Here is a 72,089-nt window from a genome sequence, read left to right on the forward strand (position 1 = left end):
ATAGTAATCTGCCTTCCTGTTCTTGCCACCAAAGTGGATAACCTCACATTTATTCGCATTAAACTGCATCTGCCATGCATCTGCCCACTCACCCAACCTATCCAAGTCTCAATTTCAAGCAGCATTCTCCTAACATTTTCTTCATACTTCACACGACCACCCAGCTGTGTGTCATCTGCAAATTTGCTAATGTTACTTTTAATCCCTTCATCTAAATCATTAATGTATATTGTAAATAGCTGCGGTCCCAGCACCGAGCCTTGCGGTACCCCACTGGTCACTGCCTGCCATTCTGAAAAGGACCAGTTAATACCTATTCTTTGTTTCCTGTCTGCCAACCAATTTTCTATCCATATCAGTACCCAACCCCCGATACCATGTGCTCTAATTTTGCCCGCTGACCTCCTATGTGGGACCTGATCAAAGACTTTCTGAAAGTCCAGGTACACGACATCCACTGGCTCTCCCTTGTCTACTGTTATTGTTACATCCTCAAAAAATCCAGAAAATTAGTCAAGCATGATTTTCCTTTCGTAAAGCCATGCTGACTCGGACCGATCCTGTTACAGCCCGTCTTTTGCCAACATTCTTTCTTTAAAAATGGCGTGTGTTATGTACACCTAGGGTTTATATTTTCTGTAGATAATCGCTTTAAAATGTCGGGAGAATGAGACTGACTTCTGGACACTGTTTAAGCTGTTACAAATAGAGAGAGGGAGAGAGATTGGGAGAGAGGGAGAGAGAGTGGGAGGGAGAGAGGGAGAGAGGGAGAGAGGGAGGGAGAGAGGGAGAGAGGGAGAGAGGGAGAGAGGGAGAGTGGGAGAGAGGGAGAGAGGGAGAGAGAGAGAGGGGGGGAGAGAGAGAGAGAGAGAGAGAGAGAGAGAGAGAGAGAGAGAGAGAGAGAGAGAGAGAGAGAGAGAGAGAGACTGCTCGAGCTTTGATGCACCCACAGGAAGGTGTGTTTTTGGAGGATCGATCGATTCGGGAAAGTCGATCAGTGGCTCTAGTCAGTGAAAAGGTGCGATCGGTGGGAATTATCTGTGTGTCCACCCTCCCCTGTTTGATAATTCCACCACTGAAGAACGGTTGTACGTGTTACGGTCACAGTCGGTTACTTCAACAGGATTCCGGAGGACAACAGGGATTTCAGAAGACAATGGGAAGATCAACGGCATCAACTCTCCTCTCACCTCTCTCAATCTCCAACGTTACTCAACTAGCTACCTCAAACTGAACTGAACTCTTTTCATCATCGTAAGACTATATCCATTCACCCCTAGGTTTGAAAGAGCCTAGTTTTGCTCCTAATTCCACACTTATTTCCTCAGGACCCTGGTGCAACCACAAAACCTATATCACACACAACAGACAAACCAATATATTGTGCTCGAAACTGGTTAATTAAATACAAAACGCGTGTAGTAAAGCACAGCACTGGGAAACAGTAAACATTTAGTAAACAGCTCTCTGTCCAAGTGACGAGACCTCATTGATGGCGAGATATTCATTATTCTCGCAACCCGAGGGAACAAGTTATTACCCGGGCATTCCTAGTGCTGATATGCATGCACCCTCATCCTGACCGCCGTGTGTCAGAGATCATGGGATGGGTGGTAGGGATTCTCAACAATGCTTTGGCCCCTTCGTCTGCAACGTTCCTGGAAAATGCCACAAACAGGGCCGAGTGAGACCCCGATCACCCTGTCGGCGGGTTTTACTCTCCATTGTATTATCTTGTGGTTCGATACCTTGCAGCTTCCGTACCATACAAAGATGGCGCCGGACATGACGCTCTCCATGGTGCTCCAGTATACGCTGCTGTGGCTTCCTGACTAGTGTGGAGGTGTTGTGGGTCCAGGTTAGATCGTTTGTTATGTGCACACCGAAGAACTTGGTCTTTATTGGTATCTACTTATAATATAGTAATTTAAGCAAGATGTGTGTAAATATAACTCCCAAACTATTGAGATCGGCGGGGGGTGGGGAACAGAATCAAGGCTTAGAGTCCTGAGATGGTAAAGTATGAAAGCTTATATCATTCACGGAATAAGGGATGGGAGAGAGATATTTTTAATGCAGGGTAAATGTAGGGAGAAGGCAATTACGCCGAATTCCACAGGTTCCACGTGGAAAAACGAGATAACAGTCGCCGTAGATTTTATCCGTCATCGTTCCAAATCCATAAGAATGATTACCGAAAGTGACCTGTCACAGGGATATCATCTTCAAGTGAATCGCCACACCACATACCCAGGCAAGGGTTAACACGTAAGTGGTCTCCACAGGATACCCCAAACAAATTCCACTCCTGTGGATTATTCGAGGTGACAGGCACATATTTGCTGTGCACTGGATCGATAAGACACCCACCCTTGTGGGCACTGGAAAGTTCCAAACAGTGACCCTTGGCCATTGGCTTCCTTGTCTCAGTCCTTTCGTTCACTTTCGTTGTCTCCTTCTGACTGTGTCTGTGTCCTCGCTTAAAACTAAACAAATTGTGAGTAATGTAAACAAGCTGCAAGTCAGACAGTCCCGCCTCCTTGAGCTCTCTCACTCTGTAAAAATCAAAAATGAGCTGAGAAAGTAAGCGGCTGACGTCATTGTTAGTCCCCACCTCACTCTGGCACTCTCTTAAAGTGACAGTCCACAGCAAAAAAACCGAGGGATTCATAACACTTTCCCAAAAAAACTTTGATCTAAAAGTGCAAAGTTTTAACTGCAAACTACAGAATGTAAAATAATGCAGGTACGGTTATCATGTGACACATTGCAGAATCATATACAAATACCAGATTCTGCTTCACTATTAAAACTTTAAGCTCAGCATCTGGAGAAACAATCAGCAATGATATTGTCCGTGCTTTTTATATGCGTTATCACAATATCATATCCTTGCAAAATCAGACTCCAGTTTAACAATCATCTGGTTTTGACATTTACCTTACTCAGAAACACTAACAGATTATGATCAGTATAAACTACAAGTGGTATCTGCGCAGGGCAAAGACAGACATCGAAATGCTGCAAAGCCAAGATGAGTGACAACAACTCTTTCTCTATGGTGGAATAATTTCTTTGATGCTCATCGTATTTTCTCGAAAAGTAAGCTACAAGATGTTCAACATCATCATCATCTTTCTGTAATAACACTGCCCCGGCAGCTTCCTCACTGGCATCCACAGCTATAGAAAACGGCTTTGTAAAGTCAGGTGCCCTGAGCACAGATTGATGACATAAAAATGGCTTTCAATCGATCAAATGCCTACTGACAAGGCTCGGTCCGAACAAACTTTTCACCCTTCTTCAGGAGATTAGTCAGAGGAAAGGCGATATCAGCAAAGTTCTTGCAGAACGTACGATAATATCCAACCATTCCCAAAAACCTTCGAAGAGCCTTCTTACCAGTCAGAATAGGAACTTGAGAAATTGTCTGGACTTTTACCCGAACAGGAGCCCACTTGCCTTGACCTACAACAACACCAAGATAGGTCACAGTGTCATGGACATATTCACTCTTAGCTAAGTTAACTGTAAGGCTGGCCTGGGAAAGCCTGTCAAACAGCTTCTCTACTGCAGAGATATGCTCTTCCCAAGTGTCACTCCCTGTGACGAAGCCATCAATATAGGTATCTGTGTGTTCTAACCCTCGAATTACAGAATCAAACATTCCCTGGAATGTTCCTGGAGCATTTTTCCTTCCAAAAGGCAAAACATTGTATTCATTCAACCCAGATGGTGTCACAAACACAGAAATGTCTCTACCTCTGTCCGTCAATGGACACACCAATACCCTGTCAACAGATCAATCTTTGTAAGAAATTTAGCTTTTCCAACCTTATAGATGCGATCATCCACCATAGGGATAGGATAGGCATCTGTTTTTGTTACTGCATTTACCGTCCTATAAACAGTGCAAAATCTAACACAACATCAGGTTTGGGCACAATAACGCAGTGTGAGCTCCAATCTGATGCTGAAGGATTAATAATACCATTTTCCAGCATATAGTCAATTCCTTGCTCAGCCAATTTACACTTTTCTATGTTCAAGCGATATGGGTGTTGTTTAATCGGTTTGGCTTGACCAATATCTACATCATGTACTGCGACCGTGCTTTGCTTGGGAACATCGGGAAATAAATCTTTAAACTTCAGAATTAATTCCTTCAGCTGTTGTTGTTGTTTTGGCTGCAGATGAGCCAACTTGTTATCAATATTTTCTGGAACAACCGAGTTCATTAGTCTTACTGGGGCCATGTTTGGCTTGTGAAAAGTCTCAGACGAGTCAATGGTTTCATTCTCAGGGTTGCCAAATTCATATATTTTGACAACAACACTCACAGTTTGTGCCTGCTTGTCAAAAAAGGTTTTTTCATATTTATGTGCACCACCTGTGTTAGTTTACGTCAGTCGGGTGTTTTAATAACATAATTCACATCATTAATTTGGGAGACTATTTCATACGGTCTATTGAATTTCACCTGAAGTGGATTCGTCAAAATAAGGCAAGCACCTTATCTCCCACCCGGTATTTTCTTTCGTGAGCCCTGTTATCAAACCAACACTTCATTTTGTTTTGAGAAATCTTTTTGTCTCGCTAGACTACAGGTTTGGTGTAGTTTATTTTTGAACCTCAAAACATAGTCTAACGAGTTAACATCAATCCACTGTTCCTTTTAACAAGGTCTAAGGTCACTCTGCGACCAAATACGAGTTAAAATGGAGTAAAGCCCATTGATTCCTGTACTGACTCTCTTTCTGCGGACGAACGCAAATGTATTCCTTCATCCCAGTCTGTTCCATTTTCAACAGAATATGTCTTAATCATTGTTTTGAGGGTAGAATGAAATCTTTCTAAAGCCCCTTGTGATTCTGTATGTTACACAGATGATGCAATTTGTTTTGCTCCCAGTTCAGAAATTACCTGCTGGAATAACCCAGATGTAAAATTACATCCTTGATCAGACTGGATTTCTTTAGGCAAATTAAATAAAGTGAAAATCTTGGTAAGAGCCTTCACCACAGTTTAAGCTTTAATATTTCGGAGAGGTATTGCCTCTGGGAATCAGGATGCAGTACACATAATAGTTAGCAGATACTGATGGCTAGCTTTAGTCCTTGGCAATGGGCCAACACAATCCACTATAACTTTGGAAAAGGGTTCAGCGAATGCAGGTACAGGCCACTGGGGTGAGCTCATTAGGTTTACCCACAACTTGATGAGTGCCTTTTCGAAACTCTTATTCAGGGTAAACATAACTTTATGAGTTAAAGCAAACTGATCTGACCATGTGGTTAAGGTGTTGAACTAGCGATCTGGAAGTCATGATTTTGAGCCTCAGCCGAGGCAGCTTGTGTGTCCTTGAGCAAAGCACTGAACCACACACAGCTCCTGCGCAATTATAGCCCAGTGGCAATGATTGGGGGGGGGGGGGGGGGGCACCATAAATAAATAAATAATAAGCTGCTTCAGCAACTGTCAAAGCAGAATAGGCTTGCTAAGCCTTCCCCTTAATTACACTTTGTAAGAGAATTTTCTTTCTGCTTTTTTGCCTCTCCAGCCTGAAACTGCCTCTGCCTTTCCCAAGCCTCCATCTTTAATTTTTCTCACTTGTACTGGAGCTCAAGCTCATGAGGTTTACTTTCAGGAAACACCTCCAACTCCTCCACTTTAAACACACCCTCAGATACATAATGTTCAGCTATCACCCTCTGCATCTGTGCCCTCCTCATTGTCAATTTCACCTTAGCAAGTATTAACGTTTTAGCAATACTCAATAACTCAATCCTTCTGGTGTCCTCTAATGCCTGAGAGGTTCACACTTCCAGATATCTATCAACATCCATTGCTGCTGATTTTCCACACACAAATAAATCAAAAGGGATGAAATCGATAATAAATCAATCCTTAAATCTGTTCATATGCCAGATGCAGGCCCCATTTTGTTACAAACTGTAACGCTTTAGAAATGAACCAGCAGCAACAGACTACTCCCAATGGCCACACATTTTATTTCCACGTCCCATTCCCATTCTGATATGTCTAACCATGGCCTCCTCTACTGTCAAAATTAATCCAAACTCAGGTTGGAGGAACAACACATTATATACCGGCTGGGTAGCCTCCGACCTGATGGGATGACATTTACTTCTCTAACTTCCGTTAATGACCCTCTTCCCCTTCTTACCCCAACACTGACATATTTAATTGTTTGCCTGTATTCCATGTCTCTCTGGTGCTTCCCCCCCCCCTTTCTTTCTCCTGAGGCCTCCTGTCATATGATCCTTTCCCTTCACCAGCTCTGTATCACTTTCGCCAATCACCTTTCCTGCTCTTAGCTTCATCCCACCACCTCTGGTCTTCTCCTATCATTTCGCATTTCACCCTCCCCCCACTACTTTCAAATCTCTTAATATCTTTCCTTTCGGCTAGTCCTGACGAAGGGTCTCAGCCTGAAACGTCGACATTTCTTCTCCTTATAGATACTGCCTGGCCTGCTGTGTTCCACCAGCACATTGTGTGTGTTGTTTGAATTTCCAGCATCTGCAGATTTCCTCGTGAGTGTTATGTGTATAAATGTGTATAAATATAACACGCAAACTATTGAGCTCCGGGGAAACAAGGCTTTGAGTCTTGAGATGGCAGAGTATGAAAGTTCAGTTCAACCACAGAATAGGTGATGCGAGAGATAATTGTAATCCAGGGTAAATGTTGAGAGAAGGCAATTATGTCGTATTCCACAGGTTCCGTGGTGGTAAAACGAGACAACAGTTGCTGTAGATTTTATCTGTCATCCTTCCAAATCCACATACTAATTATCACCTGAAGTGACTTGCCATAAAGGGTATCATCTTAAAATGAACTGCCACACCACAACCAGGCAATGGTTAACACATAAGTGGTCTCCGCAGGATACCCCACATCAGATCCACTGCTATGGATCAAATGAGGTGACAACCACACTTACGATGTATGGTGAATCGATAATTAGCCCACCCTTGTGGGCAAAGTAAAGTTCCAAACAGTCACCCTTGGCCACTAGTTCCCTGGTTTCGATTCCTCCATTTTTCCTCCTTCGTCTCCATCTGACTCTGAGTGTCTGTGTCCTCGGTTAAAACTAAACAAGCAGCACGCAATGTAAACAAGCATAACAATGGCCACTCGCCACCGTGAGCTGACAAGTGTGCCAGTAGGTGGAATGACTGAGTGAATCCTTTCCCACATTCTGAGCAGGTGAATGGCCTCTCTCTAGTGTGAACTTGCTGATGTCTCTGTAGGGTGAATGACCGAGCGAATCCCTTCCCACAGATTGAGCAGGTGAATGGCTTCTCCCCAGTGTGAACTCACTGGTGTTTCTGTAGGTGGGATGACTGAGTGAATCCCTTCCCACATTCTGAGCAGGTGAACGGCTTCTCCCCAGTGTGAACTCGCTGGTGACTCTGTAGTTGGGATGACCGAGTGAATCTCTTCCCACAGTCCGAGCAGCTGAACGGCTTCTCCCCAGTGTGAACTCGCTGATGTCTCTGTAGAGTGAATGACCGAGTGAATCCCTTCCCACAGATTGAGCAGGTGAATGGCTTCTCCCCAGTGTGAACTCGCTGGTGTTTCTGTAGGTGGGATGACTGAGTGAATCCCTTCCCACAGTCCGAGCAGCTGTACGGCTTCTCCCCAGTGTGAACTCGCTGGTGTAGCAGTAGGGTAGATGACCGAGTAAATCTCTTCCCACAGTCCGAGCAGGTGAACGGCTTCTCCCCAGTGTGAACAAGCTGGTGCCTCTGTAGGTGGGATGACCGAGTGAATCTCTTCCCACAGTCCGAGCAGGCGAACGGCTTCTCCCCAGTGTGAACTCGCTGGTGTTTCTGTAAGTTGGATGACTCAGTGAATCCCTTCCCACATTCTGAGCAGATGAATGGCTTCTCCCCAGTGTGAATTTGCTGATGACTCTGTAGGTGGGATGACTGAGTGAATCCCTTCCCACAGACTGCACAGGTGAACGGCTTCTCGCCAGTGTGAACTCGCTGATGTACCAGTAGGGTAGATGACAGAGTGAATCCTTTCCCACAGACTGAGCAGGTGAATGGCTTCTCCCCACTGTGAACTCGCTGATGTAGCAGTAGGGTAGATGACAGAGTGAATCCCTTACCACATTCTGAGCAGGTGAACGGCCTCTCCCCAGTGTGAACTCGCTGATGTACCAGTAGGGTAGATGACAGAGTGAATCCTTTCCCACATTCTGAGCAGGTGAACGGCCTCTCCCCAGTGTGAACTCGCTGATGTCTCTGTAGCTGGGATGACTGAGTGAATCTCTTCCCACAGACTGAGCAGGTGAATGGCTTCTCCCCAGTGTGAACTCGCTGGTGTCTCTGTAGGGTGGATGACCGAGTGAATCTCTTCCCACAGTCCGAGCAGGTGAACGGCTTCTCCCCAGTGTGAACTTGCTGATGACTCTGTAGTTGGGATGACTGAGTGAATCCCTCCCCACAGACTGAGCAGGTGAACGGCTTCTCCCCAGTGTGAACTCGCTGATGTACCAGTAGGGTAGATGACTGAGTGAATCCCTTCCCACAGACTGAACAGGTGAATGGTTTCTCCCCAGTGTGAACTCGCTGGTGAGCCATTAGGTCAGATGACTGAGTGAATCCTTTCCCAGAAATTCAGCAGATGACCAGCCTCTGCCCAGTGTGGTGTGAACTGACTGCTGTGTCCACAGGTGGAAAGACTGTCTGAACCCCTTCTCACACACAGAACAGGTGAATGGCCTTGCCCAGTGTGAACATGCTGATGTACCTTCAATTGTGATAATCGAGTGAATCCCTCCCCACTGTTTGAGCAGGAAGGGTGGTCAATTGGATCCCTGGCTCCACTTCTTAAATATCCAAAGAGAGACAACAAATCTGGCGTGCCATGTTTGAGCTTCCTGGAGATGAATTCGTTCTCAGTTTTAACCTGTAAAAAGATTTACAAAATCCATCAATGGGTGTAGGACATTTCAGATGAGATTACTTGAGCTGCCAAGGTTTGATCTGGTATCACACTGTTACAGTGAGGTTAAACCCAAGTTGGACAGAGAAATCATCTCCTGACTGGGCAGACTGCTGGTATCTGGAATGACCATCAATTCCCTGACGCTCTTCCTGTTTCTATAAGAATGGGGCATTCCTGCCGTCTCCAATCTGTGACCTGGCTCAGTCTGACTCTCTCCATTGGTATTATTCCCTGTTCCTGCTGAGCTTCATGGGTGCCTGGCCCCACAGTAACTGAAACACTCTCACGCAAGTAGTCTTCCTTGACGTGCAGCTGGGATCTTCTTTTATGTATTATTAACTTAAAGTGCCACAGTTTTAACGCCATATAAAAAATTCCTGCTGAAATGACTGGTTGGTTCGCACGACTGTCAAAAGGGGTTAGAGTGAATTTTTGTATTATTCCAGGTTCTTGTCACGATCATAGAAAATTTCAACACAGAAACAGGTCCTTTGGGCCATCCAGTTTGTGCTGAACTATTTAAACTGCTCACTCCCACACCGCTACCATCCAGGTACCTACACGAACCGCTTAAATGTTGAAATCGAGCTCTCATGCACCACTTGTGCTGGCTGCTCATTCCACACCCGGATGACCATCGGTATGAAGTAGATTCCCCTCATGTTTCCCCTAACATTTCACCTTTCACCTTTAACCCATGGCCTCTGGTTGTCGTTCCACCCAATCTTCATGGAAAAAGCCAGCTTGCATTAACACGATCTGTGCCTCTCTATCACAATCAAATCTCCCCTCAATCTTCTACATTCCAAAGAATAAAGTCATGATTTGTTCAATCTTTCCTTCTAACCCAAGTCCTCCAGACCTGGCAAAATCCTTGTGAATTTTCTCTGAACTCTCTGAACCACTTTTACATCTTACCTATAGGTTGGTGACCAAAACTGCACAGAATTCTCAAAATTAGGCCTCACCAATGTCTTCTAGAAGTCAACATAACAGCCATCTATTGTTATCAGTACTTTGGTTCATGAAGGGCAATGGGCTGAAATCATTCCTTCCATCCCTATCTACCTGTGATACCACTTTCAGTGAATTAAGGACTTGTATTCCCAGGTCCCTTTCTTCTACAACACTCCTCCGTGCCCGACCAGTCACCGTGAAAGACCTCCCTTGGTAGGTCAAACCAAAGTGTAACAACTCACACTGGTCTGCATTAAATTCCATTTTCCATTTCTCAAACCATTTTCCCAGCGGGTCCAGGTAGCACTGAAAGCGATGATAGTCTTCCTCACTGTCCACTACACCACCAGTCTTGGTGTCACCCACAAATTTGCTGATCCAGTTAACCACACCATCATCCAGATTACTGATATAGATGACAAACAACAACAGATCCAGCACTGATCCCTGTGGCACACCACCAGTCACAGTCTTCCAGTCAGAGAGGCAACCATCTGCTACCACACTCTGTCTTCTCCCAAAGACAGTGTCTCATCCAATTTACTATCTCATCTTGAATGCTGAGTGACTGAACCTTCTTGACCAACCTCCCATATGAGACTTTGTCAAGTACCTTGCTAAAGTCCATGTAGACAACATCCACTGCCTTGTCTTCATCCACTTCCCTGATAACTTCCTGGAGAGACTCTATAAGATTGGCGAGAGCCATGCTGTCTATCCTTTATCAGTCCACACCTATCCAAATACTTACAGTATATACTTGGTTCCTGCACACAGATTCCAATAACTTTCCCAGTACTAATGTCAAGCTCACCAACGTATAATTTCCTAGTTTATTTTTACAGCCTTTCTAGAACAATGAAACAACATTGTCTGTCCTCCAATCCTCCAGTACCTCACCTGTCACTAAGGATGATTTAAATATCGGTGCTAAGGCCCCAATAATTTCTGCACTTGTCTTCTGTAGGGTCCAGGTGAACAACTTGTCAGGCCCTGGGGATTGATCCACACTAATTTGCCTCAAACCCCTCCACCTCTGTAATCTGTACAGCGTCCATGAAGTTGATGCGGCTTTGCCTCAATTCTGTAGACTCTGTGTTCATCTCTTGAGCAAATACGGATGCTAGTTTATGCTATCCTTTCATATGGATTACCATTCTGATCTTCCAGAGAATTATTTTTTTCCCTTGCAATCTTTTTGCTCGTAACATATCTGCAGAATCCCTGAGGATTCTCCTTCACCTTGGCTGCTGGGGCAACCTCATGCCTTTATTTCTTTCATGAGTGTTCACTTGAATTTCCTGTATTTCATAACTACCCCATTTGTTCCTATCTGCCTGTACCTGGTATGCACCTCCTTTTTATTGATCTGGGAGAGGAAAGCCAAAGGGGTGATAGATCTGCATGGTTGGAGGTGGGGGTAAGGACGATTAAACTAAAGTTGCAGGGGGAATGGGAGCCTGAATAACAGAACAGATAGTGAAGAGGTTGTGGAGACAGATGTTGTTCAGGCCTCAGGCAAAGTCAGGAATGAAAAAGTTGAGCATGGTGCAGTGAATATGCTGAGCCCTGTATATTTCAATACAAGGAGCAGCGTAAGAAAGGTGGATGTGTTCAGGGATGAATCAACACCTGGAATCAACACTAGGATCTGGCAACTGTGGATTGGGACAGGCTGCCTTTTGGCAAAGGTGTGTTTTGTAAATGGGAGGCCTTCAAAGCGAAATTTTGAAAGTACAAAGTGGGTATGTCAGAATAAAAGGTAAAGATAGAAACTGTAGGGAAACTTGGATTGCAAGAGATATTCAGACCCTGGTAAAGCACAAAATGGAATTGCATAACAGGGATAGGCAGTCAGTTTCTTATGGAGTATAAGAAATGCAAGAGAACACGTAAGAAATCAATCAGGATGGATAAAAGATGGCATGAGGTTGCTGTCACAGAAAAGGTGAAGGATAATCCTCAGGGATTCTAGTGATAGATTAAGAGCAAAAGGATTGCAAGACACAAAGTTGGTCCTCTGGAAGACCGGAATGGCAATCCACGAGTGGAACCAAAGCAGATGGGGGAGACATTAAATATTTTTCAAACTCTATTTACTCAGGAGATGGACAAAGGGTCTATGGGAGTGTGGAAACGTGGCATTAACCACTTCAACCCAGGGGGAAAAAAACACTCCTCTGGCCACTCACACGCTCAATACCCCTCATCATTTTATACACCAAAAAATGTCTCTAAATATACAAGGAAATTATACATTGCACAATCTACTTTCCATGATTCAGTACATTTACACAGACAGGTGTGTAAAAAGGGCCCAACGAATATCAGGGACAAACAGGCCCAATTCACCACAACCACAAACTGTTCCTGCTGCTACCATCCAGGAAACGGTACCACAGCAAAAGGAGCAACAGGCCCCGGGACATCATCTTCCAACAGGTTTGATGTTGTGTTTGATGTCATTACGTACCCAGAGAGAATGGGACAAAACATGTTCTCACCGATAGAAAAGTCCAGCGCAAGAGGAGGTAGAGGACGCAACACACACAAAATACTGGAGGAGCTCAGCAGGCCAGGCAGCATCTATGGAAAAGAGTCCTAATGCCGATTTTCTCAACTGCTGATGTAAAAGATTTTGTTGCCTTTCTCCCAGTTCCTAATCCTTGCATTTAGATAGCTGGAGCTCAGCTCTGCCTGAGAGATCCATCGGTTCCCATTCCCTCAGCGGCCGGAAGCTCCCCGGGGCCCGTATACGGATCGAGGGGCTGAGAGAGAGGGAAGAGAGCAGGACTGTCCCGGGATTGCTGGTCACGGTGTCGGAAATTCAGAGGAATTATCCCGAAGTCGGTGTTTAAGATAAAAACTCGGAGAATCACTCTTACCTTCGACCGACATTTTCAAAGGCTTCTGTGTACTGTGCGCATGCGTGAAAGTCAGGGAGGCCTCAGCCTGACGCCTGCGCATTTCATCGGCACTCAAGCGCCGGCGAAATTCTTAACTCATGGCCCTATGGGTAATCACGGTGCCATTAAACATTTCTGCAAGCACCGGTTCAATGTCCATATCTCTTTTTGTTTTATCTTGGGTATAGGAAAAATCTGCAGCTGTTTTAACGCAGAAAGCGGCTCCCATAAGTAATATACTCAATATCAACGTGTCTCTAATGCCAAAGTAAAATGCAGATATAAAAACACAGGAGATTCTGCAGTTGCTGGACACACACAAAACGCTGGAGGAACTCTGCGATTCAGAGAGCAAATAAGCAGCGGAGTACACAGGCTAGGCATGCGGAAGGGGCTCTGCCTAAACGTTTTCTATTTATTCCTCTCCAAAATTTCTGCTTGATCTGTTGATTTCCACCTGTATTTTGCAGAAATTAACCACCTTTTTTTTCGATCAACCAGTTTCCAAATGCTTCCAATCTTTCACTTTTAACAACATCCTGCTGGTCTTATTCGTCCTCCTCCTCTGGACCCCATCTCTCTCTGGAGCCCCTGATTCAGGCTGGCAACTCTTTTGTTTCTGACTCTGCACCATCGAAGATTCACTCGCTTACCTCCTGTCAGATTTTAGAGGTGCATTGTGTTACAAAACCGCAGGTTCGTTTACTGTGAGTGTCGCTTTAAGTGCCTGAGAGAGGAGGGCTGTGACGTCAGACTCAAGCTGCGGCAGCCTGAGGGAGAGGGAGACAAGCTGTTGGAACTTCAGCGTGTGACTGCTATAGGCTGCAACTCTTCCATGCCCAAAAGGTACGGTTGATCTGATCATCGGCACGCAGTGCACAACGGATGTGTGACTGTCCCTTCGTATAATCCATATGTGTGGATTTGCTGGAGTACCCGTGGTATCACTTTTGTCGGCCCTTACCTGGAATCGGGGTGTTCTGTGGTAACCACTTGAAGACGATATTCCTGTGACTGTCACCTGGTGATATTTCTAAGTGGATTTCGGAACTAATCGACGGATAAGATCTTTGGCGACTGTGATTTCGTTTACCCAGCGTGGAATGTGTGTGGAATTCTTCGTAATTGCCTTCTCTCTACATTTTCGTGTGGATTTACAACTCTCTTCTCCCACTCACTTATTCCGTGGATTACTGAACTGTTCTACTTTAACATCTGAAGACTTTAAGCATTGTTTCCCGAGCTTCGTCCGGAGACCTGAACAACGTCACAACCACAGTGAGCTCATCGTCTTGTTCAGCCCGGAGAAAATCAAGCAGGAAATTCATGCAGGTGTATAAGATGACGAGAGGCATTGGTCGTGTGGATAGACAGAGGCTTTTTCCCAGGGCAGAAACGGGTAACACGAGGGGGAATAGGTTTAAGCTGCTTGGAAGTAGGTACAGAGGACATGTCAGAGCTAAGGTTTTAAAGCAAAGAGTGGTGTTTGTGTGGAATGCATTGCCAGCGATGGTGGTAGAAGCGGATACAATAGTCTTTTAAGAGACTCTTAGATAGGTACATGGAGTTTAGGAAAATAGGTGGCTATGCAGTAGGGTAATTCTAAGCAATTTCTAGAGTAGGTTACATGGTTGGCAACCTGTCATCTCAGGGAGAGTGAGAGCGGAACGGCCCGGGTAGATTTTGATATACTGATATGGAACAGAAATGTGGGCAGGGACCAGATGGGCCGAGTGGCCTCCCTAGTTTGCATCGTGAGTGTGGTAGTTTCAATAACTACCTGAGACACGGGGCTTGATACAGAACTGATTTATCTTTCACAGATCCACGATATTAAACGCCAGTTTAGTTTAAGGCTAACATCAGCAGAACAGACTCCTCCAATGCTCAGTTACCAGGGTTCAGTCCTGGGTGCGATGAGCAGCCGCAAGAACTGCAGAATCTGACAGTCAAAGTCCCTCATGGACCTGCAGCTGCTTTCAGTCACCGTGATGGTTAAACATTTAACACAGGACTCCGCCTCCCGCTCACTGACATGTAAGACACAGTCGATTTCTGTCCGCCATTAGTCTCTCCCTTTTCCGACTTAAACTTTGAAATTTCAACTTTATTCAGTGGGATCTGTCGAGCAACAGTTATGATTATGGCCCCGAGAGGAACAGAGGATTCAGGCGCTGTGTTATCTCCATTGGTGCGAAGCGATGTCAATTACTCGTTACACCCAATAGTACAGGCGAAACAGCCGAGAGATCGTCTCCCCCGCTTCCTCGGCGGGATAAACCTCAAAGTAAATGTCCCGCTTTTTGATTTCTTTCCGCTTCCCTCCGAGGGAAGTTGGGGGCGCTTCTGAAGCGTCCCCTGCGGCCTGAGTCTGATGTATCGCCGAGAGGTAGGAGGAGAACACTTGGCGAATCGGCTTGTTGCTGACTCCCCGGGGACGGAGGGAATCAACCCAGCAGGGGTGCATTTTATTGGAAAGATGGAATGGTGGCGAACAGAGGGATTCACCACATTGGGGGTCAAACCGGCAGTCTATTGACCTATAGGTGGGGACAATGGTCCGAGCAAAGAGGGGGGCGAATGGACCAGTCCAAGGACATTGAATGACAGGACGGTTTGGAGGGGCCGAGTGGCCTTCGTCTGTTCCGGTAGTCGGGCTGTTTAAAGACCCTTCCTGGGCCTGTAAGATGTCCCAGTGGGTGTTGTAGGGACCAATACTTGGAACCCAGTTGTTCACAAACAGTGTCCACTATTTGGCTAAGAGACCAAATACAACATTTCCAAATGAGTTATTGACACAAAATGCATGTTCATAGAAACCGGACAGCACAATTCAGGCACTTCAGCCCACAATTCTGTGCCGAACATGCCCTTAACTTAGAAATTACCTAGGGTTACCCATAGCCCTCTAGTTTTCTAAGCTCCAAGTACCTGTCCAGGAGTCTCTTAAAACACCCTATCGGTTCCGCCTCCAACGCCTCCCCCGGCTGCCCATTCCACACACTCATCACTCTCTGTGTAAAAACAACTTTCCCTCTCATGTTAGCCATTTCAGCGCTGGGAAAAAGCCTCTGACTATCCACACGATCAATTCCTCTCATCACCTTATACACCTCTATCAGGTCACCTCTCGTCCTCCATCGTTCCAAAGAAAAAAGGCCGAATTCACTCAACCTATTCTCATAAGGCACGTTCCCCAATCCAGGCAACATCCTTGTAAATCTCCTCTGCACCCTTTCAATGGTTTCCACATCTTTCCTGTATTGAGGCAACCAAAAATGAGCACAGTACTCCAAGTGGACTCTAACCAGGGTCCTATATAGCTGCAACATTACCTCTCGGCTCTTAAACTCAATCGTACGGTTGATGAAAGCCAATGCACCTTATGCCTTTTTAACCACACAGTCAACCTGCATAACATCATTGAGTGTCCTATGGACTCGGACCCCAAGATCCCTCTGATCCTCCACACTGCCAAGAGTCTTACCATTAATACTATATTCTGCCATCATATTTGACCTAACAAAATGAATCACCTCACACTTATCAGTGTTGAACTCCGTTTGCCACTTCTCAGTCCAGTTTTGCATCTTATCAATGACCTGCTGTAACCCCTGACAGCCCTTCACACTATCAACAACACCCCCAACCTTTGTGTCATCAGCAAACTTACTATCCCATCCCTCCACTTCCTCATCCAGGTCATTCATAAAAATCATGAAGAGTAGAGGTCCCAGAACAGATCCCGGAGGCACACCAGACAGACAGACAGATATACTTTATTGTTACCGAGGGAAATTGGGTTTTGTTACAGTCACACCAACCAAGAATAGTGTAGAAATGTAGCAATATAAAACCATAATTAAACAATAATAAGTAAATTATTCCAAGTGGAAATAAGCCCAGGGCCAGCCTATTGGCTCAGGGTGTCCGACACTCCGAGGGAGGAGTTGTAAAGTTTGATGGCCACAAGTAGGAATGACTTCCTTTGACGCTCAGTGTTTCATCTCGGTGGAATGAGTCTCTGGCCAAATGTACTTCTGTGCCAAACCAGTACCTCATGGAGTGGATGGGAGTCATCCACTAGTCCACTAGTAATAGACCACTAGTCACAGACCTCCATGCAGAATATGACACGACTACAACTACACTTTGTCCTCTGCGGCAAGCCAGTTCTGGATCCATTGCTTCCTTACTTTCTCAATCGGCCTTCCTTGTTAAAGCTCATCTGAAAATCCAAGCAAACAACATCCACTGCCTCTGCTTTATCTATCTTGCCTGTTATTTCCTCAAAATATTCCAAGTGATTTGTTACACACGATTCCCTGCAAAGGAATTCTGCTGACTTTGTCCAACTTCATCATGCCTCCCCAATTACAGTACCCAAAACACTCACCCTTAATACACCCGAACATATTCCTGACCACTGAGATCAGACTAACTGTCTTATAATTTCACTGGACAACAATTCTTTTTTTTCAAAAGTGTTGCTTCCTCAGAATTTTTTTTGTTTATGATAAACTGCTTGAAGATTAACACAAATGTAATTTAAGACTACTTGTATCACGCAGGAATTTAGAAAAATGACAAATTAACTTTTATTGAACATATTGTCTTTAATTGCATCATGGTGCTGATGCTTTGCAATAGTGCAACCAAGATATAAATATTTTGTTAATGATTTTCAATCGTACTCAGTGTCTGAGGCTTCTCGCTTAAGTGTCCAACACTAATTTGCTGCATTGCTGGATTCAGTTGCCCTGGTATGTTTTCTCCATGACCACAATGTCCTGCTGAAACCTTTCACCATGCTCGTCACTAACAGCACCAAGATTTGCAGGGAAGAAGTCCAAATGTGAATGCAGAAAATGAATCTTTAGTGACATGTTGCATTTTATGGTTGTATATGCATGGTTTCAACCAGCTGCATGAAGTTTGGTGCTCTGCTGATGCCGAGAAAAATTTCAGCAGCTTCCTTGAATGCCTTCCTTGCCATTTTTTTCTGGTCCCACCAGAACTTCTTCAAATTGCCTATCAGTGATGATCTGTTTGATTTGTGGACCAACAAAAATGCTTACTCTGGGAAGCATCCGTCTCAAATATCAAAATCCTTCACAGAAATGTTTGTGCCTGGTGATAGCAAATTCCATCCTTACAGTCCTGAACCCAATAATTATTACTAAAACCTGTCCTGCCATGCAGCAGCAGCGCCGTGTAAGCATGCCCAAGCATGCCTGAACAAGATAGGAAACTTTCCAGCTTACATTGCAGGCAACATTTTAATTGACCTGAATTATGAATTGAAATAATACGAGTGATTTCAAAAATGGTGCATCACAGGGAAATTTCATGGTGATTTTCATGATCAGTAGTCCAAAATTCATAAGATACGCCTAAAGGTTTTCAGGAAGCAAAACCTTTGTTGTCCAGTGTTGTCCTTTCTTCTGCCTCCCTCTCTTCTTAAAAAGTGGTGTGACATTTGCAACGTTCTAGTCCGCCAGAACCATTCCAACATCTAGAGATTTGTGATAGATAATTACTCATCACTTGAAGAGAAAACTAAGGGGGAACTTCTTCATTCAGAGGTGGGGAGAGTGTGCACCGAGCTGCCAGGGCAAGTGGCAGGGACGATTGTAAACTTCAGGAGAAGTTTGCTTACGTCCATGGATGAGAAGGATATGGAGGGCTATGGTCCAGGTGGAAGTTGTTGGAACTCAACAGATTAATGTTTTGGCATGGACTAGATTGGCCGAAAGGGGTTTGCCTGTGTTGTAATGTTCTATGACTCTAATGCCTTCACTGTCACTTCATCTACCTCTTTCTGAACCCTGAGGTGCACACCTTCTGGTCCAGCAGTCTTATCTACCTTCAGGCTTTTGTGTCCGATCACAAGAGAGGGAATGCTTACGAAATGGCTTTTTAGAGCAGCTGATGGTTGAGCCTACTCAAGGAACTGCTATCTTAGTTTTGGTGTTGTGTATTAACCCAGATCTTATTAGGGAGGATAATGTAAAGGAACCATTGGAAGGCAGTGATCATAATTTGATTGAATTCCCACTGCAACTTGTGAGGGAGAAGCATAGGTCACATGCGGAGTATGGCAATGGAATAAAGGGAATTACAGAGGCATGAGAGAGGTGATTCCCCAGGTGGCTGACATCTCTGAGAATAGTCCATAACGTACAGGATAGATATGTCCGGCAGAAGTAGTTCTCAAACAGTGGGGCTGGACTACCGCGGCTGAGAAAGGAATTTAAGGACTGTATAAAAGCCAAGGAAAGTGTGTATAAGTTAGCAAAAGTGAGTAGGAAGTTAGATAATTGGGTTTCTTGTAAAATTCACCAACGGGCAACTAAAAACAAAACAAATTATAGTCCAGTTAGCCTAACCTCAGTGCCTGGGGAAGCATTTGAGTTTAATATAACAGATGAGGTTTTGGAGACTAAAAATAAATCAAAGCCAGCATAGGTTCTGTACAGGGAAATCTGTTAGAGTTCTTTGAGGAAGTCATAAGCAGGATGGACAAACGAGAGGCAGTGGATATCATTTACTTGGACTTTCAGAAGGCTTCTGATAAGGTGTCACACATGAGACTGCTCGACAGGATAAAAGTCAGAAGTAATACTGGCATGGATAGAGGAATGGCTGACAGCCAAGAGGCAGCGAGTGGGAATAAAAGGGGCTTATTCTGGTTGTCTGGCAGTGACTGGTGGTCTACAGGGGTCAGTATTTGGTCCACTACTTTTCACATTGTTTGTCAATGAGTTGGATAATGGAACTGATGGCTTTGTGGCAAGGCTTGTGGATGATACGAAGGTAGGTGGAGTGCTGAGGAAACAATCCAATTGCAGCAGGACACAGACAAATTTCAAAAACGGGATAAAAAAAAGGCAAATGGAATACAATATTGGGAAATGTACGATAAAGCACTTTGGCAAAAGTAACAATAGTGAACTATTATCTGATTGGGGAGAAGGTTCAAAGAACAGAAGTACAACAGAAAATGTGAATCCTTGGGCAAGATTCCCAGAAGGTTAATTTACAGGTTGAGCCTATGATAAAGAAGCCAAATGATTGTGGGCATTTATTTAAAGTGAAGTAGAATCTAAAAGCAAGGAAACAATGCTGATATTTTATAAGACGTTACTTAGGCCGCACTGAGAGTATTTGGGATGCATATCTCAGAAAAGGTGTGTTGTCATTGCAGAGAGTCCAGAGGGTGTTCAAGAAGATGATTCCGGTAATAAAGGGGTAAGATATGAGAAGCGTTTCCTTCTTTGGGCTCGTACTCCTGCACTGACCAATGTTTAATAAATGTGGGGGGGGGGGGGGGGGATGGAAAATCTCACTGAATCCTACCGAATGTGGAAAGGTCCAGTTAGTGTGGATGAGGAGAGGACTTTCCGCATGGTGGGGGTAGCCATGACAGAGGGCACAGCCTCCAAACTGAGGAGCGACCTTTCAGAATAGTTAAGGAGGATTTTATTTAGCCAGAGAGCAGTGAATCTATGGCATTCTCTGAAACAGACGGCGGTGGGGGACAAGTCTGTGCGTACATTTTAGGCAGAAGCTAATAGTTTACGGATCAGTCAGGGCATTACAGGATATGCCGAGGAGGCAGGTGCATGGGGTTGGGTGAGAACTGGGATCAGCCATTATAGAACGGTGGAGCAGACTCGATGGGGCTGAATGGCCTAATTCTGCTCCTATGTCTTATGGTCTTATACTGCGAGTGTCTTACACAGTGAAGAATGACACAAAATAATTATTACATTCGGCCGCGATTTCTTTGCTCTATTACTAACTCACCAGCATCATCTTCCAGCGGTACAATATCAACTCTTGCCTCTCCTTTACTCTTTATGTATGTGAACAACTTCTGAAACTTGATATTACTGGCTCACTCAGCTTACTTTTTCATCTTGTCTCTCCTGTGTGTGTGTGTTTTTTTTTAGTTGTCTCCTGTTGGTTATGTCAAAGCTTTCCAATCCTCTAATTTCCCACTATTTTCTTGCTATATTATATGACCCGGCTTTTGCTCTTATCAAAAACAGGAGAAAATCTGTGGATGCTGGAAATCCAAGCAACACGTACATAAAATGCTGGAGGAACCTAGAAGGACATTAATAATATTACAGGAACAAATCCCTCGATAGATAAAACCATTCCCAACACACACATGTTCCTCGATCACTGGAGCACCTCACCACAGGCATTGTTTGTGTCATCAGTCAGACAAACAAATGATTTTGTCAATCTGCTTCCAAATGTTGCTACTCTGTCATTCGTTGCCACTCCCCACTGCTGATTCCCTTCTCCTCATCATACGTTCTTACCCCAAACTCTGCCCTGTGCAGAACCCCCTCGGGTTGCTGACCCTGCTTCATTGAACATCCAACAAATGGTTTTCCATTCTGCTTTCAGTCTTTAGAGGACAGTGGTGCTTTCAACAACCCTTTAGAAGCAGGGAAAATGACCCATAATGTTGAAATGAGTCATGATTGAGGAGGTTAACTACCAATGTCATTCCTCCTCGTCCAGAGATCTGAGGGGCAAAGAACATCTCAGACAGAACTGCAGTCAGCTCGACTTCTTCAGTCTGCAGAAAATTCAAGGGAAACCTCTTCACCCAGAGCGGTGACTGTTTGGAACCCATCACCACAGGGAGAGCGAGAGATGAACAACAGGGGAGGAATTAAAAGGACTGTCCTGGAACAGAATCACTGGTAGTGTCCAGCTGGCCTGAGTTGATCTCTATTGTACACTTGGTGTGTTATAAATTCACTAAGTTCCAAAGACAGAGTTTAAAATAGAACTGATTTATTTGTCACAGATTCAGAGAATTAAACTCCAGTCCCATTAAAGGTGAATATGCAGCAGGAGGAACTCCTCCCATGCCCAGTGACCAGGGTGCAGAACTGGGTGTGGTGAGCAGCAGCAATAATTGCAGAGTTCAGCACCAACAGTCACTCTTGACATTGCATTCAGCAACGGTGATGGACAAATATCCAGCATTCAGCTTATTGAAACTTTCTCCCCAGTGTGAACCCAGTAGTGTGTCAGAAGGTTTGATTACTGAGTGAATCCTTCCCCACATTCACAGCAGGTGAATGGCCACTCCACAGTGTGAAGTCAATGACGCACATTTGGTGGAGATAACTGAGAGAATCTCTTCCCAAAGTCTGAGCAGGTGAATGGCCTCTACCCAGTGTGAAATCGCTGGTGTCTCTGTAGATGAGATAACTGAGTGAATCCCTTCCCACATTCACCGCAGGTGAACGGCCTCTCCCCTGTGTGAACTGACCGATGTGCCAGTAGTTTGGATAACTGAGTGAATCCCTTCCCACATTCACCGCAGGTGAACGGCCTCTCCCCTGTGTGAACTGACCGATGTGCCAGGATTTGGGATGACTGAGTGAATCCTTTCCCACATTCTGAGCAGATGAATGGCCACTCCCCAGTGTCAACTGACTGGTGTCTCTGTAGGGTGGATAACTGAGTGAATCCCTTCCCACAGTTTGAGCAAATGAATGGCCTCTCCCCAGTGTGAAATCGCTGGTGTGCCAGCATATCAGATGACTGAGTGAATCCCTTCCCACAGTCTGAGCAGGTGAACAGCCTCTCCCCACTGTGAACTCGCTGGTGTTTTTGGAGATCAGATGAACAAGAGAATCCCTTCCCACAGTCTGCGCAGGTGAACGGCCTCTCTCCAGTGTGAACTCGCTGGTGTGCCAGTAGGTGAGATGATCGAGTGAATCCCTTCCCACATTCGGAGCAGTTAAACGGCCTCTCCCCAGTGTGAACTGACTGGTGTGCCAGTAGTTCAGATGACTGAGTGAATCCTTTCCCACATTCTGAGCAGGTGAACGGTCGCTCCCCAGTATGAACTGTCTGGTGTCTCATTAGGTGAGATGACCGAGTGAATCCCTTCCCACAGTCTGAGCACGTGAACGGCCGCTCCCTGGTGTGAACTCGCTGGTGAGCCATTAGACTACATGACCGAGTGAATCCTTCCCCACAACGTCAGCAGATGACCAGCCTCTGCCCAGTGTGAACCTTCTGAAGTACCTTCAGTTGAGATGACTGAGTCAATCCATTCCCACTGTCTGAGCAGGTGAACAGCCTTTCCCCTTTTTTAAAATGACGGGTTTGCTAGTTGGTCAGATGACCGAGTGAATCCCTCCCCACGGTCTGAACAGGAAAAATGGTTGATTGAATCCCTTGTTCCTTAAATATTTAGACAGAGACAGCACAACTGGTGTGTTGTGTTTGAATTCCCATAGACAAATTCCTTGTCGTTTTCAACCTGTAAAAAGAGTTAAAAATCCATCAGTGGTTGAAGGACAACATTTCAGATGAGATCACTTGAGTTGTCAAGGTGTGATCTGATATCACACTGTTACATTGAGGTTCAATCCAAGTTGGATGGAGAAATCATCTCCTGACTGGGCAGAGTGCTGGTATCTGGAATGAGCATTGAACACTCTGAAGCTCCTCCTGTCTCTATAAGAATGGGGCATTTCTGCCATCTCCAATCTGTGACTTGTCTCTGTCAGACTCTCTCCATTGGTACTATTCCCTGTTCCCACTGAGCTGCATGGGTGCCTGGCCCCACAGTAACTGAAACACCCTCACACAAATAGCCTTTCTTGACGTGCAGCCGGGGGTTTCTTTATGTAATGTTAATTTAATCTCCCACAGTTTCAATGCCATGTAAGTATCTCTTGAACTGGATGGTGGCGTAGTGGCATCAGGATTTCAGGACGAAAGGTCCTGAGTTCGAATCCATCCGGCTCCCCTGCACGCTTTCCATCCGTGCTGGGTTACGAGCTGGTGATCTCTTTGGAAACTCACCCGGCAGAATTGAGCTTACATGCACCACTTGTGCTGGCTGCTCATCCCACACCCAGATGACCGTCTGTGTGAAGAATTTTACTCTTGAATGTTTCACCTTTCACCCTTAACCAATGTAGTCCCAATCCATCTCAGTGGTAAAAGCCAGCTTCCATTTACCCTATCTATAAACCTCAGAACTCTCATATGCCTCCATCAAATCTCCCCTCAATCTTCTACATTCCAAGGAATAAAGTCCTGACCTGTTCAATCTTTCCTTATAACCCAAGTCCTCCAGCCCTGGCAACATCTTTGTGAATTTTCTCTGAACTCCTCCAAAGTCTTTACATCTTTCTTGTAAGTTGGTGACTAAAACTGCACTCAATATTCCAAATTAGGCCTCACCATTGTCTTGTACAAAGTCAACATAACATCCACCTCCTGTACTCAGAACTTTGGTTTATGAAGGCCAATGTGCCAAAATCCTTCTTTCCGTCCCTATTGAACTGTGACACCACTTTCAGTGAAATATAGACGTGTATTCCTCGATCCCTTTCCTCTGCAACACTCCTCAGTGCCCGACCAGTCACTGTGTAAAACCTAGTTCCTACCAAAATGCAACACCCCACACTTGTCTCTATTAAACTCCATTTTGCATTTCTGAACCCATTTTTCCAGCTGATCCAGATCGCACTGCAAGCCATGACAGTCCTCCTTGCGGTTCATTACACCCCAATCTTGGTGTTATCCCCAAATCTGATGATCCAGCTGACCATGTTATCATCCACATTACTGATATACATGACAGTCCTCCTCGTGGTTCATTACACCCCAATCTTGGTGTCGTCCCCAAATCTGATGATCCAGCTGACCATGTTATCATCCACATTACTGATATACATGACAGTCCTCCTCGTGGTTCATTACACCCCAATCTTGGTCTCATCCCCAAATCTGATGATCCAGCTGACCATGTTATCATCCACATTACTGATATACATGACAGTCCTCCTCGCGGTTCATTACACCCCAATCTTAGTGTCGTCCCCAAATCTGATGATCCAGCTGACCATGTTATCATCCACATTACTGATATACATGACAGTCCTCCTCGCGGTTCATTACACCCCAGTCTTGGTGTCATCCCCAAATCTGATGATCCAGCTGACCATGTTATCATCCACATTACTGATATACATGACAAACAACAACAGATCCAGCACTGATCCCTGAGACAACCACGAGCCACAGGCCTCCGGTCAGAGAGGCAACCACCTGCCACCACACTCTGGCTTCTCCCAAAGACAGTGTCTCATCCAATTTACTGTCTCCTCTTGAATGCTGAGTGACTGAACCTTCTTGACAAACCTCCCATATGAGACTTTGTCAAGTGCCTTGCTGACGTCCATATAGACAACATCCACTGCCTTGCCTTCATCCACTTTCCTTATAATTTCCCCGAGAGACTCTATAAGATTGCTTAGACATGACCTACCATGCAGAAAGCCATGCTGTCTATCTTTAATCAGTCCACATCTATCCAAATACTTACATCTCCAGTTCCTGCACATAACGTGCAATAACTTTGCCCCGACTGATGTCAAGCTCACCAACGTACAAATTCTTAATTATTTTTAGAGCCTTTGTTGAGCATTGGAACAACATTGGCTGTCCTCCAATCATCACCTGTCCTCCAGTCCCACATCTGTCACTAAGGATGATTTAAATATCTGTGCTTGGACCCCAATAATTTCTGCACTTGTCTTCCGCAGGGTCCAAGTGAACAACTTGTCAGGCCCTGGGGATTGATCTACACTAATTTGCCTCAAACCCCTCCACCTCTGTAATCTGTACAGGGTCCATGAAGTTGATGCTGCCTTGCCTCACTTCTATAGACTCTGTGTCCATCTCCTGAGTGAATACGGATGCGGGAAAAAATCCCCCACATCTGTTTTGTCTCCTCATATGGATTACCATTCGGATCTTCCAGAGGATTATTTTTTTCCCTTGCAATCTTTTTGCTCTTAACATATCTGCAGAATCCCTGAGGATTCTCCTTCACCTTGTCTGCTGGGGCAACCTCATGCCTTTATTTCTTTCATGAGTGTTCACTTGAATTTCCTGTATTTCATAAGGACCCGTTTGTTCCTATCTGCCTGTACCTGGTATGCTTCCCCATGTTTCTGTGACAGAGAAGCTGGCCAAACTTGTTTGGAAGGGAAAGATAGGAGTGACAACGGAGCAGCAATGGCTGGAGTTTCTGGGAGCAATTCGGAAGCTGAGTGATCAATATATCCCAAAGTGGAAACATTGGAAAGGCAGGAGGACACAGCAGTGGCAAAAATGAGAAGCCAATGCCAACATAAAAGTCAAAGAGAGGGCAAACAAAAGAGCAAAAAACTATTCGGAAGCTTTTAGAACCTAACAGAAGATGAGTAAAAATCAGTCAGAGGAGCTCAGTGCATGGAATCCTGATATTGTAGTCATTAATGGATCTCGGTAGCACTCAACAGTCTGAGGCATTTAGAGGAACAAAATATCCGGGGCTTCAATTTCTCTTGAAAATCAAGGTTCCCTTGACCAGTTACCTTTCAACTTTTACTTTGGCAGGCACATACAAACTCTACTCTGTCAAAATTTCACTTCTGAACAAGTCCCACTTACAAGTACTTCGTTGCCAGGAAACAGACTGTCCCAAACCACACTTGTCAGATCCCTTCTGACACCATCAAAATTGACCTTTCTCCAATTTAGAATCTCAACCTGTGATCCAGACCTCTCTCTTTCCATAATTACTTTGAAACTCATGGTATTGTTTACTAAATTTTGTCAGCAGCCCTGGATCATTTCCTAACAGCTTATTGCACACTTCTACGTCGGGAATTCTACGTACTGATTAAGGGAACATTTGACAAACTCTACCCCATCTAGCCCTTTTACAGTATGGAAGTCCCAGTCAATATATGGAAAGTTAAAATCACTTACTGAATTATCCTTTGTTTCTTGGCATGGTCTGTGATCTCTCTACAAATTTGTTCCTCTAAATCCCTCAGACTGTTGGGTGTAAACAAGTCCCAATAATGGCTACAATATCACCATTCCCTGTCCTGAGCTCATCTGGCTTTCCTCCGATGCTTCTTGCATTGTGATATACAGAGCGCAGCACATTCATCGCACCATGCTCAGCCATTTGATTGCTGACTCTGTCTGAGGTCTGAACAACATCTGACTGGTGTCAAGATAACAAACTCTCCCTCGTTGTCACACAAAAGCAAAGGAGCTGATGGTGGACGACAGGAGGAATGGAGACAGTCTAATTCCTACTGACATCATTGGATCTGGGGTTGAGAAGGTGAACAGGTTTAAATTCCTCGGCATAAACGTCACCAGGCATCTCAGATTGTCTGTACCTACCGGCTGTGTTGTGAAAAGAGCACAGCAGCACCTCTTCCACCTCAGATGGCTGAAGAAGTTCAGGATGGGGCGAAATCCTAGGAACTTTCTACAGGGAAACAATTGAGAGCATCCTGACTGGCTGCATCACTGCCTGGTATGGGAACTGTACTTCCCTTAATCTCAGGAACCTGCAGAGAGTGGTGTGGACAGCCCAGCGCATCCATAGTTGTGAACTTTTCACCATTTAGTACATTTACACAGACACGTGTGTAAAAACGGCCCAAAGGATATTGGGAACCAAATTCACCACAACCACAAACTGTTCGTGCTGCTACCATCCAGGAAACGGTATCACAGCAAAAGGAGAAACAGGCCCCGGGACATCATCTTCCACCAGGCCATCAGACTGATTAATTCATGCTGATACAATAGCATTTCTATGTTATATTGACTGTCCTATGTACAAACTATCTACTATAAATTACTATAAATTCCACATTGCACATTTAGAAGGAGATGTAATGTAAAGTTTTCTCCCCCTCATGTTTATGAAGAATTTGTGTAATGAAGTTAATTCAATTCGATTCACCCTCTCCACTATCTGTTCTGTCATTCTGGCTCTCATTCCCCCTACAACTTATTTTAACCATATCACCCCTCCCCCCACACCACGCTACATCTGGCAAGCCTAAGATATTAGTCGCCTTTTGTAGTGTCCCACTAACTAACGAATCCCCTATCACCCCTTTGATTTTCCCCTGCCAGGTAATTCCCCCCACAACACATTCTAAAGTGGTCTACCTGTTGTTGTGGGGGATGGCCACAAGATTACTCAATGATGGCCATTTAACCTCATTCCCCTTCCTGTCTCTCACAGTTTCCTGTGCCCTGCACCTTGGGTGAAACTCACCTCACTTCATGTCATATCTATCACCCCCTCCAACTCCTGGTTGATGTGGAATTAATCTACTTCAAGTTCCAACACCTTAAAGTGCAGGGTTACAAGCTGCAGCTGGATGCACATCTTGTAGGTGAGGGTATCAGGGAGACTGGATGTCTCCCCTCCTTCCCTCTAATATGTCCTCTAAATTGTAATAACCAGTGAGCACATAAATCTTGTACTGTGCATTTTGTAGCCAGTGACAACATGTGCACAGTGAGTTTTATACAGAGAGGTATTCATCTTAACAGCTAGCAAATCACTGTCGATAGGAACATTGATCTACTCCGGGTTCAATCCAGTTCATCTGCACTCTCACACAACCTATGTAGCAGGCCTGGAACTGGTAATGAAGGATTTTCTCACCAAAGCTTTTGCATACTGTCCTAATGTGGTTTGCTTGCTAAATTATGTTTAAAAAGTCAGATTTCCAAATGTCACTCCACTTCTTCCCACTTGCAAATTCTCCAGCAACTTTAGCATCACCACAATGCACACAGGTTTCATCAGTTTCTGTATTCTACATTAATATTCCCCCTGAAGTCTCCCCCAAGTGACTTACCGTGATGACAATGCCAATGAATATGAAGTGAAGGGCAGTAGTCTGTCTCATTGGAGTCCAGCACATTTGTGATGTGAAATTTACTTGTTGTCCAGGACAAAGGTGTTTGATATCATTATGTACCCAGAGAGAATGGGACAAAACATGTCCTCACCGGTAGAAAAGTCCAGAACAAGAACACACACAAAAAGCTGGAGGAACTCGGCAGGCCAGGCAGCATCTATGGAAAAGTGTACTAAAGCTGAGTTCATCCAGCAATTTGTGTTGCTTGGATTTCCAGCATCTGCAGATGTTCTCTTGTTTGTAATCGGAGATAGAACAAAGGTGATTTTCTCAACTGGTGATGTAAAAGATTTTGTTCCCTTTCTCCGAGTTCCTAATCCTTGCATTTAGATAGCTGGAGCTCAGCTCTGTCTGAGAGATCCATCGGCTCCCATTCCCTCATCAGCCGGAAGCTCCCCGGGGCGTGTGTACGGATCGTGGGGCTGAGAGAGAGGGAAGAGAACAGGACTGTCCCGGGATTGCGGGTAATGGTGTCCGGATTTGACAGGAATCGTCCCTCAGTCGCTGTTTAAGATTAAAACGTAGAGAATCGCTCTTACCCGCACCCGGTATTTGCAAGGCCTTCTGTGCACTGTGCGCATGCGTGACACTTGGGGACGTCATCAGCCCTGACGCTTGCGCATTTGTTCGGTGCTTCAGAGAAAGCGAAATTTTAAATGCACTGCCTTATGGGTAATCACGCTACCATTAAAGATTTCTGCAGGCGCTGTTTCAATGTAGATACCTCATTTTTTTCGTGGGTGTATAGAAAAATCTGCAGCTGTTTTAACGCAGAAAGCGGCTCCCATAAGCAGTATACTCAATATCAACGTGTATCCAATGCGAAAATAAAATGCAGATATAAAACACAAGAGATTCTGCAGTTGCTGGAAATACAGAGACGCACACACACAAAATGCTGGAGGATCTCTGTAGTTCAAGCAGCAACTAAGCAGCAGAGTACACAGCCTAAGCGTGCTGAAGAGGCTCGGTCTAAACGTTGTCTATTTATTCCTCTCCACATTTGCTGCCGGATCTGTTGATTTCCACCGTGTTTTGCAGAAATTAACCACCTTTTTTCGATCAACCAGTTTCCAAATATTTCTAATCTTTCTTTTGTTGCCACATCCTGCTGGTATGATTCCTCCTCCTCGTAAACTCTAGACCCATCTCTCTTTGCAGCCCCAAGCCTGACTCAGGCTGGCAACTCTTTGGTTTCTGACTCTGCACCATCGAAGATTCACTCGCTAGTCTGCTGTCAGACTTTAGAGGTGCATTGTGTTACGAGACCGCAGGTTCGTTTACTGCGAGTGTCGCTTTAAGTGCCTGAGTGAGGCGGGACTGTGACGTCAGACACAAAGTGGTGGGAGGGAGAGAGAGTGGGGAGGGAGAGGGGAAGCGTTAGGGGAGGGATGGGGAGGGGGAGAGGGGAGGGGGAGAGGAGAGGGGAGAGGGGAGGGGGAGAGGAGAGGGGAGAGGAGCGAGAACGTCAAAACCACAGTCTTATTCAGACTGGAGAAAATCATGCGGGTGTACAAGATGATGAGAGGCATTGGTCGTGTGGATAGCCAGAGGCTTTTTCCCAGGGCAGAAACGGCTAACACGAGGGGGAATACGTTCAAACTGCTTGGAAGTAGATACAGAGGAGATATCAGAGCTAAGTTTTTTTAAGCAAACAGTGGTGTGTGTGTGTGTGTGTGGAATGCACTGCCAGCAATGGTGGTAGCGGCGGATAGAATAGGGTCTTTTAAGAGACTCTGAGATAGGTACATGGAGCTTAGGAAAATAGATTTCTATGATTCAGTGAAATTAAAGGGAAACCTCCTATCCCACGGAGTGGTGACTAGTTGCAACCTGTCACCTCAGGGAGAGTGAGAGGGGAAAGGCAGGGAGAGATTTTGATGTACGGATATGGAACAGAAACATGGGCAGGAACCAGATGGGCCGAATGGCCTTTCTAGTGTACATTGTGAGTGCAGTAGAGACAGTAAGTACCTGAAACACGGGATTTGATACAAAACTGATTTATCTTTCAAAAATCCAAAATATTAAACATCAGTCTAGTTTAAGGCTAACATCAACAGTACAGACTCCTCCAAGGCTCAGAGACCAGGGTTCAGTCCTGGCTGCAATGAGCAGCCGCAAGAACTGCAGATTCTGACAGCAACAGTCCCTCATGAACCTGCAGCTGCCTTCAGTCACTGTGATGGTTAGACTTTTAACACAGAGATTATTTGAACTTCCTCCCTGATGTAGGAGGGTTCAGACCGCAGATGTAGGGGAGAAGGAAAACAAAAAGATAATAAAGTTGCTTGCACCATTAGGGATAAGCAGAGAGGAAGAGGTGGAGAGTTTCTTAAATGCGTTTATTTTAGTGCTAAGAGCATTGTAAGAAAGGTGGATGAGGTTAGAGCATGGATTGATACCTGGAAATATGATTTTGTAGCTATTAGTGCAACATGGTTGCAGAAGGGGCGTGATTGGCAACTAAATATTCCTAGATTTTGTTGCTTAAGATAAGGTGTGATAGTATCAGAGGGGCAAGAGAGTGAGGCATTTCGTTGCTTCAGGTGTGATAGAATTGGAGGGGCAAGAGAGGAAGGCGTTGCATTGCTTACCCGAGAAATCATTGGGGTGGTGTTTTGACAGGATAGATTAGAGGCCTCGTCCAGGGAGACTATTTGGGTGGAATTAAGGAATGGGAAAGGTGTAGTAACACTTATAGGGGTGTATTATAGACCACCTAATGGGGAGCAAGAATTGGAGGAGCAAATTTGTACGGAGATAGCAGATATTTGTAGTAAACACAAGGTTGTGATTGTGGCAGATTTTAATTTTCCACACATAGACTGGGAAGCACATTCTGTAAAATGGCTGCATGGATTTGAGTTTGTAAAATGTGTGCAGGATAGTTTTTTGCAGCAATACGTAGAGATACCAACTAGAGAAGTGGCAGTGTTGGATCTCCTGCTGGGAATGAGATAGCTCAGGTGACGGAGGTATGTGTTGGGGAGCACATAGGGTCCAGTGATCACAATACCATTTGTTTCAAAATAATTATGGAGAAGGATAGGACTGGAACCAGCGTTGAGATTTTTGATTGGAGAAAGGCTAACTCTGAGGAGATGCAAAAAGATTTAGGAGTGGATTGGGACAATTTGTTTATGGGAAGGATATAATAGAAAAATGGAGGTCATTTAAAGGTGAAATTTTGAGGGTACAGAATCTTCATGTTCCTATTAGGTTGAAAGGAAAGGTTAAAAGTTCGAGAGGGCCATGGTTTTCAAGGGATATTGGAAACTTGGTCAGGGAAATGAGAGAGATCTATAATAAATATAGGCAGCATGGAGCAATTGTGGTGCTCGAGGAATATAAAGCACGTAAAAAGAATCTAATATAAGGAATGTAAAAATAAAAGCTAAAAGAGGATATGAGGCTGCTTTGGCAAGTAAGGTGAAAATGAATCCAAAGGGTTTCTACAGTTATATTAATAGCAAAAGGATAATGAGGGATAAAATTTGTCCCTTAAAGAATCAGAGTGGACAGCTCTGTGTGGAGCCAAAAGGAGTGGGGGAGGTTTTGAAAATTTTATTTTCATAGGTATTCATTTAGGAGAATTATATTTAATTGTGTAAGGTCAGGGAAACAAGTCGGGTAGTTATGGAAACTAAGAGGATTAACGAAGAGGAAGTACTAAAGCTTTTAAAGAATATAAAAGTGGACAAGTCTCCTTTCCTGACAGGATATTCCCTGGAACCTTGAGGGAATTAGTGTAGAAATAGCAGGGACTCTGGCAAAAATATTTCTAATGTCATTTGAAAGGGGGATGGTGCCGGAGGATTGGCGCATTGCTCATGTTGTTCCATTGTTTCAAAAGGGTTCTCAGAGTAAACCTAGCAATGATGGGCCTGTAAGTTTGACATCAGTGGTGGGTAAATTAATGGAAAATATTCTTAGATATGGTATATATAATGATCTGATTAGACAGGGTCTGCTTAGGAACAGTCAACATGGATTTGTGTGTGGAAGGTCATGTTTGATATAACATATTGAACTTTTTGAAGCAGGTTTACAAAGCTTGCAGACAGATTTAAGCCAGATAGAAGAGTGGACAGAAAGATGTCAGATGGAGGTTAATGCTGATCAGTGTGAGGTGCAACATTTTGGTAGGTCTAATCAAAATAGGACATACATGGTAAATAGTAGGGCATTGAAGAATGCAGTAGAACAGAGTGATCTATGGGGCATAGATAATAGAATGACGGTGAATAGTCCCCTGAAGGTGGAATCTCATGTGGATGGGGTTGTGAAGAAAGCTTTTGGTATGCTAACCTTTATAAATCAGAGCATTGAGTATAGGAGTTGGGATGTAATGTTAAAATTATACAAGGCATTGTTCAGGCCGAATTTAGAGTACTGTGTACAGTTCTGTTCACCAAATTATAGGAAAGATGTCAATATAATAGAGAGAGTACAGAGAAGATTTACTAGAACGTTACCTGGGTTTCAGCACCTAAGTTACAGAGAAAGGTTGAACAAGTTAGGTCTTTATTCTTTGGAGCGTAGAAGTTTGAGTGGGGACTTGATAGAGGTATTTAAAATTATGACGGAGATAGATGATGTTGATGCGGATAGACTTTTTCCATTGACAGTGAGGGAGATTCAAACAAGAGGACATGATTTGAGAGTTAGGGGGCAAAAGTTTAGGGGTAACACAAGTGGGAACCTCTTTACTCAGAGAGTGGTAGCTGTGTGGAGGAGCTTCCAGTAGAAGTGGTAGAAGCAGGTTCGATTTTTTTTTAAATGGATAGGTATATGGACAGGAATGGAATGGATGGTTATGGGCTGAGAGCAGGTCAGTGGGATTAGGTGAGAGTAAGCTTTCATCACGTACTAGAAGGACCGAGATGGCCTGTTTCCATGCTGTAATTGTTATATGGTTATATAGTAACCATCCAGAAATTATATTACAGGATAAACAAGCAGGACTAACTCCCTCAATAGATATAACCATTCCCAACACCCACATCTCCCTCGACCAATGGAGCACCTCACAACAGGTATTGTTTCTGTCATCAGTCAGACAACCCAAATATTTTCTGTCAATCAGCTTCAAAATGTTCCTACTCTGTTATTCGGTTCCACTCCCTGCTGCTGATTCCTTTCTCATGATACGTTCTTACCCCAACCCTCTTCCAGAGCCCAACTCTGCCCTGTGCAGACCTGCCTCTGGTTTCTGACCATGATTTTTTGAACATCCAACTGATGGTTTCCGATTCTATTTCCAGTCTTTAAAGGATACTGGTAACAACCCTTTGTAAGCAGGACCCATAAAATGGAAATGAGTCGCGATTAAGGAGGTTAACTACCAATGTCATTCTTCCTCATCCAGAGATTTGAGGGGTAAAGAGCATCTCAGGCAGGACTGCAGTCAGCTCGACTTCTTCAGTCTGCAGGAAATTCAAGGGAAACCTCTTCACCCACAGAGTGGTGACTGTTTGGAACTCATCACCACAGGGAGAGTGAGAGGGGACCAACAGGGGATGATTTAAAAGGATTGTCGTGGAATTGAATCTCGGCAAGGTCCAGGCAGCCTGAGTTGACTCTCTACTGTGCACTACGTGTGTTATCAATTCACTAAGTACCAGAGACAGAGTTTAAAATAGAACTGATTTATTTGTCTCAGGTCCAGAGTATTAAACACTTATCCCATTAAAGGTGAATGTGCAGCAGAAGAAACTCCTCTCATGCCCAGTGACCAGGGTGCAGAACTGGGTGTGGCGAGCAGCAGCAATAATTGCAGAGTTCAGCACCGACAGTCACTCTCGAAACTGCATTCAGCAACGGTGATTGACACATATCCAGTGAACGGTCTCTCCAGTGTGAACTCAATGATGCACATTTGGTTGATTTGGCTGAGAGAATCTCTTCCCAAAGTCCGAGCAAGTGACCAGAGTCTCCCTGGTGTGAACTGAGTAGTGTGCTCGCAGGTGGGATGACTGAGTGAATCCTTTTCCACAGATTGAGCAGGTGAACGGCCTCTCCCCAGTGTGAACTCGCTGATGTACCTTAAGTGTAGATGACGAAGTGAATCCTTTCCCACATTCTGAGCAGGTGAATGGCCTCTCCCCTGTGTGAACTCGCTGATGTGCTTGTAGGTGGGATGACTGAGTGAATCTTTTCCCACAGTCCAAGCAGGTGAATGGCCTCTCACCAGTGTGTACTAATTGGTGTTTCAGTAGGTGAGATGACGACCTGAAGCCCTTCCCACAGTCTGAGCAGTTGAACGGCCTCTCCCCGCTGTGACCTCGCTCATGTAGCTTAAGATTAGATGACGAAGTGAATCCTTTCCCACATTCTGAGCAGATGAACGGCCTCTCCCCAGTGTGAACTCACTGATGTAACTTAAGTTGGAATGTTGAAGTGAATTCTTTCCCACAGTCTAAGCATGTGAACGGCCTCTCCCCAGTGTGAACTCGCTGATGCACCTTAAGGTTAGATAATGAACTGAATCCTTTCCCACAGACTGAGCAGATGAATGGCTTCTCGCCAGTGTGAGCTCGCTGGTGACTCCGTAGGTTGGATGACTGAGTAAATCCCTTCCCACATTCTGAGCAGGTGAACGGCCTCTCCCCAGTGTGAACTCGCTGATGCACTTTGAGGTTAGATGATGAACTGAATCCTTTCCCACAGTCCGAGCAGGCGAATGGCCTCTCCCCAGTGTGAACTGACTGGTGTGCTTGTAGGTAGGATGACAGAGTGAATCCCTTCCCACAGTCCGAGCAGGTGAACGGCCTCTCCCCAGTGTGAACTCGCTGATGTATCTTAAGTTGAGATGATGAAGTGAATCCTTTCCCACAGTCCGAGCAGGCGAATGGCCTCTCCCCAGTGTGAACTGACTGTTGTGCTTGTAGGTAGGATGACAGAGTGAATCCCTTCCCACAGTCCGAGCAGGTGAATGGCCTCTCCCCAGTGTGAACTGACTGGTGTGCTTGCAGATGAGCTGACAACGTGAATCCCTTCCCACAGTCTGAGCAGGTGAACGGCCGCTCCCCGGTGTGAACTCGCTGTAGAGCCATTAGGTCAGATGACTGTCTGAATCCTTCCCCACAAATTCAATGTGCACTGACTGGTGTATCCAACTGACAGGAAGACCGTCTCAATCCATTCTCACCCACAGAACAGGTGAATGGCCTTCCCCATGGTGATCCAGCTGATGTACCTTCAGTTGAAATGACCGACTGAACCCATTCCCACTGTCTGAGCAGATAAATGGATTCCCCCCGTGTAAATTGACAGCATGCCAGTCGGTCAGATGATCGATGAATCACTCCCCACAGTCTGAGTAGGAATGATGATCGATGAATCACTCCCCACAGTCTGAGTAGAAATGATGATTGAGTGAATCCCTTGTTTCACTTCTTAAAGATCTGGACATAGACAGCAAAACAGCGTGTTGTGTCAGACAAACCCGTAGATAATTTCCTTGTCGTTTTTAATCTGAAGAAAGATTTATAGTACATCATAAAGTGAAGGACAACATTTCAGATTAGATCACTTGAGTTGTGAAGGTGTGATCTGACATCACACTGTTACAGTGAGGTTCAACCCAAGTTGGAGAGAGAAATCATCTTCCAAATGGGCACAGTGCTGGTATCTGGAATAAGAATGGGGCATTTCTGCCATCTCCAATCTGTGACCTGGCTCAGTTTGACTCTCTCCATTGGTATTATTCCCTGTTCCTGCTGAGCTGCATGGGTGCCTGGCCCCACAGTAACTGACCACTCTCATGCAGATACCCTTTGTTGATGTGTCGCTGGGATTTTCTTTTATCTACTGTCAATATAAAGTGCCACACTTTTGAAGCCATGTAAACATTTCCTGCCCAGATGAATGGTTGGTCCACACAGTTGTTAAAAGGGATTAAATGAATAATCATATTATTTCAGGTTCTTGTCAGACATTGAAAAGTACAACACAGAATCCGGCCCTTTGGGCCACCTAGTTTGTGCTGAACTATTTAAACTTCCCACTCTCATATTCCTACCATCCAGGTACCTATACGGACCTCTTAAATGTTGAAATTGAGCTTGCTTGCACCACTTGTACTGGCTGCTCATTCCATACCTGAATGACCATCAATGTGATGACGTTTCCCCTCGTTTTCCCCTCACCTTTCACCCTTAACCCATGGCCTCTGGTTGTAGTCCCACCCCATCTCAGTGGTAAAACCCAGCTTGCATTTACCCCATCTATAACATTCATAATTTTGGTGTACTTCCATCGTCTCCCCTGAATCTTCTACATTCCAAGGAATTCCAATTGTGGGGAATTTTAACATGCAAGTGGATTGGGAAAATCAGGTCGGCACTGGATATCAAGAGAGAGAATTTGTAGAATGTCTCCGAGATGGCTTTTTAGAACAGGTTGTTGTTGAGCCCAACAGGGGATTGGATTAGGTATTGTGTGATGAACCAGAGGTGATGAGAGAGATGGAAGTGAAGGAACCCTTAGGAAGCAGTGATCACAACATGATTGGCTGTCCCTTGTCAATTTTCATAATCACAGCTTGTTGTTGAGCCCACTAGGGGATCAGCTGTACTGGATTGGGTATTGTGCAATGAACCGGAAGTAATTAGTGAGATAGAAGTGAAGGAACCCTCAGGAAATTTTCGAATGGAAAAAGGACGCAACCATTACTGACAAGAGAAATCAAAGCCAAAGTAAAAGCGAAGCAGAGGGCATACAAGGAAGCAAAATTAGTGGGAAGACTGATATTATTTTCAAGTAAATGCTTTTTCAAGTATATAAAGAGTAAAAGACAGTAGATATAGGACCGATAGAAAACGATGCTGGAGAAATTGTAATAGGAAATAAGGAGATGGCGGAGGAACTGAACGAGTATTTTGCATCAGTCTTCACTGAGGAACCATTTGACAAGGAGCCACACATGAGGCTGCGAAACAAGATAAGAGCCCATGGACTTATGGGAAAGTTACATACGTGGATAGAGCGTTGGTTGATTAGTGGGAAACAGCGAGTGGGAGTAACCATTCTGGTTGGCTGCCGTTTACCAGTGGTGTTCCACAGGGTTCTATGTTGGGGCCACTTCTTTTTACATTGTATATCATCGATTTGGATTATAGAATAGATGGCTTTGTGGCTAAGTTTGCTGACAATACAAAGATAGGTGGAGGGGCTGATAGTGCTGAGGAAAGAGAGTCTGCAGAGAGACTTGGATAGATTGGGGGAATGGGCAAAGAAGTAGCAAATTAATTACAATGTTGGAAAGTGTATCGTCATGCACTTTAGTAGAAGAAATAAACAGGCAGACTATTATTTAAATAGGGAGAGAATTCAAATTCTGAGACGCAATGGGACTTGGGAGTCCTCGTGTAGTATAGCCTTAAGGTTAACCTCCAGGTTGAGTTGGTGGTGAAGAAGGCAAATGCAATGTTGGCATTCATTTCTAGAGGAATAGAGTATAGAATCAGGGATGTGATGTTGAGGCTCCATCAGGCACTGGTAAGACCTCACTTGGAATACTGCATGCAGTTTTGGACTCCTTATTTAGGAAAGGATGTGCTGTTTTTGGAAAGGGTTCAGAGAAGATTCACTGGAATGATTCCAAGAACGAGAGGGTTAACGTATAAGGAATGTTTGACCACTCTTGGACTGTACTCCTTGGAATTTAGAAGAATGAGGGAAGACCTGATAGAAACATTTGAATGTTGAAAGGAATGGACAGAGTGGATGCTGCAAAGTTGTTTCCCATGGTGGGGGAGTCCAGTACGAGAGGACATGACTTAAAGATTGAAGGGTGCCCATTCAGAACAGAGATGCAAGAAATTCTTTTAGCCGGAGGGTGGTGAATATGTGGAATTTATTGCCACGGGCCGCAGTAGAGGCCAAGTCATTGGGTGTACGTAAGGCAGAGATTGATAGGCATCTGAGTAGCCAGGAAGATTATGGTGAGAAGGTGGGGGAATGGGACTAATTGACTGGATCTGCTCAAGATAAAATGGCAGAGCAGACTCGATGGGCCGAGTGACTGACTTCTGCTCCTTTGTCTTATTGTCTTATGGAATAAAGTTCTGACCTGTTCAATCTCTCTTTACAACCCAAGTCCTCCAGACCTGGCAACATCCTTGAGAATTTTCTCTGAACTCTTTCAAAGTCTTTACATCTTTCCTGTAGGTTGGTGACCAAAACTGCACTCAGTACTCCAAATTAGGCCTCACCAATGTCTTGTACGATGTCAACATAACATTCATCTCCTGTACTCGCTACTTTGGTTCATGAAGGCCAATGTACCAAAAACTTTCTTTCCGTCCCCATTGAACTGTGACACCACTTTCAGTGAATTATAGAACTGTATTCCCAGATCCCTTTCCACTACAGCACTCCTCAGTGCCCGAACAGTCACTGTGTAAGATCCACCCTGGTAGGTCCTACCAAACTGCAACATCCCGCACATTTCTGCTTTAACTTCTACCTTCCATTTCTCAAAACATTTTACAGCGGGTCCAGATCACACTGCAAGCCATGATAGTCTTCCTCGCTGTCTAATACACCACAAATCTTGCTGTCACCAACAAATTTGCTGATCCAGTTAAGCACACCAACATCCAGATTACTGATATAGATGACAAACAACAGATCCAGCACTGATCCCTGTGGCACACGACTAATCACAGGCTTCCAGTTATAGAGGCAACCATCTGCTACCACACTCTGGCTTCTCCCAAAGACAGTGTCTCATCCGATTTACTGTCTCATCTTGAATGCTGAGTGACTGAACCTTCTTGACCAACCTCCCATATGAGACTTTGTCAAGTGCCTTGCTGACGTCCATGTAGACAACATCCACTGCCTTGCCTTCATCCACTTTCCTGATAACTTCCTCGAGAGACTCTATAAGATTGGTTAGACATGATCTACCATGCAGAAAGCCATGCTGTCTATCTTTAATCAGTCCACATCTATCCAAATACTTACATCTCCAGTTCCTGCACATAACGTGCAATAACTTTGCCCCGACTGATGTCAAGCTCACCAACGTACAGTTTCTTATTTATTTTTAGAGCCTTTCTTGGACAGTAGAACAACATTGTCTGTCCTCCAATCCTCCAGTACCTCACCTGTCACTAAGGATTATTTAAATAACTGTGTTTGTGCCCTAACAATTTCTGCACTTGTCTTCCGCAGGGTCCCAGGGAAGAACTTGTCAGGCCCTGGGGAATTATCCACACTAATTTGCCTTATGACAGTAAACAACTCCACCTCTGTAATCTGCACAGGGTCCATGAAGTTGATGCTCCTTTGCCTCACTTCTATAGACTCTGTGTCCATCTCCTGTGTAAATACAGATGCAGAAAAAAAATCTCCCCATCTATTTTGTCTCCTCTTATGGATTACCATTCTGATCTTGCAGAAGATTAATTTTTTTCCCCTGGTAATCCTTTTGCTCCTAACATATCTGCAGAATCCCTGAGGATTCTCCTTCACCTTGTCTGCTGGGGCAACCTCATGCCTTCTTTTATTTCTTTCAAGTGTTCTCTTGAATTTCCTGTATTTTATAAGTACCCCATTTGTTCCTATCTGCCTGTACCTGGTATGCACCTCATTTTCATTGATCTGGGAGAGGAAAGCATAAGGGGTGATAGAGCTGCATGCTGGGAGGTGGGGGTAAGGTGGGGGGGGGGGGGGTTAAACCAAAGTTGCAGGGGGAATGGGAGGCTGAATAACAGACCAGATAGTGGAGGGGTTGTGGAGACAGATGTTGTTCAGTCCTCAGACAAAGTCAGGAATGAAAAAGTTGAGCATGGTGCAATGAATATGCTGAGCCCTGTATATTTCAATACAAGGAGCAGCGTAGGAAAGGTGGATGTGTTCAGGACATGGATCAACACTTGGAATTAGGATACTAGGATCTGGCAACTGTGTATTGGGACAGGCTGCTTTATGGCAAAGGTGTGTTTGGTAAATGGGAGGCCCTCAAAATGAAATTTTGGAAGTACAAAGCGGTTATGTGCTTCTCAGAATAAAAGATAAAGATAGAAACTCGGAATCAGAATCAGGTTGATTATCACCGGCATGTGTCGTGAAACTTGTTAACTTTGCAGCAGCAGTTCAATGCAGTACATAGTCTAGCATAGATAATAATAATAATAAAAAAATAAATACATTAAAACATTAGAAATAAACAATTAAATAAATTATGTGTAATGGATAGATCATTAAAAATGTGCAAAAACAGTAGAAGTGAGATAGTGTCCAAAGCTTCAAAGTCCATTTAGGAATCGGATGGCAGAGAGGAAGAAGTTGTTGTTGAATCACTGAGTGTGTGCCTTTATTCAGGCCTGAAGGTAACAATGAGAAAAGGGCATGCCCTGGGTGCTGGAGGACAGTAACAATGGACGCTGCCTTTCTGAGACACCGCTTCCTAAAGATGTCCTGGATACTTTGTAGGCTAGTACACAAGATGGAGCTGACTAGATTTGCAACCTTCTGCAGCTTCTTACGGTCCTGTGCAGAAGCCCCTCCACACCAGCCAGTGATGCAGCTTGTCAGAATGCTCTCCACGCTGCAACTATAGAAGTGTTTGAGCGTATTTGTTGACATGCCAAACCGCGTCAAAGTCCTAAGAAAGTATAGCCACTGTCTTGCCTTCTTTCTGACTACATCCATGTGCTGGGACCAGATTAGATCCTCAGAGATCATGACTCCCAGGAATTTAAAGTTGCTCACTGTCTCTACTTCTGATCCCTCTATGAGGATTAGTGCATGCTCCCTCATCTTACTCTTCCTGAAGTCCACAATCTGCTCTTTCATCTTACTGACGTTGAGTGCCAGGTTGTGTCTGTGGCATCCTTCCACTAGCTGGCATATCTCACTCCTGTATGCCCCCTCATCACCATCTGAGAATCGACCAACAATGGGTGTATCGTCAGCAAATTTGTAGATGGTGATTGAGTTATGCCTAGCCACACAGACATGTGTATACAGAGAGTAGAGCAGTGGGCTAAGCACACACCTCTGAGGTGCAGCAGTGTTGATCGTCAGCGAAGAGGATATGTTAAACTGTAGGGACCTTGGATTTCAAGAGATTTTGGGACCCTGGTGAAGCACAAAATGGAGTTACATAACAGGGATAGGCAGGTTCTAATGGAGTATAAGAAATGCAAGAGAACACATAAGAAATAAATCTCGCAGTCCGCTAAACCCCCAGTCCTGTTGTCATCCACAAATTTGCTGATCCAGTTAACCACACTGTCATCCAGGTTACTGATATAGATGACAAACAACAACAGATCCAGCACTGATCCCTGTGGCAACCACTAGCCAGTGGCCTCCGGTCAGAGAGGCAACCATCTGCTACCACACTCTGGCTTCTCCCAAAGACAGTGTCTCATCCGATTTACTGTCTCATCTTGAATGCTGAGTGACTGAACCTTCTTGACCAACCTCCCATATGAGACTTTGTCAAGTGCCTTGCTGAAGTCCATGTAGACAACATCCACTGCCTTGCCCTCATCCACTTTCCTTATAACTTTCTCAAGAGACTCTATAAGATTGGCTAGAGCCACGCTGCCTATCCTTTTTTGGTCCACACCTATCCAAATACTTACAGTATATACCTGGTTCCTGCACCCACATTCCAATAACTTTCCCAGTTCTGATGTCAAGCTCACCAACGTATAATTTCCTAGTTTATTTTTGCAGCCTTTCTTGAACATCAGAACAACATTGTCTGTCCTCCAATCCTCCAGTACCTCACCTGTCACTAAGGATGATTTAAATATCTGTGCTAAGGCCCCGATAATTTCTGCACTTGTCTTCCGCAGGGTCCAAGTGAACAACTTGTCAGGCCCTGGGGATTGATCCACACTAATTTGCCTCAAGACAGCAAACCCCTCCACCTCTGTAATCTGTACAGGGTCCATGAAGTTGATGCGGCTTTGCCTCACTTCTACAGACTCTGTGTCCATCTCCTGAGTAAATACGGATGCAGAAAAAATCTCCCCAAGTCTATGCTATCCTTCATATGGATTACCATTTTGATCTTCCAGAGGATTAATTATTTCCCTTGCAATCTTTTTGCTCTTAACATATATGCGGAATCCCTGAGGATTCTCCTTCACCATGTCTGCTGGGGCAACTTCATGCCTTCTTTTATTTCTTTCAAGTGTTCACTTGAATTTCCTGTATTTCATAAGTACCCCATTTGTTCCTATCTGCCTGTACCTGGTATGCACCTCCTTTTCATTGATCTGTGAGAGGAAAGCCAAAGGGCTGATAGAGCTGCATGGTGGGAGGTGGGGGTAAGGAGGGCTAAACTAAAGTTGCAGGGGGACTGGGGGGCTGAATAACAGAACAGAGAGTGGAGGGGTTGTGGAGACAGATGTTGTCCAGTCCTCAGACAAAGTCAGGAATGAAAAAGATCAGCATGGTGCAGTGAATATGCTGAGCCCTGTATATTTCAATACAAGGAGCAGCGTAGGAAAGGCGGATGTGTTCAGGGCATGGATCAACACCTGGAATCAACACTAGGATCTGGCAACTGTGGATTGGGACAGGCTGCTTTATGGCAAAGGTGTGCTTGGTAAATGGGAGTCTTTCAAAGCGAAATTTTGAAAGTACAAAGCGGGTATCTCCTTGTCAGAATAAAAGGTAAAGACAAACTGTTGGGAACCTTGTTTTTCAAGAGATATTGAGACCCTGGTGAAGCACAAAATGGAATTGTATAACAGGAATTGGCAGGCAGGTTCTTATGGAGTATAAGAAATGCAAGAGAACGCATAAGAAATAAATCAGGATGGCTAAATGAAAGCATGTTTTGCCCTCACAAAACAGATGAAGGATAATCCTAAGTGATTCTAGTGACAGAGTAACAGCAAAAGGATTGCAAGGGAGAAAGTTGGTCCTCTGTAAGACCAGCGTGGCAATCCATGTGTGGAAACAAAGCAGATAGGGAGATCCTCGTTTTTTTTTTAAATCTCTATTTAGTCAGGAGACAGGACACAGAGTCTATGGAAGTTTGGAAAAGCGACGTTAACATCGTGGATCCTGTACTGACTAAAGTGGAGGAGGTGTTTCCTATCCTGAGGCAGATTAGGGTGGATTAGACCCTGTGGGAGTCAAGTGCAGAAATTGTTGGGTCCCTGGCAGAGATAATTAAGTCATCTTTAGTGATGGGGGTGGGACCAGATGATCGGAAGTTAACCAAAGTTGTTTTGCTCCTTAACATATAACAGTGATATCTACAGCACGTTACAGGCACTCTGGCCCACAGTCCTGTGCCGACCATGTAACCTACTCTGGAAACTGCCTGGAACTTCCCAGCACACAGCCCTCTACTTTTCTATGCTCCATGTACCCATCTAAGAGGCTGTTAAAAGACCCTATTGTATCTGCTTCGGACTCTGCTGCTGGCAGTGCATTACACACATCCAACACTCTCTGCGTAATAAACATACCCCCCGACATCCCCTCGGTTTACATTTCCAAGCACCTTAAAAGTCTGTATGCCCCCTCATATTAGCCATTTCTGACCTAGGAACAAACTTCTGGCTATCCACACGATCAATGCCCCTCATCATCTTATACACCTGAAAAAAGCTCTAAAAATAAACAAGGAAACAATATTGATTTGAGGATTTGTTAGAAGTATAGAAGATGGTTTCTTTTTCTCACACAGAGAGTGGTGAGTGCATGCACGAGTCCATGGTGGTGGTGGAGGAGGAAACAAAGGGGTCACTTAAGAGACTCCTGGATGGATACATGGAGTTTAGAAAGTTAGAGGGCTAGGGGTATGCCGAGTTAGATCTAAGGTAAGGATATGTTTGGGCCAAAAGGCCTGTATTGTGCTGTAGTTTTCTATGTTTCTATGTAGACAAAACATAACGGTATAGAATGGGTAAATGCAAGCAGCCTTTTCCAACTGATTTTAAGTGTGAAAATTTATGGGGAACAAATTATTGGCCATGAGAGTGTGGAATGAGATGCCAGCACAAGTGGTGTATGGTAGCTCCATTTTACCATTTAAGAGAAGTTTGGATGGGTATCTGGATGGGAGGTGCTAAGGTCCCGGTGCAGGTCATTGCATTCCACAGCTCGAATGTTTTTCCAGCATTGAGAAGATAGGCCAAATGGCATGTTTCTGTACTGAACTACTCCATGTTTCAATGACAGAGAGGCTGGCCAGACTTGATTGGAAGGGAAACTAAATGGAGCAGTGACAATGGAGCAGCAATGGCTGGAGTTTCTGGAGCAATTTGGGATCTGAGTGATGGATACATCCCCAAGTAGTGCAAGCATTGGAAATGCAGGAGGACACAACTGTGGCGAAATGACCAGCCAAACCCAACATAAAGGCCAAAGAGAGGGCAAACAAAAGAACAAAAACTATTGGCAAGCTTTTAGAAGCCAACAGATGACAACTAAAAAAAGGTCAGATATGCTCAGGGCATGGAATGATGATATTGTAATCATTAATGAGTCTTGGTTGCACCCAACAGTCTGAGGCTTTTAGAGGAACAAAATGGGGCCTTGATTCCTCTTGAAAATCAAGGTTCCCTGCATCATTTACATCTCAACTTTTATTTTGATAGGCACATACATACTCTATACCTTTAAAATTTCACTTCTGAAGGTGTCCCACTTACTATTTACTCCTTTGCCAAAAAACATTCTGTCCCAAACCACACTTGTCAAATCCTTTCTGATACCATCAAAATTGACCTTTCCCCAATTTAGAATCTCAATCTGTGTTCCAGACCTCTCTTTTTCCATATTTATTTGGAATATAATAGCATTATGACCTCTGAATACAAAGTGTTCCCATACACTAATTTCAATCACTAGCCCTGGATTGTTTCCTAACAGCTTATTTCACACTTCTACATCAGGAATTCTACGTCCTGATTAAGGACGCATTTGACAAATTCTACCCCTTTTAGTTCTTTTACAGTATGGGAGTCCCACTCAATATATGGAAAGTTAAAATCGCTTACAATCTCAGCCTTTGTTTCTTGGAATAGTCTGTGATCTCTCTACAAATTTGTTCCTCTAAATCCCTCAGATTGTTGGGTGTTACCAACTCACAGTAATGACTACAATATCAAAATTCCATGCCGTGGGCTATTCTGGCTTTCCAACGATGCTTCTTGCATTGTGATATACACAGCTCATCACATTCATCTCACCATGCTCAACCTTTTGATTGCTGACTTTATCTGAGGTTGGAGCAACATCTGGCAGGTGTCTAAAAAACAACCTCTCCCTCATTGTCACAAAAACAAAGGAGCTGGTTGTGGCTGACAGAAAGAATGGATACAGGATAAACCCTTCTAACATCAATGGATCTGCTGTTCAGAGGGTGAACAGCTTTCAGTTCCTCAGCATACACATTACCGAGGATCCCACTAGGTCTGTACATACCATCCGTGTGGTGAAAACGGCACAACAGCGCCTTTTTCACCTCAGACTGTTGAAGAAGTTTGGAATGGTTCCCCAAATCCCAAGAACTTTCTACTGGGGCAACTTGAGAACATCCTGAGAGTCTGCATCACTGCCTGGTATGGGAACTGTACTTCCCCAGTTGCAGGACTCTGCAGAGAGTGGTGCAGACAGCCCAGCTCATCTGTATATGTGATCTTCCCACGATCCAGGATATTTACATTATTGTGTAAAACAGACCCATAGGATCATTGGGGAGCTCATTCACCCCAACCAGAGACTGTTACAGCCACTACCATCCGGGAAACGGTACTGCAGCATAAAAGCCAGGACCACAAGGATCCGGGGCAGCCCCTTCACCAGGCCATCAGACTGATTCATTCATGCTGATACAATTGTATTTCTGTTACCTTGTATGCCTTGTTGTACATATTAATTATTATTAATTACTATAAATTGCACACTTAGATGGAGACATAACGTAAAGATTTCTACTCTTTAAGTATATGAAGGATGTATGTAATAAAGTCAATTCAACTCAATCTCTCCACTATCTGATTTGTCATTCTGGCACCAATCCTCCTTGCAACTTTAGTTTAACCACCCACCCCACAGGGGAGCATTACTACTAGGATAGTAGTCACCTTCTACTTCTGTTCCACTAACTAACAAATCCCCTATCTCCCTTTTGACTTTGCTCCATCAGGTAATCCCCACACAACACCTTCCAAACTGGTCCACCTATTCTTGTGGGGGATGGCCACAAGATTACTCAACAATGACTATTTAACCTCATTCCCCTTCCTGACACTCACCCAGTTTCCTGAGTGCTGCAACTTGGGTGTAATTCACATCTCTTCATGTGATATCCATCACCTCATCCAACTGCCGGATGATCTGGAATTCATCCATTTCAAGTTCCAGCTCCTTAAAGTGCAGGGTTACAAGCTGTAGCTGTAGCACATCTGGAAGGTGAGGGCATCAGGGACACTGAAGTCTCCCCTCATTCCCATTAATGTCCCCTCCAATTTGAAATATGCGTGCAAAAACCTTGTGCTGTGCAATGTTTACCCAGTGACAACAATATGGTCTGCACTGAATTTTATATTTTGAGATATTCATTTCAAAAGCTAGTGAATCACTGTCAATAAGAACTTTGATCTCCTCTGGGATTGATCGAGTTCATCTGCACTCTCACACAGCCTAAGTAGCAAGCCTGTAGCAGGTAATGAAGGATGTTCTCATCACAGCTTTTGCATACTATCCATATCTGATTTGCTTACTAAATAATGCTTTAAAAAGTCAGATTTCCAAATATTTCTCGATTTCTTCCCACTTGCAAATTCTCCAGCAACTTTTGCATCATCACAATACACACAGGTGACTCCACTTTCTGTATTGTACATAAATATTCCCCCTGATCCCTCCCCCAGGGGACTGACAGTGGTGAACTCATTGACGGCAATGCCAATGAACATGAAGGGAAGGGCTGTACTCTGTCTCATCGGAGACTGGCACATTTGTGATGCGAAAGCTACCTGTTGCCCAGGGCAAAGATGTTTGATATCATTATGTATCTGGAGAGAATGGGTCAAGGCATTTTCTCACCGGTAGAAAATTCCAAAACAAGAAGTGGTAGAACAAGGAACACACACAAAATGCTGCAGGTCAGACAACATCTAAGGAAAATTGTATCAATGTGGAGTTCCTCCAGCATTTTGTGTGTGTTTCTTGGATTTCCAACGTAGATAAAGAACGCCTCAACCTCCAGCCCCCAATGCTGTGCCGAACATTACTTACGTTAAAAATGACCTGATATTCCCCACAGCCCTCTATTTTTCTACGTGTCATGTACCTATCCAGGAGCCTCTTAAAAGACCCTATTGTATCGGCCTCCATCACAGTCACCAGCAGCGCATTCCACACACTCGCCACTCTGCGTAAAAAAAACTCACCCCTCGTTGTGATATCACGTGTGAGAAAGGGATGGGACAGAGTTCCGAGCATGCGCAGAAATGAAGACTGATCGAGAAGCATGGCAGTTTAAAACGTGGTTTTGTTGTTGTTAAATAAAAGGTCAATTCTTCCAGAATATGGTTTGTTATGAGTAACCCACGGTACGTATAAAGCACACAGCCCCTGACATCTCCTTCCAACCGGCTTCCAAGCACCTTAAAACTGTGCCCTCTCCACAGGTTTTCTCTTGTTTGTGATTGGAGGTAGAAAAAAAAGGTGATTTTCTCAGCTGGTGATGTAAAAGATTTTGTTCCCTTTCTCCGAGTTCCTAATCCTTGCGTTTAGATAGCTGGAGCTCAGCTCTGTCTGAGAGATCCATCGGTTCCCATTCACTCAGCGGCCGGGAGCTCCCCGGGGCCCGTGTACGAATCGTGGGGCTGAGAGAGAGGGAAGAGAGCAGGACTGTGCCGGGATTGCGGGCCACGGTGTCCGAAGTTCACAGAAAATTTCCTAAAACTGTGTTGAAAACTTCACGTGGCGAACACTCTTACCTGATGCTGATCCTTCCGTTTGCGCACTGCGCGCATGCGTGATGTTCGGGTATAATTAACAACACTAACGCCTGCGCATTAGATCGGTGCTTTGGCATGGATTTACCGGTAACCACGGTGCCGTTGAAAGTCTCTGCAAGCACCGGTTGCATGTCCAGAGCTCAGTTTTCTTTTGTGTGACGGCTGCCAGAAACAACCAAAGTCGATACTAACAGGTATTCCGTGTATCTAATGCCAATGTACAATCCTCTTACAAATGCAGGTATGAAACAGAAGAGATTCTGCAGTTGCTGGAAATAGAGAGACGCAGACTCACAATGCTGGAGGAACTGTGCAGTTCAGGCAGCAACTAAGCAGAGGAGTACACAGTCTAGGCATGCTGAACGGGCTCTGTCTAAACGTTGTCTATTTATTCCTCCCCATGTTTGCGGCCTGATCTGTTGATTTCCTCCAGAACATTGCAGAAATTAAACACCTTTTTTCAATCAAACAGTTTCAAAATGTTTCTGATCTTTCATTTGTAGCCACATCCTGCTGGTGTGATTCCTCTTCCTCCTACTCATCGTAAACTCCAGGCCTCAATTTTTTTCTGGAGTCCTAAAGATGATGGAACGCTGAACGTTGGCAGATGGAGTTTAATGCTGAGAAGTGTGAGGTTCTTCATTTTGGCAGGAATAATCCAAATAGAACATACAGTGTAAATGGTAGGGCATTGAGGAATGCAGAAGAACAGAGAGATCTAGGAATAACAGTGCATAGTTCCCTGCAGGTGGAGTCTCATGTAGATAGGGTGGTGAAGAAGGCTTTTGGAACGCTGGCCTTTGTAAATCAGAGCATTGAGTACAGAAGTTGGGATGTAATGTTAAAATTGTACAAGGCATTGGTAAGGCCAAATTTGGAATATTGTGTACAGTTCTGGTCACCGAATTATAGGAAAGATATCAGTAAATTAGAGAGAGTGCAGAGACGATTTACTAGGATGTTACCTGAGTTTCAGCACTTACAGAGAAAGGTTGAACAAGTTAGGTCTCTATTCATTGGAGCGTAGAAGGTTGAGGGGGGATTTGATCGAAGTATTTAAAATTTTGAGAGGGATAGATAGAGTTGACGTGAATAGGCTGTTTCCATTGAGAGTAGTGGAGATTCAAATGAGAGGACATGATTTGAGAGTTAGGGGGCAGAAGTTTAAGGGAAACACGAGGGGGTATTTCTTTACTCAGAGAGTGATAGCTGTGTGGAATGAGCTTCCTGTAGAAGTAGTAGAGGCCAGTTCAGTTGTGTTATTTAAGGTAAAATTGGATAGGCATATGGACAGGAAAGGAGGGGAGGGTTATGGGCTGAGTGCGGGTAGGTGGGACTAGGTGAGATTAAGAGTTCGGCACGGACTAGGAGGGCCGAGATGTCCTGTTTCCGTGCTGTGATTGTTATATGGTTATATGGTTATAAAGCCCTGATTCAGGCTGGCCACTCTTTGGTTTCTGACTCTGGTCAGAAAGATTCACTCGCTAGTCTACTGTCAGGGTTTAGAGGCGTGTTGCAACAACCCAGCTGCCTGAGGAACAGTCCTTTGAAATTTGTGAAAATGACGCAAAGCGTTCAAAAGAGCAGGGAAGAACCACCTTAGCCCAGAGCTCTGAAGAACTTTAAAACCACAGTGTGGCCATCGTCTTATTCAGCCTGGAGAAAAACATGCAGGAAATTCATGCAGGTGTATAAGATGATGAGAGGCATTGGTCCTGTGGATAGCCAGATTTATCTAATGTAGACTTTTTTAGATAATTACATATTGAGAATTTTTTACGTGGTTTGCTGCCAAATTATCCTTCTGTTTATCCATCTAATATGACAGATGCCGTTTTTTCATCTTAAACCACTTCATAAAGGGCTGATAGCTATAATTTATAAACCACTATTCAAATGATATCTAATGATATAATTAAACCTGCTTGGGAATTGGAATTTCAAGAGTCATTTTCAGATAATCAATAGAGTAAAATTTTTATTTGGTTAATAACTCATCTCTTTGTGCCCGCCATTCCTTGATACAGTTTAATGTAGTGCATGTAGTGTATGTCAAATGATAAACTAGCACATATTTTTTCCAACATCAATCCTGTCTCTGACAGATGTAATATTGAGCTGGCCACTTTCACTCATGTGTTTTGGTCTTGTATAAAGCCAGACAATTTCTGGAGAGATGTTTTTAAAACATTATCAAATGTCTTGGATCTGGAACCATTGGGATTATCCCACTGGAACCAGGAAATATTCCTGATTCCACTCAACTTCATTGACTAGGACAGCCATTTTACTGAAGTGGAAGGATTCTAATCCACCCACTGTCTTTTATTGGCTTTCCTCCATTATGTCCTGTCTAAGTTTAGAGAAAATAAAAAGTCGGACATTAGATACATCCTGTAAATTTGACCAAATCTGGCGAACATTTATTCAATATTTTCATTTGATTTGAGTTATTACTTTTACAATTTTTTTCAAAGTTCTAGATTTGATCAAAATTCTTTCTTTTTTTTTTACTTTTTGATCATATCCTCAGAATGGACTGCCCAGTTCCTTTTTATTTTGTAGAGTGCAATGTTTTATTTTCTTCATTTCATAATTTAAAGTTTTTTTTTCTCCATGAATAGAATGGAGGAGAATCATCTGTCGTCTTTTTTTTATTATATATCACATAATAGCTTAACACTATGTATGACTTTGATAATGTTTATTTCACTTTCTGTTTGTATTGTTATTGATATGTATATTTCAGATAATTCTCCTCTTGTTTGTATTTATATTCCTTTATATCAATAAAAAGATTAATAAATAAAGAAAGAGATTTACTCAATCATCCCAGCTGCTGCAACACCAGCAACTTCCCATCAGGGAGGAAGTTCAAATCAGCTCCGTGTTAAATGTTTAACCATCACGGTGACTGAAGGCAGCTGCAGGTTCATGAGGGACTGTTACTGTCAGATTCTGCAGTTCTTGCGGCTGCTCATCGCACCCAGGACTGAACGCTGGTCTGAGCATTGGAGGGGTCAGTTCTGCTGATGTTAGCCTTAGACTAGACAGAAGTTTTACATTGTGAATCTATGAATGATAAGTCAATTCTGTATCATTTATCCCGTGTCTCAGGTACTTACTGTCGCTATCACCCTCACAATGTAAACTAGAAAGCCCACTCAGTCCATTTGGTTCCTGTCCATGTTTCTGTTCCATATCAGTATATCAAAATCTATCCCTGCCGTTTCCCTCTCACACTCTCTCTGATGACAGGTTGCAACTTGTCATCTCTCCGTGGGATAAGAGATTTCCCTGGAATTTCATAGAATTATAGAAATCTACAGCATATTATAGACGCGTTGGCCCATAATGTTATGCCGACCATGTAACTTACTCCAGAAACTGCCAAGAATTACCCTACCGCAAAGCTCTCTATCTTCCTAAGCTACATGTACTTATCTAAGAGTCTCTTAAAATACCCTATTGTATCCCCCTCTACCACCGTCGCCTGCAGTGCATTCCACACAAACACCTCTTTGCTTTAAAAAAATTAGCTCTGACATCACCTCTGTACCAACATTCAAGCAACTTAAACCTATGCCCCCTCGTGTTAGCCGTTCCAGCCCTAGGAAAAAGCCTTTGGCTATCCACACGTCAAATGACTCTCATCATCAAATATACCTCCATGAATTTCCTGCATGATTTTCTCCATGCTGAAGAACTGTGGTTTTAACGTTCTTCAGAACTCCGGACTAAGGTTGGTAACTCTTTCTTCCCTGCTGTTTTGACCGTTTTGGGTCATTTTCTCTAATTTCAAAGGACTGTGCCTCACACAGCCGGGTTGTTGCAACGCGCCTCTAAACCCTGACACCAGACTAGCGAGTGAATCTTCGATGGAGCAGAGTCAGAAACCAAAGAGTTGCCAGCCTGAGTCAGGACTTTGGGACTCCAGAAACAAATGGTGCCTGCAGTTTACGATGAGTAGAAGGAAGCTGAATAACTCCAGGAGGATGTGGGTACAAATGAAAGATCAGAAACGTTTTGAATCGGTTTGATTGAAAAGGGGTGGTTAATTTCTGCAAAGTACTGGAGGAAATCAACAGATCAGGCCGCAAATCTGATGAACAATAAATAGACAGCGTTTAGGCCGACGGCCTTCAGCATGCCAGGACTGTGTATTCCTCTGCTTAGTTGCTGCGTGTGTGTGTATTTCCAGCAACTGCAGAATCTTCTGTGTTTCATATCAACATTTGTAATAGGTTTGTACTTTGGCATTAGATACACGAAGTGCCTGCTCATATGTAGTATATTGTTTATGGGAGCCGCCACAAAAAAAAAGCACTTAAGTATTGTCATGGAATCGGTGATGCAGAAACTTTCAATGGCACCGTGATTACCCATAAGTCCGTACGTTAAAAAAAATCGCATTCGGCGAAGGGCCGATTGAATTCGCAGGCGTCAGCATTGTTCACGTCCCCGGATATCACGCATGCGCGCAGTGCACAAACGGAAGGATCAGCAGAAGGTAAGAAAGTTCACCATGTGAAGTTTGCAACACCAATTTCGGGAAATTTCTCTGAGCTTCGGACACCGTGACCCGCAATCGGGGCACAGTCCTGCTCACTTAAATGTCTCTCAGCCCTACGATCCGTACACGGGCCCTGGGGAGATTCCGACTGATGAGGGAATGGGAACCGATGGATCTCTCAGACAGAGCTGAGCTCCAGCTATTAGGAACTCGGAGAAAGGGAACAAATTCTTTTACAGCAGCAGTTTAGAAAATCACCTTTGCTTTGTTTCCAATCATTAAAAAAAGGGAATTTGTGGAGAGAGCACAGTTTAAACGTGGTTGGATGGAGATCTCAGGGGTGTTGTGTGCCTTATAGTACTGTGAGTTACTCATAACAAACCATATACTGGAAGAATTGACCTTTCATTTAACAGCAACAAAACTACGTTTTACATTGCCATGCTTCTCGAGCAGTCTTCATTTCTGCGCATGCTCGGTACCATCGCGTTATGACACGTGATATCACCACGAGGGGTGAGTTTTTTTTACGCAGAGTGGCGAGTTTGTGGAATGGGCTGCTGGTGACTGTGATGGAGGCGGATAAAATAGGGTCTTTTGAGAGGCTCCTGGATAGATACTTGGCACGTAGAAAAATGGAGGGCTCTGGGGAACACTAGGTAATTTCTAAAGTAAGTAATGTTCGGCACAGCATTGTACACCGAAGGGCCTGTATTATGCTGTAGGTTTTCTGTTTTTTTTTTCCTATGTTGGAGATCCAAGAAACGCAAATGCTGGAGGAACTCAACAATAATATTTTTTTTCCATAGATGCTGCCAGGCCTGCTGAGTTCTTTCAGCATTTTGTGTCTGTTCCTTGTTCTACCACCTCTTGTTCTGGAATTTTCTACCAGTGAGAACATGCTTCAGCCCATTCTCTCTGGTTCCATAATGATATCAAACAACTTTGCCCTCGGCAACAAGTAGCTTTCACATCATAAATGTGCCAGACTCCAGTAAGACAGACGACTGCCCTTCCCTTCATGTTTATTGGGATTGCCATCACTGAGTTCACCACCATCAGTCACCTGAGGGAGGGTTCAGGGGGAATATTTATGTACAATACAGAAAGTGGAGTCACCTGTGTGTATTGTGATGATACAAAAGTTGCTGGAGAATTTGCAAGTGGGTTGAAGTCGAGCAATCTTTGGAAATGTGACTTTTTAAATCATCATTTAGCAAACAAATCAGATATGGATAGTATGCAAAAGCTCTGACGAGAACATCGTTCATTACCTGCTACAGGCATGATACATAGGCTGTGTGAGAGTGCAGATGAACTCGATCAATCCCAGAGGAGATCAAAGTTCTTACTGACAGTGATTCGCCAGCTGTTGAAATGAATACCTCAAAATGTAGAATTCAGTGCACACATATTGTTGTCACTGGGTCCCTCCAGTGTCCCTGATGCCCTCATCTACAAGATGTGCATCCAACTACAGCTTGTAACCCTGCACGTTAAGGAGCTGGAACTTGAAATAGATGAATTCCAGATCATCTGGCAGTCAGATGGGGTGATGGATATGACATGAAGAGATGTGAGTTCCACCCAGGGTGCAGGACACAGGAAACTGGGTGAGAGTCAGGAAGTTGAATGAGGTTAAATAGCTATCACAGAGTACTGTTGTGGCCATCCCCCACAAGAATAGGTGGACCACTTTAGAAACTGTTGTGGGGGGGATTACCTGATGGGGGAAAGTCAAAGGGGGTGATAGGAGATTTGTTAGGAGAACAGAACTAGAAGGGGACTAATATCCTAGTGGCAAGGCTTGCTAGTGCTCCCCTGTGGGATGGGTGGTTAAAGTTGCAGGGAGGATTGGAGCGAGAATGAAAGAACAGAGAGTGGAGAGGGTGAATTGAATTGACTTTATTATGTACATCCTTCAGACTCTTTAAAGAGTAGAGATCTTTAAGTTTTGTCTCCGTCTAAATGTGCAATTTCTAGCAATTTATAATAATTAATATGTACAACAGGGCATCCAAGATAACAGAAATACAATTGTATCAGCATGAATGAATCTTTCTGATGGCCTGGTGGAAGAGGCTGTCCCAGATCCTGGTGTCCTGGCTTTTATGCTGCGGTACCGTTTCCCGGATGGTAGCTGCTGCAACAGTCTGTGGTTGGGGTGACTGAGCTCCCCAATGATCCTGCAGGTTCTTTTTACACAATAATGTTAATATTCTGGATAGTGGGAAGTTCCCATATACAGATGGGCGGGACTGTCCGCACGACTCTCTGCAGAGACCTGCGACTGGGGAAATACAGTTCCCATACCAGGCAGTGATGCAGACTCTCAGTATGTTCTCAAGTTACCCCTGTAGAAAGTTCTTGGGTTTTGGGAAACCATTCCAAACTTCTTCAACCGTCTGAGGAGAAAGAAGCGCTTTTGTGCCGTTTTCACCACACAGCTGGTATGTACAGACCTGGTGAGATCCTCGGTAATGTGTATGCTGAGGAACTGAAAGCTGTTCACCCGCCGAAAAGCAGATCCGTTGATGTCAGAAGGGTTTATCCTGTATCCATACTTTCTGTCGTCCACAACCTGTTCCTTTGTTTTTGTGACAATGAGGGAGAGGTTGTTTTCTAGACACGAGAGAGATGTTGTTCAGACTGCAGACAGAGTATGCAATTAAAAGGTTGGGCACGGTGATATGAATGTGCTGAGCTGTGTATATCACAATGCAAGAAGCATCGTAGGAAAGCCAGATTAACCCAGGGCATGGAATTATGATGTTATAGCCATTACAGGGAGTAGAGTACACACAACAATCTAAGGGATTTAGAGGAACAAATTTGTAGAGATCATAGACTATACCAAGAAACATGAAACTATGTCAAGAAACAAAGGTTGAGATTGTAAGCGATTTTAACTTTCCATATATTGACTGGGAATCCCATGCAGTAAAAGGACTAGATGGGGTAGAGTTTGTCAAATGTGCCCTTAATCAGTACATAGAATTCCTGTAGAAGTGTGTAATAAGCTGTTAGGAAATGATCCAGGGCTAGTGACTGAAATTATGGGAACACTTTGTATCCAGAGGTCATAATGCTATCTAGATTCCAAGTAAATATTGAAAAAGAGAGGTCTGGAACACAGGTTGAGATTCTAAGTTGGAGAAAGGTCAATTTTGATGGTATCAGAAAGGCTTTGACAAGTGTGGTTTCGAACAGAATGTTTTTTGGCAAAGGAGTACTTAGTCAGTGGGACACCTTCAGAAGTGAAATTTTAAGGGTGTGGTGTTTGTGTCTGTCAGAATAAAAGTTGAGATGCAAATGGTGCAGGAAACCTTGGTTTTCAAGAGGAATCGAGGCCCCATATATTTTGTTCCTCTAAATGTCTCTGGCTGTTGGGTGCAACCAAGATGCATTAATGGCTACAATATCATCATTCCATGCCCTGAGCATATCTGACCTTTTTTTTTAGTCGTCATCTGTTGGCTTCTAAAAGCTTGCCAATAGTTTTTGCTCTTTTGTTTGCCCTCCCTTTGGCCTTTATGTTGGGTTTGGCTTGTCATTTTGCCACAGTTGTGTCCTCCTGCCTTTCCAATGCTTCCTCTGCTTGGGGATGTATCCATCACTCAGATCCCAAATTGCTCCAGAAACTCCAGCCATTGCTGCTCCATTGTCACTGCTGCCAGTTTCCCTTACAATCAAGTCTGGCCAGCCTCTCTGTCATTGAAACATGGAGAAGTTCAGTACAGAAACATGCCAATTGGCCCATCTTCTCAATACTGGAAAAACATTCAAGCTGTGGAATGCAATGAACTGCACCGGGACCTTAGAACCTACCATCCAGATACCCATCCAAACTTCTCTTAAATGGTAAAATCGAGCTATCATACATCACTTGTGCTGGCATCTCATTCCACACTCTCACGGCCAATAATTTGTTCCCCATAAATTTTCACGTCCCCACTTACCCATCACCGCTGGTGTTGTCACACTTAAAATCAGTTGAAAAAGCCTGCTTGCATTTACCCATTATATACCCTTATATTTTGTGTACACCGAAACATAGAAAACCTACAGCACAATACAGACCTTTTGGCTGAAACATATCCTTACCTTAGATCTACCTAGGCTTACCCCTAGCCCTCTAACTTTCTAAACTCAATGTATCCATCCAGGAGTCTCTTAAGGACTCTTTCATTTCCGCCTCCACCACGGCCGCTGGCAGCCCATTCCATGAACTCACCACTCTGTGTGTGAAAAAAAAAACTATCTTCTATACTTCAAACAAATCCTCAAAGCAATGTATTATTTCCTTGTTTATGTTTGGAGCCTTTTTTACGTGTATAAGATGATGATGGGCAGTGATTTTGTGGATAGCCAGAGGTTTTTTTGCAGGGCAGAAATGGCTAATATGGGGGGCATACAGTCTTTTAAGGTGCTTGGTAATAGATACCGAGTGTATTGCAGGGGTATGTTTATTTCCCAGAGAGTGCCGGATGTGGGTAATGCACTGCCAGCAGCCGTGTTTGAGGCAGATACAATAGGGTCTTTTAACAGCCTCTTAGATAGGTACTTAGACAAATAGAGGGCTGTGTGCTGGGGAAGTTCCAGGCAGTTTCTAGAGTAGGTTACATGGTCGGCACAGGACTGTGGGCCAAAGTGCCTGTAATGTGCTGTAGATATCACTGTTATATGTTAAGGAGCAAAACAAATTTGCTTAACTTCGCATTATTCAGGCTCCCGTTCCCCCTGCAACTTTTGATTAACCCCTCTACCCCCACCTCCCAGCATGCAGCTCTGTCACCCCTTTGGCTTTCCTCTCCCTGATCAAAAAAAGGAGGTGCATACCAGGTACAGGCAGATGGGAGCAAATAGGGTACTTACGAAATACAGGAAATTCAAGTGAACAGTTATGAAAGAAATAAAAGAAGGCATGAGTTTGCCCCAGCAGACAAGGTGAAGGAGAATCCTCAGGGATTCTGCAGATATGTTAAGAGTGAAAAGATTACAAGTTTTTGAAATTAATCCTTTGCAAGATCAGAATGGTAATCCATATGAGGAGACAACATAGATGGGGGAGATTTTTTTTTTGCTTCCTCTTTATGCAGGAGATGGACACAGTCTGTGGAAGTGAAGCAATGCAGCATCAGATTCATGGACCCTGGACAGATTACAGAGGTGGAGGTGCTTTTACATTTGTGAGCTTGACAACAGTAGTGGAAAAGTTACTGGAATGTGTGTGCAGGAACCTGATATATAAATATTTGGGTCGATGTGGACTGATTAAGGATTGACAGCATGGCTTTGTGCATGGTAGGTCATGTCTAACCAATCTTACAGAGTCTCTCGAGGAAGTTATCAGGAAAGTAGTTGAAGGCAAGGCAGTGGATGTTGTCTCCATGGACTTTTGCAAGGCAGTTGACAAAGTCTCATATGGGAAGTTGGTCAAGAAGGTTCGGTCACTCAGCATTCAAGATGAGACAGTAAATTGGATGAGACACTGTCTTTGGGAGAAGCCAGAGTGTGGTAGCAGATGGTTGCCTCTCTAACTGGAGGCCTGTGTCTAGTGGTGTGCCACAGGGATCTGTGCTGGATCTGTTGTAGTTTGTCATCTATATCAGTAATCTGAATCATAGTGTGGTTAACTGGATCAGCAAATTTGTGGGTAGCACCAAGATTGATGGTCTAGTGGACAGCAAGGAGGCTTGCAGTCAGATCTGGACCAGCGGGAAAAATGGTTTAAGAAATGGAAGGTAGAACTTAAAGCAGAAACGTGTGAGGAGTTGCAGTTTGGTAGCACCTACCAAGGTGGGTTTTGCACAGTGACTGGTCGGACATGGAGGAGTGTTGTAGAGTAAAGGAATCTGGACATGCAGGTCTACATTTCACTGAAAGTGGTGTCACCGTTCAATGGGGACTGAAAGACAGATTTTGACATATTGGCCTTCTTGAACCAAAGTTCTGAGTACAGGAGACGGATGTCTTGTTGACTTTCTACAAGACATTGGTGTGGCCTAATTTGGAGTATTGAGTGCAGTTTTGGTCACCAACTTACAGGAAAGATGTAAAGACGTTGAAAGAGTTCAGAGAAAATTCTCAAGGATGTTTCCAGGTCTGGAGGACTTGTGTTATAAGGAAAGACTGAACAGGTCCGGACTTTATTCCTTGGAATGTAGCAGATTGAGGGGAGATTTTATTGTGATAGAGCGGCGCAGGTAGTGTAAATGCAAGCTGGCTTTCTCCACTGAGATGGGGGTGGGACTACAACCAGAGGCCATGGGTTAAGGGTGAGAGGTGAAATGTTAAGGGAAACATGACGGGAATCTTCTTCACACAGCTGGTCATCCGGGTGAGGAATGAGGAGCCAGCACAAGTGGTGCATGCAAGCTCGTTTCAACATTAAGAGGTTTGTATAGGAACCTGGATGATAGGGGTATGGGACTGGGCAGTTTAAATAGATCACCACAAACTAGATGGCCCAAAGGGCCTGTTTCTGTGTTGTAATTTTCTATGACTGTGACAAGAACCTGAAATGATACAAAAATTTACTCTGTCCTTTTCACAGCTGTGCGAACCAACAATTCACATCAACAGGATTTTTTTTATATGGTGTTAAAACAGTGGCACTTTAAGTTAATAAGACATAAACAAAAATCCCAGCTGCATGCCAAGAAAGACAATTTGTGTGAGAGTATTTCAGTTACTGTGGGGCCAGGCACCCATGCAGCTCAGGAGGAACAGGGAATAATACCAATGGAGAGAGTCAAACTGAGCCAGGTCACAGATTGGAGATGGCAGAAATGCCCCATTCTGATAGAGACAGGAAGAGCATCAGGGAATTGATGGTCATTCCAGATACCAGCACTCTGCCCAGTCAGGAGATGATTTCTCTCTCCAAGTTGGGTTGTACCTCACTGTAACATAGTGATACCAGATCAAGCTTTGGCAGCTCAAGTAATCTCATCTGAAATGTTGTCCTACACCCATTGATGAATTATGTAAATGTTTTCACAGGTTACAAATGAGAAGGATTCTGTCGCCGGGAATCTCAAACGCGACACACCAGTTTTGCTGTCTCTGTCTAGATATTTAAGAAGTGTAGCAAGGGATTCAATCAGCCATCCTTCCTGCTCAGACTGTGGAGAGGGATCCAACTGGCGGACCCGTCATTTTAGACAGGAGAAAGGCCGTTCACCTGCTCAGACAGTGGGAGTGGATTCACTCGGTTATCACAATTGAAGGTACATCAGTCAAATTCACACTGGAGAGAGGCCGTTCACCTGCTCAGAGTGTGGGAAGGGATTCACTCAGTCATCCATACTACAGATTCATCAGCGAATTCACACTGGAGAGAGGCCGTTCACCTGCTCAGAGTGTGGGAAGGGATTCATTCGGTCACACCATCTGCAGAGATACCAGCAAGTTCACACTGGGGAGAAGCCATTCCTCTGCTCAGACTGTGGGAAGAGATTCACTGAGTCATCCACTCTATTGGTACATCAGCGTGTTCACACTGGGGAGAAGCTGTTCACCTGCTCAGTCTGTGGGAAGGGATACACTCAGTCATCCCACCTACATAGACATCAGCGAGTTCACACTGGGGAGAAGCTGTTCCTCTGCTCAGACTGTGGGAAGAGATTCACTCAGTCATCCAACCTACAGAGTCACTTGCGAGTTCACACTGGGGAGAAGCCGTTCACTTGCTCAGAATGTGGGAAGAGATTCACTCAGTCATCCACCCTACAGAGACATCAGCGAGTTCACACTGGGGAGAAGCCATTCACCTGCTCAATCTGTGGGAAGGGATTCACTCAGTCATCCCACCAACAATGTCATCAGCGAGTTCACACTGGGGAGAAGCCGTTCACCTGCTCAGAATGTGGGAAGCGATTCACTCGGTCATCCCAACTACTGGCACATCAGTCAGTTCACAATGGGGAGTTGCCATTGTTATGAATCCCTAGGTTTCATTTGCCATGGACTGACATTTTAAGAGAGAGGGATTAAGAAGTAAAATTAGTTGGACTTGCAGCTTGTTTACATCGCTCGCAGCTTGTTTAGTTTTAACCGAGGACACAGACAATCAGAGTCAGACAGAGATGAAGGAGGAAAAATGGAAGGATTGAAACCAGGGAACTGGTGGCCAAGGGTCACTGTTTGGAGCTTCCCTATGCCCACAAGGGTGGGTTAATTATCGATTCACTGTACATCGAATGTTTGTTTGTCACCTTGTTAGATCCATAGGAGTGAATCTGATTTGGAATATCCTGTGAAGACAACTGATGTGTTATCCCTTGCATGGCTGTGGTGAGGTAATTCACTTGAAGACAATATTCCTTGTGACAAGTCAATTTCGATGATAATTTGATGGATAAAATCTACAGTGACTGTTCTCTCGTTTTACCACCATGGAACCTGTGGAATTCGACATAATTGCCTTCGCTCGACATTTAGCCTGGATTGCAAATATCTCTCTCTCATCACCTATTCCATGAATGAATTGAACTTTCATATTTTACCATCTGAAAACTGTGAGCATTGTTTCCCCTAAACTCAATAGTTTTGGAGCAACATTTACACACGTATATACACATTACTCTGTTAACTTTTGTTTATCTTGCTCAAGTTTCTACATAGTAAAAAGTGGGGTTTTCACATCAAAGCCAGACCCCAGTGTGAACTCAATTGCTGCTGGTTTGTTTCTGAAGTGTTATGGTTCATAATAAAATTGGGGCCTGCATTCGAAATATGAACAAATTTGGGGCGTTTTGATTGATTAATTATTGATTTCATTGGGAAAATCCCTTTTGATTTATTTGTGTGTTGAAAATCAGCAGCGGACGCTGATAGGTTTGTGGAAGCGCCAACCTCTGAGGCATTGGAGGGTGCCAGACGGATTGAGTTGTTGAGTATTGCTAAAACATTAAAACTTGCCAGGGTGAAATCGACAATGAGGAGGGTACAGATGCAAAGAATAATAGCTGAACATGATGTATCTGAGGGTGTGTTTAAAGTGGAGGAGTTGGAGGTGTTTCCTGAAAGTAAACCTCGTGAGCTTGAGCTCCTGTAGAAGTTAGAAAAATTAAAGATGGAAGCTACAGTAAGACAGAGGCAATTTGAGGGTAGAGAGGCAGAAAAACAGTGAGGAAGCAGGAAGACAGAGGCTGCTGGAACTGGAAAGGATAGAGAGATTGCAGGAAAGGTACTCTGGTGATAAGTTTGAGGCCAGTCGGGAAGTTAAATTGGTACCTGCGTTTGACGAGGTGGAGGTTAAATATTTTCAGCGTTTTGAGAAGGTTGCTCAGAGTTTAAAGTGGCCAAAAGAGGGTTGGCCTATTCTCATTTCATTCATTTTTCAATCTTTTTATTGATTTTCCAATAGAAAATACAAATCAGAGGAGATGTTAGCAAACAGATAACACAAATGACGTATAAACAGCAAAAAAAAGTATATATTGTGAAAATCAGATGTTTTTTTTTACTGTGTCATGTAACACCATGGCCCTAAAAAAACTTGTCTGATTTTTACTATGTACTGTGCCAGCAATTATGGTCAAAATGACAATAACAGTGACTTGACTTGACTTGAAGTAGAATGTTATGCTGTTATAAATATAATCAAGAAACCACAACTCCTCTTAACAAATCAAAAATAAAATGGCCTTTTCTCTTACAAAGTGTAATTAAGGGGGAAGGCTCAGCAAGCCTATTCTGCATTGATTGTTGATGAAGCAGCTGATTATGACATAGTGAAACAGGCTGTGCTCAAAGCTTATGAGTTGGTCCCAGAAGCAGACAGGCAAAAGTTTAGAAATTTGAAGAAATCTGTGAACCGGACATATGGAATTTGCTTATGAGAAGTTTGTGTGTATTACCCGCTGGTGCACATGTAAAAATATAACTGATGTTTTTAATAGCTTGGAAGAGTTGGTTTTAATTGAAGAATTCAAAGGCTGCGTCCCTGATGACATAAAGACGTATTCAGATGAAAAGGATGCTGCCACTTTGCAGGAGTCTGCTAGATTAGCAGATGAGTTTGCTTTAACCCACAAGGTCAGGTTTACTCAGAGTAAGAGCTTCCAAAAGAGTAGCAGGGATAACCAGGGTAAACCAGAAATTAAAGCTGGGACGAGTGACAAAAGTAAGGATGAAGGGAAACAGTTGTAGGAGAAATACTCTGGTCTCACTTGTTACTATTGTAAGAAAGCTGGTCATGTGATGGCTAATTGTTCCATCCTGAAGACGGAAAAGGAAAAGGAAAAGGTGTCAGTCCCAAATGTCTGTATTCAATATGTTGAAGCACCTATAAACCCACAGGGTTCTGATCATTCTGTTGAGGCTCAGATGAGGACTGAGAGGTCTAATCGAGTTAAGAAGGTGTTCGATCATTTTATGTCAGATGGGTTTGTATTAGTAAAGGAAGGGTCGACCCCGGTACCAGTGAAAATTCTTCGAGTTACTGGGGCTTCTCAGCCACTTATATCAGACAATGCTCTAAAGTTTGGTGATAAGTCTAACACTGGTGAGGTAAATCTTATTAAAGGCATTGGGGGCAGTGTGGTTTCTGTTCCATTGTACAAGGTAACTTTACAGTCAGGGTTGGTTTCGAGACCTGTTGAGATCGGATTATGCTCCAGTTTACCGGTGGAAGATGTTACTTTGCTGTTAGGGAATGAACTGGCAGATGGTAAAGTTGTTCCTGCAGTGCAGTTGACAACTAACCAACCACTGAAGACCCACAGATGGATTTTAACATTTATCCTTCCTGCGCAGTAACTCGAAGTATGGCTAAAAAGTCTGCCGACGCAGACGGTTCTGTGCAGCATGATTCTGATACCCATGATAGCCAAAATCGGGATTCAGGTTATGATGAGTTGTCAGGGACTTCTCTGTTTTCATTGTTTCAACAGGATTCAGGTAGTAAGTCTGATGAGAAAGATTTATCCCTGTCTAGGAAGGAGTTTATAGCAGAACAGAACCGAGACCCTGAAATTGAAGCTTTGAAAGAAACAGCTCTCTCAGATGATGAGATTAAGAAAATGCCAGTTGGGTATTATCTCAAGGATGGAGTGTTATTGAGGAAGTGGAAGCCACCTGCTATAGAAGTGAGTGAGGCATGGACAATTGTTCACCAAGTTGTAGTTCCTAAAGTTTATAGGACTGAAATTTTAATGTGGCCCGCAGTATGCCCTTAGGTAAACATTTTGGAGTGAATAAAACTGTAAACAGGATTATGAGATAGTTTTACTGGCCTAATTTGAGGAAAGATGTTGTGACCTTTTGCAGAACTTGTCACACTTGTCGAGCTGTGGGTAAACCTAATCAGGTCACCCCAGTGGCCCCACTGTGGTTTATACCTGCATTCAGGCGAAATTCAATAGAGCGTATGAAATAGTCTCTCAAATTAATGATGTGAATTATGTTATTAAAAACGTAAACTAACACAGGTAGTACACATAGATATGATAAAGCCTTATTTTGACATGCAGGCACCTAATGTGAGTGCTGTTGTCAAAACATATGAATCTGGCAACCCTGAGAATGAAACGATCGACTCGTCTGAGAATTTTCACAAGCCAAACGTGGTCCCAGTTAGGCTAATGAACTCGGTTGTTCTGGAAAACAGTGATAACAGGTTGACTGATCTGCAGCCAAAGCAACAACAACAGCTGACAGAATTAATTCTGAAGTTGAAAGATTTTTTTCCCAATGTTCCCAAATAAACACACTCGCAGTACATGGCATAGATAATGGTCAAGCTAAACCGATTAATCAACACCCATATTGCATGAACATGAAAAGTGTAAATTGACTGAGCAAGGAATTGAATATATGCTGAAAAATGGTATTATTAGTCCTTCAGCATCAGATTGGAGCTCACCCTGCATTATAGTGCCCAAACCTGATGGCAGTGCTAGATTTTGCACTGATTATAGGAAGGCAAATGCAGTAACAAAAACAGATGCCTATCCTATCCCTAGGGTAGGTGATTGCATTGATAAGGTTGGAATAGATAATTTCTTACAAAGATAGATCTGTTGAAAGGGTATTGGTGTGTTCCATTGATGGACAGAGGGAGATAAATTTCTGCATTTGCGACACCATCTGGTTTGCGTGAATACAGTGTTTTGACTTTTGGAAGGAAAAAATGCTCCAGGAGCATTCCAGAGAATGACTGATATTGTAATTCGAGGGTTAGAGCACACAGATGACTATATTGATGACTTAGTCACAGGGAGTGACACTTGTGAAGAGCATATCTCTGCAGTAGAAAAGCTGTTTGACAGGCTTTCCCAGGCCAGCCTTACAGTTAACTTGGCTAAGAGTGAATTTGGCCATGACACTGTGACCTGTCCTGGCTATGTTGTAGGTCAAAGCAAGTTGGCTCCTGTTTGGGGCAAAAGTCCAGGCAATTTCTCAAATTCCTATTCTGACTGCTAAGAAGGCTCTTAGAATGTTTCTGGGAATGGATGGATGTTACCGTAAGTTCTGTAAGTTGCTGCTATCGCTCGACCTCTGACCATTCTCCTGAAGAAGCGTGAAAAGTTTGTTTGGACCGAGCCTTGTCAGGAGGCTTTTGATCTATTGAAAGTTATTATTTGAGATTAGGCCAATCAATGTAGTGCTGTCAGTACATTTAAATAGCAGATTGGAGCTGTGGGTGGCAACACAAGTCATGGGTGCACAGAGAGTAAAGGAGAAGGCCAAAGAGACAACCCTGTGGGGTATGTGTGCTGAGGGTCAGAGAGACAGGAGATGGAGCCCACTCTTACCACCTGCCGGCGATCTGACAGGAAGTCCAGGATTCAGCTACACAAGGCAGGGTGAAGGCCGATGTCTCTGAGCTCCTCGTCGATACTTCGCGCCTTCGTTTGGCTACTGCTCTGCCCATGACTGCAAGGAACTGCAGAAAACTTTGGAGAGCAGAGAACATCCGAGAAACAAGCTCCACTCCTTGGACTCTTCCTACACTTCCCCTCGCTCGGAAAAGCAGGGCATGTACTCAAAGATCCTCACAACCTGTACATTCTTCCTGCAAACCCGCTTCCACATTGGCAGAGAAATAGAAAAGCCTTAAAGTGCGTAACACCAGGCTGAAGGATGGTTTCCTGTCTGCAGTTATAAACAATATGTCATGAAATTTGTTGTCCCTGCGGTAGCAGTAGAACATAATTCATAACCTTAGATTTTAACAATTGTGATTTAATGTAAGAAAATAAATCTTACATAAATTATATAAATAGTATAAAATGAAAAAGAGATGTAATAATCTAGTTTAACTGTGTCGACTACTTGACTGACTGGGATGTTGCTTTGGAAGTAGTAGAGTGAAGCTTAACTAAACTGTACACATTTATGAGAAGCGCAGAGAAATAGAAAAGTCTAAATTCTCACATAAGTGGGTCATACACCCAGAAATATCGGCTGCACTTCAGCAGGTAAAAACAGTGGAATGAAACATGCTGAAAATATTGCAGAAAAAAGACATACTGTCCGCCACCATGAGAGGCCGTGAGAGATCGGGAGCTCACTGCCTTGTCTGAACGGTGAAAGATGAAGCTACACGTATTCGTAGAGCAGTGACCCGCAGAAGCTGCAGATCTGCAGAAAAACGTGAACAGGAAACGGGATCACGTGACCGGTTTGGTCCCCCACCCCCAGACAGAGATCCAGTTACCCACCACTGTGTGGAAACAAGGAAACTTGCCGCTCACATCTCCTCTCACCTTAAATGTATTAGACATTTCAACCCCCAGGAAAAATATATCGTCTGTCCACTCCATCTTATCCTCTCGTAATCTTATAAACGTCCATCCAGTCTCGCCCCACTCTGCGCCGCTCTGGAGAAATAAACACACGATTACCCAGCCTCTCTAATCCCTCATGCCCTCTAATCCAGGCAGTGTCCTGGTAAACCTCTTCTGCGTCCTCTCCAAAGCCCCGACATCCTTCCGAGAATGGGGGCGACCAGAACTGTATGAAACACTCCAGATGTGGTCTAACTAGTTTTATAAAACTGTGTTACCATCTGTAGCGTTTTAGAAACGAACCGGCAGCAATAGAGTTCACACTGGAGTCTGGTTTTGATGTTAAAACCACTCTTTTTATTAGTATCTACTTATAGTATAGTAACTTTACGAAATAAAGGAAAGTTAACACTGTTATGTGTATATATGTGTCAATGTAATTCACAGACTATCGAGCCTGAGGGAACAAAGCTTAGAGTCTTGAGATGGTAAAGTAGGAAAATTCAGTAATACACGGAATAAATGATGGGAGAGAGATATTTGTAATCCAGGGTGAAACGTAGAGAAAAGGCCGTTACTTCAAAATAACCGCCGTCGAAGTTCTTATCCGTTGAATCCGTCCACATACGAGTTATCAGCGAAAGTGACCTGTCGCAGGAATGCCGTCTTCCAGGGGTTACCACACGAACATGCCCAGGCAAGGGTTAACACAAGATATTCCAAAACCCACTCCTATAGATTATACGAAGTGACAGCCACACACATTCGTTGTGGTTCCGTGTACCGATGATCAACACACTCTTGTGGGCATAGGAGAGTTCCAGGTCTCAGCTGCGATTAACTGAAGCGATCAGCTTTTCCAGTCTCTCTCTCTCTATAGACTGGCCGACTGCCTGTCTGCAGATCGCTCTCTCTCTCTCTCTCTCTCTCTCTTTAGACTGGCCGACTGCCTGTCTGCAGATCGCTCTCTCTCTCTCTTACGGTTCAGTCCACAGTCAGCGCTGTCAGCCTGTGACTGACGTCATAATCCCGCCTCCTCACGCCGGCGCTCTTAAAGAAACAGTAAAGTTACAGTTACTTAAAGTTACAGTACGACCGCAGGCTCGTAACAGCTTCAACACAACTTCCCGACTTTTGAACTCAATGCTTCAACTAATAAAGACAACCATGCCATTTTCCATCCTAACCACCCGATCAATCTGTGCAGTCTCTTTCAGGGAGCGATGAACTTGGACACCAAGGTCCCTCTGTCATCAACACTGTTCAGGGTTTTGCATTTAACAGTGTACTGTCTCATACATTCGACCTACCGAGCTGCCAAGATGATCATCACTAATCAAATCTCACTGAGATTTCTCAGGTCCTGTTGAATTTCAAGTCAAGTCAAGTCAAGTCAAGTCAACTTTTATTGTCATTTCGACCAGAACTGCTGGTACAGTACATAGTAAAAATGAGACAACGTTTACATGACACAGTACAAAAAAACTAGACTGAACTACGTAAGAAAAAAAAAACACAGAGAAAGCTACACGAGACTACAGACCTACACTGGACTGCGTAAAGTGCTCAAAACAGTACCGGCATTACAATAAATAATAAACAGGACAGTAGGGCAAGGTGTCAGTCCAGGCTTCGGGTATTGAGGAGTCTGATAGCTTGGGGGAAGAAACTGTTACCTAGTCTGGTCGTGTGAGCCCGAATGCTTCGGAGCCTTTTCCCAGACGGCAGGAGGGAGAAGAGATTGTATGACGGGTGCATGGGGTCCTTCATTTAAGCTGTTTCCTTTTCGGAAGAAGCGTGTCGTGTAAATGTCCGTGATGGCGGGAAGAGAGACCCCGATGATCTTCTCAGCTGACCTCACTATCCGCTGCAGGGTCTTGCGATCCGAGATGGTGCAATTTCCGAACCAGGCAGGTATACAGTTTCTCAGGATGCTCTCAATACAACCCCTGTAGAATGTGATGAGGATGGGGGGTGGGAGATGGACTTTCCTCAGCCTTCGCAAAAAGTGGAGACGCTGCTTGGCTTTCTTTGCTATGGAGTTGGTGTTGAGGGACCAGGTGAGATTCTCCGTCAGGTGAACACCAAGAAATTTGGTGCTCTTTACGATCTCTACAGAGGAGCCGTCGATGTTCAGCGGGGAGTGGTCGCTCCGTGCCCTCCTGAAGTCAACAGCCATCTCTTTTGTTTTGTTCACATTCAGAGACAGGTTGTTGGCTCTGCAGCAGTCCGTTAGCCGCTGCACCTCCGCTCTGCAAGCGGACTCGTCGTTCTTGCTGATGAGACCCAACACGATCGTGTCATCGGCAAACTTGATGCTGTGGTTCGTGCTGTGTGTTGCAGCACAGTCGTGGGTCAGCAGAGTGAACAGCAGTGGACTGAGCACACAGCCCTGGGGAGCCCCCGTGCTCAGTGTTGGAGATGCTGCTCCCGATCCGGACTGACTGAGATCTCCCAGTCAGGAAGTCGAGGATCCAGTTGCAGAGTGAGGAGTTCAGGCCCATTAGGCTCAGCTTTCCAATCAGTTTCTGAGGGATGATTGTGTTGAATGCTGAACTAAAGTCTATGAACAGCATCCGAACTTACGTGTCTTTTTTGTCCAGGTGGGTTATGTCCAGGTGGAGGATGGTGGAAATGGCGTCATCTGTTGAGCATTTGGGACGGTACGCAAACTGCAGGGGGTCCAGTGAGGGGGGCAGCAGGGTCTTGATATGCCTCATGATGAACCTCTCGAAACACTTCATGATAAAGGATGTAAGTGCAACGGGAAGGTAGTCATTTAGGCAGGACACTGAAGACTTCTTCGGCATGGGAACGATGGTGGCAGCCTTGAAGCACGTTGGAACAGTGGCGCTGCTCAGGGAGATGTGAAGATGTCAGTGAGAACATCTGCTAGCTGGTCTGCACATCCTCTGAGCACTCTACCAGGGATGTTGTCTAGTCCAGCAGCCTTCTGGGTTGACCCTGCACAGGGTTCTTCTCACGTCGGCCACGGAGAGACACAGCGCCTGGTCATTCGCAGGAGGGGTGGACTTCCTCACCGCCATGTCATTTTCTGCCTCAAACCGGGCGTAGAAGTTATTCAGCGCATTTGGGAGGGAGGCATCACCTGCACAGTCAGGTGATGTTGTCCTGTAATTGGTGATGTCCTGGATGCCCTTCCACATGCGCCGCGTGTCGCCGCTGTCCTGGAAGTAACTGTGGATTAGCTGGGCATGTGCACACTTTGCCCCTCTGATGGCTCGGGACAGTTTAGCCCTTGCTGGTATTTGGTCTGCCTTGTCGCTTGCTTTGAAGGCGGAGTCGCGGGACAACAGCGCACTCACCTCTGCGGTCATCCATGGCTTCTGCTTGGCAAGTATAGTGATGGTCTTGGTCAGAGTAACATCATCAATGCACTTGCTGATGTAGCTGGTCACTGAAGCCGTGTACTCCTCTAAGCTGGTAGAGTCGCCATCAGTTGCAGCCTCCCTGAACATGTGCCAGTCAGTGTGCTCAAAGTAGTCTTGAAGAGCAGAGATGGCTTCTGCCGGCCAGGTATTCACCTGCTTCTGAACTGGTCCGGCGTGCCTGACGAGCAGTCTGTATGCTGGGATTAGCATAACAGAGATGTGGTCTGAGTATCCGAGGTGAGGACGGGTCTCTGCCCGGTACTCGTCGGGGATGTTTGTATAACCCATGTCAAATGCGTTCTCCCCCCTCGTTACAAAGTCCACAGACTGATGGAATTTGGGGGCACTGACTTAAGGTTCGCGTGGTTAAAATCACCGGCGACAATAAACACTGTCAGGGTATGTGTTCTGTAGTTCGCTAATAGCCCCGTACAGTTCACAGAACGCCTCCTTAGCATTAGCGCTGGGGGGAATGTCGACACCGAATATAAGGACGGAGGTGAATTCCCGTGGCAAATAAAATGGTCTGCATCAAACAGCCACAAACTCCACTAGCGATGAGCAGTGTCTGGAAACCAGCACAGAGTTCTTACACCATTCCGTGTCGATGTAAACACATACACCGCCACCGCGGACCTTCCCGGAGACAGCTGCATCTCTGTCCGCACGAAACAAGGCTAGCCCGTCTAGCCAGATGGCGGCGTCGGAAATCCCATCAGTGAGACACGTCTCTGTGAAGACATACGCGCAGCAAACTCTGTACTCCCGCCGATTATTACGTTGGAGTCGGATGTAGTCTATTTTATTCTCCCGGGAGCGGACATTGGAGAGCAAAATGGACGGGAGAGCCGGCCGGCTAGGGTTTTCTTTTAGCCTGGCACGGACCCTTGCCCGTTTGCCTCGCTTCTGCTTCCTCGCACATCGCTTTCTACATCTCCATCTCCATCTCCGGCTCCCAACATCAGGCAAGTCCGAGGATTATAGGCCCGTTCCACTCAGCAAGCCGACGTCGCGTACTTCAGCCAGCAGATCTTTGTGGAGGTTTGTTTTTGGACGATCTCTGTATTGTAGTAGTGTCTGACGATGGTAGATAGCCGCTCTGTTATCCATGTGCCCTAATCGAAAATTGTGTATCAAACTTAAAATAGAAAATTAAATTAAAGTAACACCAGGTCTGAAAGGCCGCTGCTGCAGTGCCGCTCCGCTCTTCGGATAACCCGCCAAAATCAGTTACTGCTTCTCATAAATCCTGTGTCTAAGAATAATCTCCAATAATTTGCCCGTCACTGAAGTAGGACTCATCGCTTCCCGCAGTCACAAGAGGACTAATCTATCCTAATGTTTTTTTTTCAAAAGTTCCAGTCCATTTCCTCTCTTAACTTCGATATGCTGTCAAACATCGGCCTGATAAACGCTCTCCTCGCAAATGTCTCTCTCACTGGAGAACACTGAACTGAAGACTTCATTCAGGACCTGCCCTTCTTCCCCCGAGTTCAGGGGCCCGTTTAACCTTCTGCCCCCGAACGCTCCTACACTCACTCTAGCCATTCTTTTCTTCACATACATCTAGAATGGATTGGTGCTTTCCTTAAAGTTACTGAAGACCTTCTGTAGTCGTTTCTAATGATCCTAAATCCATTCATCAGTTTGTCCCCGGCTACTTTGTAAATCTACAGTCATGTCTGATCCTTGCTTTCTAATCCTGAGGTCAGCTTCCGAAAGCTTCTTCCTTCCGCTTGACCAGATGTTTCACATCTCTTTTCACCCTTCACCATACCATCCTTTCCCTGTCTGAATGGGGCAAACCTATCCAGAACCCCGTGTAAGTGCAGCCTT

The 72,089-nt window shown here is 44.4% G+C and overlaps 2 protein-coding genes across 7 annotated transcripts; both read right to left on the reverse strand.

The window, feature by feature from the left end:
- Positions 1-2,942: 2,942 nt before the first annotated feature.
- LOC132388021 (zinc finger protein 229-like) lies at positions 2,943-12,872 on the reverse strand. 2 transcript variants are annotated; one of them, XR_009510121.1, is made up of 2 exons: positions 12,828-12,872; positions 2,943-3,468 (listed from the first exon to the last, which is right to left on the reverse strand). XR_009510121.1 is itself a non-coding variant. In XM_059960357.1 (2 exons), exon 2 carries the CDS (start codon positions 8,616-8,618, stop codon positions 7,344-7,346), a length of 1,275 nt encoding a protein of 424 aa, XP_059816340.1. In that variant the 5' UTR covers positions 8,619-8,946; positions 12,828-12,848; the 3' UTR covers positions 5,434-7,343. The 2 variants fall into 2 exon arrangements, 1 of the variants encoding a protein (XP_059816340.1); XM_059960357.1 differs by lacking the exon at positions 2,943-3,468 and adding an exon at positions 5,434-8,946 and having other exon boundaries at positions 12,828-12,848.
- An 8,808-nt stretch (positions 12,873-21,680) lies between these two features.
- Positions 21,681-29,226, reverse strand: LOC132388022 (zinc finger protein 436-like). Of its 5 annotated transcripts, none has more exons than XM_059960359.1 (2): positions 29,182-29,226; positions 21,681-23,154 (listed from the first exon to the last, which is right to left on the reverse strand). In XM_059960359.1, the coding sequence occupies exon 2, from the start codon at positions 22,833-22,835 to the stop codon at positions 22,050-22,052; it is 786 nt and encodes a 261-aa protein (XP_059816342.1). In that variant the 5' UTR covers positions 22,836-23,154; positions 29,182-29,226; the 3' UTR covers positions 21,681-22,049. The 5 variants fall into 5 exon arrangements, with proteins under 5 accessions (XP_059816342.1, XP_059816343.1, XP_059816341.1 ...); XM_059960360.1 differs by having other exon boundaries at positions 28,734-29,213; XM_059960358.1 differs by having other exon boundaries at positions 28,580-29,213.
- Between the last annotated feature and the right edge of the window lie 42,863 nt (positions 29,227-72,089).

The sequence above is a fragment of the Hypanus sabinus genome, unplaced genomic scaffold (assembly GCF_030144855.1).
Source record: "Hypanus sabinus isolate sHypSab1 unplaced genomic scaffold, sHypSab1.hap1 scaffold_251, whole genome shotgun sequence".
NCBI classification, from domain to species: domain Eukaryota; kingdom Metazoa; phylum Chordata; class Chondrichthyes; order Myliobatiformes; family Dasyatidae; genus Hypanus; species Hypanus sabinus.

What these genes read in the sequence shown, in the direction of transcription:
- LOC132388021 (XM_059960357.1), bottom strand. Translation starts at nt 8,618, where the DNA reads ATGGCTCACCAGCGAGTTCACACTGGGGAGAAACCATTCACCTGTTCA.
- LOC132388022 (XM_059960359.1), bottom strand. Translation starts at nt 22,835, where the DNA reads ATGGCTCACCAGCGAGTTCACACCAGGGAGCGGCCGTTCACGTGCTCA.